This window comes from Equus quagga, chromosome 8 (assembly GCF_021613505.1).
Source record: "Equus quagga isolate Etosha38 chromosome 8, UCLA_HA_Equagga_1.0, whole genome shotgun sequence".
NCBI classification, from domain to species: Eukaryota; Metazoa; Chordata; class Mammalia; order Perissodactyla; family Equidae; genus Equus; species Equus quagga.
Window position 1 is genome coordinate 68,880,761 of NC_060274.1, and position 72,089 is coordinate 68,952,849.

The window sequence follows — 72,089 nt, forward strand, 5'->3', positions numbered from 1 at the left end:
TATTTGCTTGTATATTCATAAAGAACCGCCAGAAAAATACAGAATAATGGTATTGTAATATATTACCTTAAATTTTGTTAATCAAGTATACTTCCATTATCAATCCCTACTCTTTTTGCCAAGATTTTTTTAAATATCTGAAGTAGCCAAAGCAAAATTTTTTCAATAATAGTTATTACTCAAACATCCATGAATCTAAGAGGCAACTGCAATAAAGCAAAATCCCCCAGAACTCCCCCTACCCCTATTGGTTCCCTTGAGAGTAAAAAAGGTATGAAAGTGATCAAACGCTCATTTACCCAGGAACCCCCTGAAGTGCTATTCAACTCACCGCGTCTGGACTGTAGCTGCTGACAACTGCCATAAGGTGCGAAGATATATATGAGAAAGATGGAAAACAGTGTACAAGAGAAGTACACACATAGATACTTCTCCTTTAAATCCCCTAGATATTCGCTCTAAGAAATAAATATTTTAATAAAATAGTTGATTAATCAAGCCCTATTAATGCCCCCTCTGACTATAGCATAAGCATATACTATTCTGGTATTTTTAATTACTTTGAAACTGTGGAGAAGGGAGGGAGAAAGCAAATATTCTTTACGTTTCCTCCACTTTGGACTTGGAAGCTGATTTTATAGACCAGGGCTCGAAAGTCCAGATCCAAAAGAATTATGAGAAGAGAGCAGTTATCCAGGCCAGATCTTCTCCCATACACTCACTCGGTGTGTTACAGGAGAACTAACATGCCCTTGCACGGGAACGAGAGCCGAGCCACAATGGGGGCGGCTTTGTCCTCAGTCTAAATAGTCTTTAAAAGATGGCAAGATTTTTTTTTAATGAATTCATTAAGCAGAGGCATAGTGAGTCATTTGAGTAGAGCTGACTCTATTCTCAGAAAATGGGGGTACCTCAGCAAAGCCTTCAATGAAATAACCACAAAGAAATATAGCTGGAGCAATTGATCTGGATCACTAAGAAGGTCAAGTTGAACACACCAGTATTTCGTGATCTTATTAGTCAGTCAAAGATAAACATAGCACTTTAATCAAATGTAATTAAATTATTGCTGTAAGTCCAAGTCTTAATAACCACAGCCAAAATGCCAGTTGAACCACAAAAAATTCCCCAGTTTAAAAAATTCTTTGGAGCACCATTCTGTAAACTAAAAGAAATTCTTTTCATGTTTGCTCTCAATGTCTATGTCAATGTATATATACCAATGTCTGGTGTATATATGGAAGTAGAGTTTGAAAAACGATGCGTGGGTATTTATGAAGATAATATATATGTATGATTTAGAAATAATATATATAGTCTGAAAAATTATTGATAAAAATGTATATATAGTCTGAAAAATTTTCTCCTTATTCAATATAACGAATTCCTTACTTTGTTTTATAATATGCTTATTTCTGTCTTTACAAATAGAAAATTTTACTGTAAAACAGCTTAATTTTCCTTTTTAATTTTTTCGTTATTTTTGGTGAGGAAGATTCACCCTGAGCTAACATTCATGCCAATGTCCCTCTACTTTATATGTGGGATGCCTCCACAGCATGGCTGATGAGTGGAGTAGGTCCACACCCAAAATCCAAACCCATGAACCCGGGCCACCGAAGCGAAGCACATGGAGCATTAACCACTCGGTCCTTTGGCCAGCCCCTCGACTATTTTTTAATTAAAGATGAGCAATAAAAAATCCTTAGAAAAAAATAAATTCTAACCAGTTCTTTTGTGTACATGACTGATTCACATGTATGTCCCTCCTAAGTTTTAGAAGCCACTCACCTGTAGTGCATCTAACACAATGCAGATGAAACATGGGTTACAGATGTTATTATAATGTGGCATTCTGTCTTATGTTTCATATGGTTTGCCTTTTTTTCTCATACTATCTTTCTAGCTGTGTTAGATCTAGCATCTAGTTGTTAGATGCTAATTATAAATTTGGAGAACTCCTAATCACCCACATAGACACATAGCCACTGATTTGTATTAAAATATAACTTGTGCACTTTAGGCTTTAATCATATAACATACAAACACGATTGCTAGCCTATTAAAGTTTAAATTGTGTAGATTAATATGTTCCTACTGTTACAACTCATGGGTGTTTCGAAAGGTAACCAAATTGAAAACACTGCTCCCACCAATGCGAGGGTGCTTTTATTATTGCTGTTAAACCAGAGTCTTGTCTCGAAATATATATAACATAACGATTTGAAAAACTTAAAATCCTATGAAGATGCAGTAATTAGTACTACATAAATGACCTTCTTAATCCCTTTTTTGGCAATGCTCAACTGTTGATTAGAAACTGGCAATCAAGATACAGAAAAGCAAAGCTTCAAAATGGAACAACCCCACTGTAATCTGTGGATTACAGTTCCTCCCTGATCTGTACCAACAGATTAGTTTATTTTTAAAGAGTTCATCATTTATATGAAAAGACATGGGTTGAAATGAAAATATGTAGAAGAAAGCAATCCTCATAAGATGAAAGAAGCACTGGCTTGCCAAGGGATGACATAGCATCTATCAGTAAAATGAAACAGCTGTCTCAGAAAACAAAGATAAAAGCTGAATGCCTTCATAAAGGAAAAGGAGATGGAAGACCATGCTGTATTATTCAAACTCAGGAGTCCTGGAGACAAAGAAAGGTCATTGACAGGTGCATCAGCTGTGGTGGAGGTACCCACACTGAACGCTGAGGTTCAGAGGGTCGACTTTGTTCTGAATGGCTTCAGTCTAATGACGCCTGCTCAGAGATCTTTCCTGGCCATGCTTCCTATGTAGTTTCAACTCACTCACCCAACCAAGCAGCAACATTCTTTATTGCTACACCCTGCTCATTTCCTTCAAGGCACTTACCACTTTACTCTTTTCCCCACTGCTCCAGGAGAGCAGAGTTCACCTCGAATTTGTTCCCCACTATATTCTCAAACATAGTGCCTAGCACACAGTAGGCGTGCAAAAAATAGTCACCGAATAAATTAACAAATGTTCCTTTGCCAAAGAAAGAACACCTAGGCCCAACTAGTCCTAAAAAGATGAGCTGTAATTTCCTAAGGATGGATTCTGGATCTTTCACCTCATCATCGCAGTCATCTTCCCAACTGACTTTAGAGGAGCACTGAACTCATCATTGTGAAAAATGTTAACAGATTTTTAACAGACTCTCAAGATTAAATGCAACAATTGCTCTCCAAAAAGAAAAAGCTGGCCTCTGCTTCCAAGAGAATCTATGAGTCTTTGAGACAGGTTAGACCTATGGGTAGTGGGGTTTTTGTATCATCTGTATCTGTAAAATGATTTGTATCATTTGTATCTTACTGAAAACTTTAGGTACTTTATACTTATTGCAGAAACAAAAAGAAAATGAACTACCATCTGTACTTCAAACGCAGATGTAATATTTTTTAAACTTCAATGTAATAATTCTTTAAATCCTAATTAAATGTGATTAACTTCTCAAAAAAATAAATCTCAATAGAAAACATGAGTTAATGTAGTTTCCCATTTAAAAAAGTTGTTATGCCTTTAGAAGGCAAAATGCAATAATCCTACTTAGGGTACTATATCCTAGTATTTCATGGCATAAGGAGTAGTAATTACCACAAAATAAAAGCATAGTATCCACTAGCATTATATACATATATATTATTTCATTAGGTTGCACAATTCTGTGAGATGACTATTTATAGTCCTGTTTTACATTTAAGAAACTGGAGGCTCCAGTGAGTTAAAAAATACTTTTTTGTTCAAGGCCAAGTTGCTAGTAAATGATACTATAGAGACCTCACAGTTAAATATGACTCTGGAACAGAGCACACTGTTTTCATCAGCCAAGCACTGGTCTAATATAAGAAGAAAAATATACTGAAAAAAATAAGGCATAAAAATCATCAGTCATTTTTAGATACTGAATATACAGGTTTTGCAAGACAAAAACTATAATTCCTCCACACTTTGTGCCTTGAATAGCTTTGTGGAACTCAGCCTGAAACTTATCCCATACCTCTCTCTTCCTTGAGAAAACTCTTTTCTAAGTTATATACTTCATATCTTAAAATCTGGTATTGAATAAAGATATGAAAGAAGATTGTAAGTGATTTTATTATTGTCAATAAAATTCCAAATTCCAAAGGTGCACTGTGGACTCCCCTGTTGCTGGAAGGTTCTCAGCATGGCCCATTAAGGCTATTACATCCCGCAGATAAACACAGTGTTCTGAAGGTAGATCCTGGGAAGTGGGAACAATTCCTACAAAATTAAATTTATTTTCTTTGTCCTCCAAGCCTGCTTGAATTGAATGTAGGTTTTTTTTTTTTTTTGGCCAATTTCATTGCTTTCTTAAACACATCTGCAAATAGATGCTTCATATCCTGCAACCATTATACGTTCATCCAAGCAGCTTTCTCTTGAATCTAACAAAACAGTTTTTTTCAGTTACAATCTTATGAGTCTTCAGTGAGCATTGACTTTGTGTCCCTCCTAACAGATGACCATGGAGTCTGACACAGGTTGCTTAGCAACTGCCTTATGCCCAGAAGTAGAAATAACTCTTTGATGTACTCACTATGTGTATTTCTCCTGATTTATTTCATTTGTGTTTAACCTGGTAGATCAAACAGAATCATTAGAATACTACTAACACCCTAAAGGGTAGAAGAGTTCCTGGTCCAGTGTACTCAGAGATCAAAACAGCTTATGCATCATCACAGAACAGTACTGCAGAGTAAAAGAACAATAAAATACACTGTGCCCATTACCAAGGGCAAGGTGCGTACATTCTCATCTGTGCTGACACCACGATGTTCTTTGAGACTTGAAAAGAATTCTCAAAATTGTTATTGTAGCTCTCACTTTTTGCTAAATGATAAAGGACTATGTATTTCCCATCATGCTGTTTGCTAAAAAGTCTTTGATATCCTGAAGGATAACCCATTGTTTTAATGCATGATATAGTGTAATTCATCATGCAGCAAGAACAATACTAATAACCCCTCTTTTTTGCATCAGCCATCACTCTTCAACCCTCATTGTATCTAATCCAATCTAAGCTCATTAATATTATTTGTGACTTGCTTCTATAGAAAGAAGTCAACAAAATATGCAGTAGTATGATACCTCAGAACAATAATCCATGCAGAAGGGTCCTGGATCTAAAATTCAAAAACGAAGAACTTAAAAGCTTCTAAAGTATAATTTTGGGGTGGAAATATGTAGTTAATATTAGAATGTAGTGAATATGAAAACTTGCAATATCAGCCAGGATAAAAATTAGAAAGTATTTTAATAAAAGAAATGGAGACTGCTGGGAAGATGGTGGCACAGGAGGACTCTGCACTCACCTCCTCCCATGGACACAACAAATTTACTACTACCCTTGGAACAGTTACCCTTGAGAGAGAACTGGAAGCTGGATGAAAAGAACCCCACAACAAGGGACAGTGCTGACTCAGCTGGAAGAGGCAGAATACTTTTCTGGAGAGGAAAAAGCCACATTCTATCCATAGTGTTTCGTGACCAGGAGCAATCCTAAGGTAGGAAGCAGGGGATCTGAGCAGGAAAGCTCTGCCACAATGAGCAGCTTTTGAACTCAGCACAAACAAGACAAGTGTCATAATATCTGGCTTTGCTGGCTAATAAATATAAAAGGGAATACCCCTAGAAAACCTATCAAAGCCTATTCTTAAAGGGCCCATGCACAAATTTACCCATTTTGGAATGCATTATTTCTCTTAGATATGAAACTTGGCTTTTCAGAATTCTAAGAACAAAGGAGAATCTAAAAAGGAATTATTCTAAATCAATGCAAAAGATCAAAACTTCTTTTAAGTGAGTTAATTATCGCAGTGCAGCAGCACCACAAATGTGCTGTGCGGTGAAAAAAAGAGAGCTCTAAAGCAATGCATTCCAAAGTGGGATCCACAGAACTCCATGAGAAGCTCCTGCAAGACAAGGTTCTACAATCAAATAAGGCTAGACTATTGTAAACTATATCGCTCTCAAAAAGAAAATCATTGGTATATTGGAGGCTCTGATTAATTGGTGTAGTAAAGAAACTTCTTTAACTTCTTTGAGCACAAAAATATTTTCACAGATATGCAATCATTAAAATTCCCAGGAACTAGTACTTCCTTGATCCCATTTGGGGAGCCACTGCTCTATGAATATAAAGCCAAATCGATGCCCTTTCCAATGGGGAAAAACACATCTTATCAAAGAATCAGTAAGACTAATATTAAGGCTTTGATTAAACTGATTATTCTGCTTTAGTTAGAGTCGCATTAAGATATTTGATAAGGTATTGCAGTTAATTTTCAAGAATACTTAAACTACCCTTAATCCAGACCACTCTGTTTTGTTTTCATCATAGCATTTATCACTACCTGGGTTTTTTTGTTAATTTATGTGCTTATTTGTTATTGTCTGTTTATCCTCACTACAATGTAAGCTCCATAAGAATTGGGATTTTGTCTGTCTTACTCAATGCTGCATCTCCAGTACTTTGAATAGCATTTGCTCCTACTAATTCCTCAACAAATGTTGACAGAATACTTGAATAAATCTAGTCTTTTTCTCTGTTACTCCCTTAAGTCAAAAGATCACTTCCCATTTCTTTCCCTAAGACAATAGCAGTTAAAGGAATATTCTGTACTGATTTACTAACTGCGTCACCCTGAATAGGTTACTTAACTGCTGTATGCCTCAGTGTGCCTAGCAATAATAAAATGGTTCAGTGAGTTAATACATGAGAAGAACTTATAACAGTGTCTAGTGTATAGTAAGCACTCCGTAAGCCTTAGCTACGATGAGGAGGAGGAGGATGGTGCTGATGATATGTTCTAAGAAGAAAGTCTTAAATTCAAATGAATTTAGGAAATGCCTGACTTACAAGGTTAAACTGATACTTTACTGCATTTTTAAGAGCTTTTAATCACTGTTACTATGACTTTGTGAATCTAAAAGAAGTAGACACAGTTGGAACAACTCCAAAAATTGACTCTCAAACTGTCTTTCACAGAACACATATTAATATCTCCCAGAACACCAGCACTCCCAGAACCCAAATTTCTAGTTTGGGAATAACCCAACTAGAAGCTGCTGCATAAAGAAGACCTCACTCCACACCCCCTAGAACACATACAAACTCCTGTGATTGATAAACTAGAAAGTGAGTGGATGCAAAAGGCACTTACACCCATGGTCTAATTTAGTATCAATGCCTCTTTTCCCTTTGGCTCTTAGGTCAAGCACGCTTTGTCTGCCAGTATCGTCTTTCCTTGAGGTTCCCTGATTCTCCCTTACCACTTTAGCAGTCCGCTGGATGGTTTACGGAGGCCTGCACTCTGGCTCCCATCTTCAGACTTCTTTACCCTGGCGCTAGCTCAGAACTGTTTCCCTTCTTGTCTTCCAGCTAACTTATCTTTCAAAAGATCTAAGTTAACATACTCTACAACAGCCTTTTCAATCAATGAGACTTAAAAGGATAAAAGAGAATTTTACCACGATCAAAAGACTAAAGTTGTAGTAAAAGAAAGAAAATCTAAAGGTCTTTACCTAACAAGTCTCTACAGAAACGAAGAGGACTAACAGTCAATTTTTAACGCCGTTTAAAGGAAAGGAATTTTTATTTAAACATAGATCAAGACAAAATTAGCATCCCAGGGGCCAATAAAGCACCTCCTGACAGGAGGGATGGGGGAGCAATCATGATGAATCAAAGCGTAGTAGGATGGTGTAGTGAATACATGGACTCTGGAGCGTAGTAAACTTGAAGTGGAATTTCAGCACTACCACCTCCCAGTTGTGGGCCCTCTCTGAGTTTCTGTATCACCATCTACAAAATCATAAAAACTATAGAGATAATTTCATTGAGCACTTACTAGGTACCAGGCACTATTCTAAGTGCTTCACATGGATTAACTCATTCATTCCCCATGTCAATGCTCTCTAGCCCAGGACCACCAGGAGTACACCTTTCATCAAACGTGCTTAGGTCTATTGACTTGTTACAATGAGAGAGAACACACATCGCGGAGAATTGTGGGGCATCTCAGCAAGTTGGTGCTAGAAAGGATTGGGATTCTGGCTTGTGTTAGGTAATTTAGGGAGAGTTCAATGAAGTGGAACATTGCTTTGAATTTTATGCTGTCAGAAAGTGAAGGTAATTTTATAATTATATCTTCATTCTTATCTAGAAGGCAGGAAGAATAGAACAAAGCTAGATTTATAATTGGTAAAGAAGTTACAGTCATTCGTTTTAGCCAGGAGAGGGGGACCCTTGGGCATTTTTGTGGTTCTTGTTTTTGTCTGTGTTCAGACAGGATTATAGAGTACTCTTGTTTTTGTCTTGATTCATCATAATCACAGAGTGACCTTGTCTGTCGTTGATGTTCCATGAACTTGTTTATGCTCAGCAGGCAAACACCACAACCTAGCTGCCACGAAGCAAGCCAGCTTCTAGCAAGACCAAGGCCTAGCTGACAGAGCAAGGCCAGCTCCTGGCTCTCAGGCTTTGCTTTCCTCTTTGTCACTTACAGCAACACTATGAGGGTAGGTACTACTTGTCTAGATCCTAAAGATGAAGAAGCTGAGGCCACTCAGCCATTAAGTGACAAGCGTGGAATTAGAATCCAGATAGGTACCAAGCACTATTCTATGTGACTCAGACACAATACTCCTAACCTCTGTGCTATCCCACCTCTCGATGTTAGCTGTCACCACCTTACGGGATGGCTGTAAAGATTGCAGCTGATGCATGTAAACGTCTGGCTCAAGACAAGACTTTGACAAAAAAGTGGTACCTATTATTGTTAAATAGAAAAACTAAAACATTTTTAATTTAGGTTTATTTCCATTTCCTCAGGAGGTCCTGCCTTGTGCATTAAGCATCTCATGAGGAGCAGGAAACTTGTCTCTAGGCCAGATTTTCCCACTAAACCACTCTGCGAGTATGAGCTATAGGACTCTAAAACCCTGCAATGTGCTGTTCTCAAGGGGTTCTAAGTGGTTCATGATTTTTTAATAGTTGCCATTGACGAGTTCTAAGTGTTTTTAGTCAAATTATTTGATTCTGTTTTCAAAGATGCCCTCCTCCAAATATTATCTGAATGCAAACATAAAATACAAATACAATGCCTTTTTTCATGTATGAGACTAGAGTACTTTTTAAATTGTTTATTCTTTAAAAAATATACAAAATAAAATTTTCATTTTACTCTAGTGATGACTGCAATACTAAAAGCAAGGTCTAGCAGTGAGGACTCCAATGCTAGGTCAGTATTAGAAGCGGATACAAAAATATGGCACTTTCAATATGTTCTTGAAGAGTTGGTTTTCCTCAGAACACAAACACTAGGCATAAACAAAATTATGAATAAGACAAAATTTATTTAGTCTTTGACTCCAACTCCAGGCTTCTGGTGGCTGTCATTGCCTGTCACTTGAGCATTCTAAGTTCCATTCTCCTGCATCTCATCACTCTTCCAAATTTGATTTTTCCTGTTTCTCATGTCTACTCTCTACTAGTTAATCTAGTTAACAAAATGATTCATGTTGACTTGGTTATGCTCATAATAAGTCATTGCGTTAACCCTCCAAGATGACATATTTGCATATTTTGATTTTTTTAAAATAGGTTGATACAGACCTTCCAGGCATGGTGGCAGGGAATGGCAAGAGGGAGTTTGGCTATGAATATGCATAGAGAGAGGAGGAGCCAGAGCTAGTTCTACAAGTAGGAGTAGGTAACCTATACTTTGGTATTTCAGGAGTACTTAAAATAGACTTCCTCCTCCCCTCTGAAAATCCATGGGTCTGTAACGTGTTTATGCGTAGGGGTGGGGGGACTGCTCGTGGAATCAGTAAACACACTCCCATGCACAATGTTACTATTTGGCTTTTATAGAGCCAGAAATTAAAGACATTCTATTTTGCAACTAAATTAGCGTCTAATAAAGTTTAAGTAGTGAAATAACAGCCAGCCATTCCTGGTGGTCTAGTGGTTAAGATTTGGCTCTCTCATCATTGGCGCCCAGGTTCATTTTCTGGTCAGGGACCACATCACCCATCTTTCAGTTGTCCTACTGTGATGGCTGTATGGTTCTGTGATGCTGAAAACTATGCCACTGGTGCTTCAAATACGCGCAGGGTCACCCATGGTGGACAGGTTTCAGGGGAGCTTCCAGACTAAGACAGACTAGGAAGAAGGACCTGGCCACCCACTTCGGAAAAACTTGGTTATGAAAACCCAGCGAATAGCAGCGGAGCATTGTCTGATATAGTGCTGGAAGGCGAAAGGATGGCGCAAAAAAAACAGGCCTCGTTCTGCTCTGCTGTACGCAGGGTCGCTAAGAATCGGAATCGACTTGACTAACAACAAAATGAAATGACAGTCACATCAACATGCTGCTAAAACAAAACAGTCCCTCAACTCTTATCCTTGAAGTATTCCAAAAAGAAAAGAACAGTAAGGGACATTGCCTTGGAACTTATTTTCCAGGAAATATCTAGAATTTAGTTCCTTGAATCTGCTAGCTGAGATGCCTCCTAAACTTAGATTTGTTCAGTTTAAGGGTCATCTTAGGAAAGACAAAAAACCTACCAAACCAAAGTTCTAGATTCACTTTTTGTGAGAAGTATGAACTTAACTTCAGTCATTACCATAAGGTGTGACGATTAAGCCTAAAGAAGAGGGAACGCCTGTACTGAGAGAGAGCACTGGACTCCTATCAGTGTGACTTTAAACATTGATTGAGTTACTTATGTGCAAATTGAGACAGGTAGGGAAGAGAAGTGGTTCCCCAGGGTCCATAGGAGTCCTGGAGCTATTTTCAATATTTCAAAACTGTTATAGAATTAATATATTTGCTCATAGTAAGTCTGCACTAAATACTAGGATTTTTTTATTTGGTTGAAATTCATCATCTTAGGATGGTGTCCTTGCTGAACCCACGCTAAAGAGATCAGCAGTTGTATGTGTTTCAGATTAATTTAAAATGAAAAACCTAATTATCATTTAAAGTGTGGTTTTGGTGGTGAAAAATAGACAAAATATTTCAAAAGGTTGAGTCACTGGAGGAAAAATAATTTAAAAAGCCCTTGGCTGTGGAAAGGTCAAGGACCACTCGTACCAGACAATGTCTGCAATATCTTCCCGCTTTAAAAATCAGTTTAACTGTGCATCATTGTTAACCATACTTTTTAATTTTTTGTATAAAATTAGATGAAAACGTAGATCTGATTTTACTTCCAAGAAGCTTTGAAGTTCTCTGAAATTTTTAAATGTCTATATTTTACATTCTCCCATGTCTACTCACAAAGAGTTGACTTTCAAAAATGTTTGTAGACTAATAACTATAAACAGCCTCCTTATATTTAACTACTTACTAAGTTTTTCCATAAAGGCATAAAATTCAAACAGCAATAGCTCTCAATAGCGTTTTACATAAATTTAAAAGAAATTTGAACACAAAAATTGTTTGTAATCGTACGGTGATAGTTAGGGAAAAGAAATGATGAACATTTTGACAATGTGTTTATCGTTATCCAGTACTTTAGAATTCAAAGATATAAGCCCTGATTAGAAAAATAAAATATCCCAAAGATCCTTTAAAGTCTTCCTAATTCTATGACTCGAAGTGTCAACCACTAAAGAGTTTGAGATCCAGTGGTGAGTTTTTGTGCATTCTTTCACAAATTCTTTAAAGATTTCACAAAGACATAGAGCAATCTATTTAAAACAGGATCAAGGAATCCTCGGAAACCTTGCTCCTTCTTGTTCCTGTTTTTACATGAATACGCAATGTGAGATATCAAGTAGCCTGGCTTCTGTTCTTCACATAAGTACCAATAAGAAATAGTGGGATTGTAACATTCTTTGGCTACCTACTTTAGGACAATTTGTAAACTAAGGAAAATTGATGCTGGACTGTTATCTCACTCTATCCACACAGTGTAACAGGGGATGGTTTTGATTAAACTAATCACCAATCAATCCAGTCCTAGAATTTCAGGTATCTTAGAATTCATCTAGTCCAACCTCCCAATTTGTCTACTAGAAACCAGAAGCCCAAGAACGGTAAGTGACTTGTTCATGGTCATATAACTAGTTGATGGCTGGACCTTAAATCCAGCTCTCAGGGCTCCTGCCCAAAGTTCTTTCTACTACCAGAAGTTAGAAACTGTTTACAAAAATGTTTCCTCTTCCTAGAGCTTCCAAGCCACCCAGGTTCTTGTGACCTAATGTTTGCTCACTGTTGCCTCACATGCAGCCTCTTCAAATGGAAGGTCCGCCCAGATGATGTCAGAGCCATGTTGTCATGGTCCTCTGACACCCCCAGTTCTTGTACAGACATCTCGCTTCTCTGATACATGCACTTTAAACTTCCTCATAGCTTTAACTCTACCCTCTCCTTCAAATGGATAACCTGGCAACCCATGGTTTTTGGCTTAAACTTGGTGATTATTCCTTTTCTTCATTTGTTTCAGTCCTACAACAGGTTTAAGGTAAGTGCCTGTTAAGCGCCTAATCCTTTTAGCACTTTTTACTACTTTATTGTGTTGGCCTCTCAAGTTACTGAATAGACCTTTATTGCAGACTCCTTGAACCCAATCTTCTGTCTCAACCCTGAACAGATGGTTCTCCAGGCCTGGACGGAGCCACTTCAGCCTATTACAAGCTATTGCTTTTTTCTGCAAGTTCCTTGCTTCTGCTGCCCTCTAGCAGCCATTAGTATCATGGCAGGATTGGAAACAATAGTCATATTTTTACTGAATTGAATTACTCAGTGGGTTATTTCAGCATCATGTAAATACAACCTAAAAAAAATTGGGACATGTAATTGATGCCACTGTTCTGTGATTCCTCCACCCCCAGGTCTGAGTTAGAACCTGGTTTTAAAATTAGAGCTGTAATGGAGCTAATGATAATATCTATTCATGCAATAGATTCTTTTACACCTCAATTTATTTGTCCAACTCTGATACGCATCAATGGTTCCTTTCAAGAGGCCAAGTCGTTAATCCCCTCACCTGCTCAATTGAAATCCAGGCATAAGAACACTTGAAAAGGAGAAAGTGATGTCCTAAGACAACCTAAATGTCCAGCAATCAGGGATTACTTAAATAAATCTGAGTAACTCTTAGGATGGTATATTTTGTGACTATTAAAAATTATGTTTAAGAGGCCAGCCCAGTGGCCTAGTGGTTAAGTTCACACATTCTTCTTCGGCATCCCAGGGTTCGCAGGTTCAGATACGGACACGGACCTACTCTTCAAGCCACACCACACACCACTCTTCAAGCCACACTATGGTGGTGTCCCACATACAAAATAGAGGAAGATTGGCACAGATGTTCGTTCAGGGTCACTCTTCCTCAAGCAAAAAGAGGAAGATTGGCAACAGATGTTAGCTCAGGGTCAGTCTTCCTCACCAAAAAAAAAAAGTTTAAAAAAAACTATGGGGAGGGGTCGGCCCAGTGGCGCAGCGGTTAAGTGTGCACTTTCTGCTTTGGCGGCCTGGGGTTTGCCAGTTCAGATCCCGGGTGTGGACATGGCACTGCTTGGCACACCATGCTGTGGTAGGCGTCCCACATATAAAGTAGAGGAAGATGAGCATGCATGTTAGTTCAGGGCCAGTCTTCCTCAGCAAAAAGAGGAGGATTGGCAGCAGTTAGCTCCAGGCTAATCTTCCTCAAAAAAAAAAAAAAAAACTATGGGGAAATAATGTAATATTAAGTGCAATAGCTAATCATTAAAAAAAAGAATTACAGGAAGATCCCAATAATAAAGAAAGAAGAAAAAGGAAATAGTCTGAAATGTTAGTTGATCATTGTTTTTCGTATTGTCTAACAAGCATGTATAACATATTATAATCATAAAAGCTGCATTTGTAGGTGCTGAACAGTGGGTCACTCATGCCTAATTACAAGACAGAGAAAGTCAGAGCTCCGAAAAGAACTATTGTGGCCTTGCAGGTCATGATAGTGATAACAGTGGCATCGTCATAGCCAAGGACCTGGATAGTATGAGTGTGGTGGGATAAAATGTTACAATGACAAGAAAAACCAGAGGATTAGTCACATCCTTTCGTTGCCTTTCTTCCTAGGGAATCCCCAGGGAAGACAACCACTTTTGGTAAATTAAGCCCACTAAATTTTCCAACAATCTATGTGGGAGTGAGTTCAGAGGTGAGTTACCAGATATTCTACTGCTATGAGCACATGGAATCTTGAGAAATTTACATGAATTATGTGAATTTTTAAAAAATATGTGAGATCTTTTGTGTAACCGGTCTGGTAAAATATTTCAATCCATGTACGTTATCAACACTGAAGGGATACAGAGTGAGAATCATGGTGCCAACTGTCACAGATACGCTTAAGGTTTCCAATACATAGTCAATACCCTTCTAGAAAGTTGGGCCCAGGGGCCCTCCCAGTGGCAGAGTGGTTAAGATCACGTGCTCCACTTCAGCGGCCCAGGGTTTCGCCAGTTCGAATCCTGGTGGCAGACTCCTGGTGGCGGACATTGCACCACTCATCGGGCCATGCTGAGGTGGTGTCCCACATAGCACAACCAGAGACACTCACAAGTAGAATATGCAACTATGTACTGGAAGGCTTTGGGGAGAAAAAGAAGGAAAGAGGAAAAAAAAGAAGATGGGCAACGGTTGTTAGCTCAGGTGCCAATCTTTAAGAAAAAAAGAAAGTCGGGACCAGTTTAAGCTATGGGTGTGAGATAAATGAGATAGGCTGCAGGTTGTGTACATTTCCCAGGATAGGTGCTGCAAATCTGCTGCTTTCTCTGATTCAAAAAAAGAGAGTCTGTTATAATGAGTAATCATCACATTTGCTATCATTTTATTCGTTTAAGTAAATCCTATTCAAATTTAGATCCTTCCTCATTGTAGGTAGTAAATTCCCTGCACTCACTCCTTGTGCACAAGAATTCACTCACACATCACAGCAGCTGAGCACTGATGCTCCGAAGCGAGGAACTACTGAACACAATCAGGACCCTTCGATTTTCCTTATTTTAGTTTCTAGAATGTATTTTTGGGAAGAGAAAACATTTAATAGTATATTTTTGTTGGCGCTTCTGAGTCCCTTCTATTGAACTCACCTCACATTTTACCAGTTGACTAAATATAGTTTTCCCAATATTTTTCAGTGGTAATTTCCATACCCACCATGAAAGAGAAAATGTGAATTCCCCAAGAAGCACAAAGACTAGGTTTCCTCTTTACTTATTATTTTTTCTTCAACAATTCAATAACAATTTGTTGAATATCTGTTATGTGCCAGATGTTGTTCTAAGAATTACTGATATAACAGTGAACAAAACTGACCAAAAAATTTTTAAAATCCCTGATCTCCTTAAGATTACATTTCAGTATTTTTTAAGGATTTGTTATCTATATATCTTTTATTTTTACGCCCTATATCCAACCCATGAGCAAATCTCATCAGTATTACCTTTAAAATACACCCAGACTCTGACCACTTCTCATTGCCTCCACAGCTACCATACTTGGTCTAATTTCTCCTTTCATTATCCCAGTAGAATTTTAGCTGTTCCCCTTGCTTTCAACTTGCCTCTCCCTCTACCTACTCCCCCACCCCTCCACATGCACACACATGTACTCGCAGTCTATTAAAGGAACTAGGATGATCCTTTTAAAACAAAAGGCGAATTACATCTCTTCACTGCTCAAAATCCTCTTATGGCACCCTAGCTCACTTTAGAGAAAAGCTAAACTGTGCAATGGTCTACAAGGCCCTACAGAGTTTGGCCCTCTGACAACAATCTCACCTCATCTACTACTCTTTCCCTTACTCAGTGTGTTCCAATGATGGTGGTCATCCTGCTTTTTACTCAGAGGGCACCTTTGTGCCTCAGGGCCTTTGCACACGTTACTCCTGAGTGGAATACTCTTCTCCAAATATCCACATGATTCACGCCTCACCGACTTCAGATCTTCCCTCAAGTGTAATCTTATGTAATCTTCTTAGCAAGATGTTTCCTGACAAGTCTATTGAAAATTCAACCCTATATTCTTCCTGCCTTCCTAAATAATTTAGTCCCAAAGCCCAACAAGGTAGGCATCCATGCAGAGTTGGTTGGGGGAGGAGGGAGATCCATGCATTGTGTAGGAATCCATGAGGTAAGGAGGCCTTCACTGTAGGGATGACAGAGGAAGCTTGGAGCAGGCTTTCGAAGTCAAAACAGGATAAAGCAGATGGAGAGTGAAGAATTCAGCCACTTGGAGAAAGGGGGCTGGTAGCAGGAACAGGAGATTCGTTCTATTTAAAAGGAATTGATCTAATACGTAAATACGTTAAAGGTACTGGCAGCCATGTTTCTCACTGAGGGAGAAGGGAATTACAAATATGGAAAGGGAGAAAACTAGAATGATCCTGTGGTGTTGATTGGAGTTCATGCTTTCAGTATATACAGATATAGATATGAATATGTATGTAAATATGTATGTATAAGTATATGTATACATGTGTTTATTCATACATATAACCCCTGCTATGTCCGCAAAAAAGATCTGGGAGCAGCAATACCCCATTAGCAACAAGCATACCTACCACTCATATCTTCATTTCCAAATATCCAATGTCATTCTCCACTTAAGAGATCCAGGGATCCTTGAATGTGGCTGATTCCAGAACTGAACAGAGAAATTGTAAGATAAGCCTGAAGCATCCTCCTGTGCCAGAGAGAAAGGAAGTGCTCAGAGATGGGACTTTGTCAGAATGACACAGGTGTCAGCTTGAAAGAGCCCCCCCGGCCAGAGCTGGGAAAATTTGAGCACCAAATTAAATAATAATGCCAAAAATTAGAAACTACTGAATAAAATAAAATCCATGAGTTTATCTTGATATAAATTTTCAAAATAATAATAAATGGAGAGAAGAGAAAATTTTCTCTATGGTAGAATGATGTCTTATAAATGTAGTGAAAGTCATGGACCATCATAGTAATAACCAAACAAGAGACATCAACAGTTGCTAAAACTAGTAGATGAAACTCAATGTGGAATGGGATATGTACATACTCTCAAAACACCTCCCCATAAAATGCTTTTTAATTGCAAAGGGAAAAAGAATAACTTTATAGTGGAGATGCCTGGCAGACATCTTTTTAATGAAATGATCAAAGTTACCACTATCAATTATGAGACAAATTGAAATCACCTATCACTTGATAGGATGCAAGAAGCACACAGCTTCACTCACATGGCATTCTTACCAAAAATGTATAATTGGCATCTAACCATAAGGAATCAGCAGACAAATCCATATACAAAGGGACATTCTACAGAACGTTTGGTCAGTAATCTTCAAAAGCGTCAAGGTTGAAAGCTAAGAAACACTGAAAAACTGGATTTTTTTCCATCTTTATTGAAGTATAGTTGACAAATAAAATTGCAAGATATTTAAAGCGTGCAATGCAGTGATTTGATATAACATACATTTGAAAGGGTTCCCCTCATAGATTTAAAACTGTTTTTGATTGAAGGACACTGAAAAAAACACGACAACTAAAGGCAATACATGATCCTGGATAGGGTCCTTTTGTATAAAGAACATTATTGGGACCACTGATGAAACGGAATGAGATGGCAGTAAAGAACCAATGCTAATTTCCTGATTTTGATGGCTGTATTATAGTTGCATAGGAGAAAAATCCTTGTTTGTAGTAAAATATTCAGGAGTGATAGCAGCTTACTCTAAATAGTTCATGAAAATAGAAGTTTCTCCTACTATTCTTGCATTTTTTCTAAGCTTGATATTATTTCTAAATAAATAAAATTGTAAATCCACCCAATGCATTCCCCATTCACCTCTCCACTTTATTTTTCTCTAGAACACTTATCAACACCTGATATACAATATATTTTACTTATTGTTGTTGTCTGCCTTCCTTTACTAGAATATAGAGTATATGGACTTTTGTATTATTTTTCCTGCTGTATTCTAGCACCTCCCACAGCGTCTGATCCATAGATGACGCTCAATAAGCATCTGTCCGATGAATTGACTCTTCCTGTCCTCAGGTGTAGATCACCTGTGAGCTGCTGCTGAAGCAAGTGCACAATCTCAGCAAACCAGTTAGCAGGCGTAGTTCTGCTTAATGACGTACATAGGAAAAGAATCTCTTCTCCAAAGGAAACACTTTCTGTAGAAATGCACATCTGCCTACTCTTAGACAAACATCGGTTGACCATCAAGGACCTTAAGTTTAGCCCCTTAGAGCCACAGCTTCCAAAACTCCAATGTCACTGGTAGTTTTATATAAAGAAATGGCCCACAGCAATTTTCCAGAACAAAGAGACAGTCTGCTTCTAAATCAATTCAAGTTACCTCTTTTTCAAGTCAGATTAAAAAAAAACTTCTGGGTTTGAATGGACAATTTTTTTATCTTCTTCTATCAATCTCACCAAAGTTTTCAATATCCTTGGGGCAAATTTAAGTCAAGACGTCTTGTTAAATCATCTATTGAAATTTTTAGATGTACACTGGGAAAAAAAATCATATAAAATTTCCATTTGAAAGAATAGAATTAATCTGAAGTAAGTTTTTACATTTTTTGTATTTTCTTTATTAGTCATAGAGTTCTCCAGATGTAGTTAAATTAATACGAGAATATTATGGGAGACAGTAGAAGTGTTATAGCACAAGTCTTACGGCATAAGAATACAAGTCTTATAGTCAGAAAGACAGGGATTCATTCCAGCTTCACCAATTATTAGCAGTATAATCTTGGGCAGGTTATTTAACCTTTCTCAGTGTCTGTTTCCTTATTATAAAACTGGTATAATGGTAGTGCCTACATTATTGGCTAATTGTAAAGATAAAAAAATACACTTAGCACATAAAATAAAAAAGCACTTAGCACAGGGCCAGCACGTGGTGATGAACATAGAAGCGTTAGTTTTCATTTTTTGTGTATGTAGCTTAAATGTAAAATCCCTATTTAAAAGTAAATATGCAATAAACCTAATTGAAGGAAAATATACAACTTTCTGAGTTTTTTCTCGAAGTTCCATTCTGGTAAAGTTTTACACATGGAGTCTCATGTTCTGTAACTTACGTTAACATATCCTTGAAAAATTATATCATAGTGTGATATAAATGTAAAGATGTGGCTTTGAATTTGCACTGTTAATATTTATGTAATAAAGCTCAAATTGTATGTAGAAATTATATTATTTCAGCTTGAAATTGTTTTGTATAATATGACATTTCATTTTCATCTGCACACATTTTGTCTCTCACTGAGTAAATAATTTCCCAAATCAGCTTGAATTTATCATATCTGTTTATAGCTGGAGGTAACAACCAAATTGTTTTGGGTCTAATTTACATAGTAAGTATAGTGGAATTTTTATTTTATATAAAGTATCAGATATAAACATTAGTTCAATAAAATTCTAAAGGATTTAGCAACATAAATTAATTATGTGATCTGTATATATGTATTCAAATCTCATTAAAATGTTAAATAGGGAGCTGGCCCCATGGCCAGGTGGTTCAGTTCGCATGCTCCACTTCAGCATCCCAGGGTTCGGATCCTGGGCACAGACCTACACACCGCTCATCAAGCCGTGCTGTAGCAGCATCCCACACAGAAGAACTAGAATCACTTACAACTAGGATACACAACTATGTACTGGGGCTTTGGGGAGTAAAGAAAAAAAAAGAGGGAGATTGGCAACAGATGTTACCTTAGGGCCAATCTTCCTTATCAAAAAAAGAAAAAGAAAGAAAGAAAATTTTAGAATAATAAAAAATAAAGTGAGTGCTACATGAGCTGCTCTTTTTTTTTTTTTTTTTTTTTACCGTTTTATAATGTCTCATATTGACTCTGGCTTTGTAAAGCTAGTCCCAGTTGCTTCTAATTCTCTTAACTCTAAAGTTAGTTAGCAAAACATTTCCAGTTCTCAGGCCTAGCCTTGAATTTCAGGTCTTCTAGCTTGCACCAAATCCAGCTAATGGCAGGAAAGCTTACACTGATGATGTAAAGATGGTAAGTAAATACCTCAGCAGCTACGGCCCACAAGTTCAATGCAATGGTTTTCAACTGTGTCTTAATCATCTACTAGATAATTAAGAGTCTAGACCTTTTTGGAGGAGCAATTAAGCTTGTATTAAAAATTAGATCAACTTACTTTATATATTCATATTTTTGAAAAAAGTTTCCACGAGCAGCCTAACCAAAGACTATTACACAGTCAAGACAGGGTAAGTTGTTCTGCAGTAACAACAATACCCTATAGTTCATTGCAGGTCAGCTGCTGGGGCAGGGTGTCAGTTGGAGTTGTCGTCACACAGAGGTTCTAGCAGAAAGAGGCTCCATCTGTATGTTCCAAGCCAAGAAGACAAGAAAGCAGCAAGTTACACACTAGCTCTTATAGTTTTATGCAGAAATGATATATTTCTTTTCACAGTTCTTTGGCCAAAGCAAGACACATGGTCCCATCTAACTTCAAAGGTACAGGAAAAGCAATCCTACCATATACCCAAAAGAAGGAGAAAACTGGAAAAAATTGATGAACAGCAAATATGCCATACCATAATATGCCATACACCTCACCAAATATAGTGTTCATTGTTCTTCCACAGGCAAAATATACTCATCATCTCCCTAGGGAGTCAATCCAAAAGTCATGGCATCAAGCTCAGAGTTCAGGGTCTCTGGGTAACGTGCAAAAATCTCTACATCAAGGATTAAGATAAAGTCCTGGATGTGGCTTCTCTTGATGCAGAGGCCTATGAACCAAAAGAAGGCAAGTTATTTGTCCCACAAACCCAATACAGTATGCAAGAGTGAAGCAGGGCAGGATAACCAAAATAAATACTCACATTCAGAAAGTGAAAAAATGGGAGACACACTGTAGAAGACATTGGTCCTTAGCAATTCTGAAATCTGCAGGGAAGAATTGTGACAACCCCCTTACATGGCGTGAGAAATTATTTTTGGTTAGGTCCTGATTTCACTTCCTGAAAGTAAAACCCTTCCCATTTTTCTTGATGAACTCTGGCTCAACTTCTGGGATATTCTTCCTTCCCCATAGTTTCTTTGAACACTTACAAAGTGGGCATCAAGATATATACCCTCCTTGGAGACTGAACAGCTTTCTCCTGTCCATAGATGGACTATGTTAAGCCTCAAACAGTCGCAAACTTTTTTTACTCCAGGATAATGGTTTATCAGTACCACTTTCTTACAAATACAGCAAACTTTTCACTTACCTGATTTCAATTATTTCCATGTGCCAATAGCCACAGCCATAGTTCATTTCTAGACATACTTCTTTAACTTGCTTTTTGCTTGTTTTTCTTTCCTGCCACCATGCCACACCCACCACTAATTATATAATCTAAGGACCTATCAAGACTAGAGGATAACCATTTTAAGCTTTTTTTGCTGAGTTATTTTGCTCAATTTAGAGGATTTACTGAATGCTTCCTTAAGCCATTCACAAGTTTTAGCAATGAGTATAATAAGCAAATATTAAGGTTTGATCCTTAACATATGGTTGAATTTTAATAGCCTTGTCATTTTGTATTTATTAGTTGGGATTTTGAAGCAGTTGCTTTGTCCAGCCCTAAAAGTTTCTGAATTTCTGGATTCATTCTATTCCCTTTAATCCCTGCTTGCAAGTAGACCAACCCTTTTCTGAGCTTGTTTCTCTCTTGTTTGCCTTGTCAAATGCAATCAGGAGAAGCTAGCTTACATTTATAACACTTCCCTTAAAACTTCTTCCCTAAGAATTACAAATTCACTTGGTTCATGATTTTCCTAAGTCATTTCATATAACGTTTTCCCCAAGAGTTTCACCACAGCAATATGCGGTTTTCTATCCTTCCAGTCTCCAATAACTATCTTTTGAAGGTTGTCCTCAAATGCCTAAGCCAATGTCACATATTTTAGATTTTTGTGTTATGACAGCCTCTACTTCTGCTACCGGTTTTCAATAGGATAGACCTGATTATGCTCTGGTAACAAATGTGGTGAAAATCAAATTCCCAGTGTCTTAGAACAGCAGTGGTCTATTTCTCACTCATGCTACATGTCCATTTTGAGTAAGCCAGGGTGGGAGTGGGAGGGGTGGCTTCTGCTATATATCTTCCTAACTCAAGAACCCAAGCTGAGGAAGTCCGCCTGCATGTTTCCACGTACAGGGGAGGAGGAAGAGAAAGCAGTAAATTGTGCACTGGCTCTTAGAGCTTCTATCTACAAGTCATTCATATCACTTTTATTCACATTTCATTATCCAATGCAAGTCACCTCAAGGTACAGGAAAGTGAAATCCTACCAGTATCTGGAAATATTTAGTGAATAGAACTAATCAGTCTCTTAACTGTTAAAATGAATCTAATATTTAAGAATATAAGGGCTCTATAGTTTGGACATCTCCCATGTCACAAGTACTTCATCACTTCGGGCTAATTCTGTCTTATGTAAGAATTCTCCTCTATCATTCTATGTACTTCCTTCTGAAAGCTGCTGTTCTCTTTAAGAGGAACTTTATAAGATAGAAGCAAACTCTTCCTTAGTATATAGTGGCTAAGTTCTTTTACATGGATCTCAATCCACTTATAAGATTCCAATATGACTTCCAAAACATATTGGCTACTTAGCCGAAAAAATCCTGGAGAAGAAGAAAAAAGTACGAAGATTCACACTTCCCAATTTCCAAAATTACTGTAAAGCAATGGAAATCTAGACAGTGTTGTACCAGAAAAAAAGATATACATATGGATCAATGGAATAGAATTGAGAATCAAGAAATAAACTCATACATCTATGGGCAAACTGATTTTCAACAAGGGTTCCAAGACCATTCAATGGGGAAAGAAGAGTCTTTTCAACAAATAGTGCTGGGACAAGGGGTTAGCCACAGGCAAAAGAATGAAGTTGGTCCCTTTGTATTATAAGGTCTAACATTTAATGTGCTGCATTAACATCTTTGAGCCTCATGGGGCCCCAAAGTCCTAAGCATGAGATGTCTTGTTCTTGCCAGATATGTCCCCCACCCAGCAGGAAAGGCTCCCTATCTGCATAGTCCCCCTATCAGCTGGAGCAGCAGCAACCCATTCAGTTCTCAGTATAATGGGTTTGTCTCCCTGCCAGTCCATGAAATTCAAACAAGCCAATCCCAAACTAGCCAATGACCTCCCATGGGAACCGGGGATCATCTCACCCTCTGGCTACTACAAAGTCTGACTTCCACAGCCTTTGCTTAGTCCTAATATTCCCAAGTGCAGCCCCCCCGTGTGGCCCTGCCTGACAACCTGTGTCCTCCTCTGAGACTATGATTATGATTAATTATTAGTAAACTTCTATTTGATTTCTTCTGTCCATTGTTGGATATCATATTTTCAGCCATCTCTTACTATTTAGGGTAGGGGATACCTCCCTCACCAGCTGGGTAAATAGGTGATCAAAATGCCCTTATCTCACAACAGATAGAAAGCTTAACTCAAAATGAATCGAAGACCTAAACATAAGAGCTAAAACTATAAAACTCATAGAAAACATAGAATTTGGCAAAGAATTCTTAGATATGACACCAAAATCATGAGTAACAACAAAAGATACATTTGATTTCATTAAAATTAAAAACTTTTGTGCTTCAAAGGACACCATCAAAAAAGTAAAAAGACAACCCAAAAAATGGGAGAAAATGTTTGTAAATCATATTTCTGATCAGGAACTTATATCTAGAATATCTAAAGAATTTTTACAACTTAATAATAATAAACAAATAATCCCATTTAAAGAATGGGCAAAGATCTGAAGAGTCATTTCTCCAAGGAAGGTATACAAATGACCTGTAAGCACATGAAAAGATGTTTAATATCATTAATCAATAAGGAGATGCAAATCAAAACCACAGTGAGATACCACTTCACACCCGCTGGGATGGCTAGAATTAATAGGTCAGATCATAGGAAGTGCTGATGAGGATGCGGAGAAATCAGAGCACTGATACACTACTGATGGGAATGTAAAATGGTACAGCCACTTTGGAAAGCAGTCTGGCAGTGATTAAACATAGAGTTACCATATGATCCAGCAATTCCACTCCTAGATATATACCCAAGAGAAATGAAACATATACCCATACAAAAACTTGTGCAGAATATTTGTAGCAGCATTATTCATAATAGCCAAAAGGTGGAAACAACCCAAACGTCAATCAATGGACAAATGGATAAACAAAATGTGGTATATTCATACAATGAAATGAAGTACTGATACATGGCACAGCTTAATGAACCTTGAAAACATTATGCTAAGCAAAAGAAGTCAGTCACAAAAGTCCACACATTATGTGAGTCCATTCATGTGAAAGACCAGAACAGGCAAATCTACAGAGGCAAAAAATAGATTAGTAGTTGCTTAGGGCTAAGAAAGTTATGGGGGAATAGGTCAGTGATAGCTAAAATGTACAGAGCTTCTTTTCAAAGTGATGAAAATGTTCCAGAACTGAGTGTGGTGATGGTTGCACATATCTGTGAACATATGAAAAACCATTGCATTGTACATTTTAAAGGAGTGCATTGTATAGTAGGTGAATCATATCTCAATAAAGCTGTTTAAAAATATACTACTACTAAAAGAGTATTGCAATATATTCAAAAAGATTGACACAAATGCACAGATGACTTATCTACAATGGATTATTAAAAAAAAAAGCTAGAAAATTTGATTTTATTCCTTGTTTGGAGATAATTATGTTTTCCTATAAAATATTTCTTGATGCTAGTATACAAAAAGGATAGAGCTGAATGACTCATTGGTCTAGATAAATATGGCATTTTGTGTTTTTTATGGTCGATGAAAAAGAAAACAAAAAGAATAGAGTTTTCAGAATCTAAACTTTGAGTAAATGAACCTGCTGTTTTTCCTTACTATGACTTCTCATTCCTTGAAACCATCATCCTTCTTCTGATTTTACTTGCCTCTTTACAAAACTTAAGCAGAGCTCCCTGAAATGATGCTTTCTTTAACCTTGGGGAAGCACGGTGGGGCCTGGATCTGCCATGGCCCCACTTGGTAACCTCTGGCAGAAAGCAGCCTCCTCTGGGGCTCCTCAGGGGACAGCCCAAGTGCTGCCCACAAGAAATGATGTGTAACCTTTGGTGCCTCCTGTCCTGTTATACGATGATGAGCGTGGACAAGGATGTGTTCCATCACCTGGACATCCTCAAAATTGCTTCAGCACTCAGTCCCTGTCCATCCCCCACAAATGAACCAGGAAGCTGTTGAAGGAGTCTATGTTCCAGGCATCCAGGTAATACAGCCCATGCTCTAGAACACTGGGGTCAGGAGGCCAGGCAGGGCACCTGGCAGGCACAGCTGGAGACTATGTCCCAAAATCTGTCACCATAAAGAATAGTCATGGTTAATTTGTCTTTTCAGTGGCCACCAAGCCAGCTACAGAAGGATTCCTCTAACAATGCATATGCATTTAAATGCTTGGTCTGGAAAAGTTTAATTAGATTTAAAATCTCTTTTCACTATCTCAGAAAAGTCCAACATTACATTCATCAACGAAAAAAAAAGGAAAGCTTTTTTTAAAACATTTTTGAAACAGATTGCAACTCTTGTAAAACCGAGTTGTCCCAAAGAATTTGTTTTAATTTTTTATTACACACTTATATGAAAAATGACTCATGAATAATGACTCATCAATAATGACTATCAAGAATTTAAATGGATCACACTTAAAAGTCATGATCAGCAATTGCATGTGGCCATTCTAAGAAAAAAATCTTGATATTAAAAGCAATATGCTCAGAAAACAAACTCAAGTTTTTCATTAAAAGCTTTTATTTAGAATTGCATACAAATTCAATGGTAATATCTTCCATATTATTTACTTTTCATTATTCTCATTATAGTATATAAAATCATTAAAAAAATAAAATTTATAATACAAAATTTTTTCTACCAAGACCATATAGATACCTCCAAATGCCACAAAAATTGTCATTTCTTTGTCATTTTCCTGCCATGCCATGAAAAAGGCTATAAAAGCATTAGTTTCAATCCAGCGGCCAACTATTTTGAGGAAGCCCTCGTTAACAATCCTGTTTGACCTTGCCCCCACTCTGCCAGACATTCTTGTTTATTTCTACTGCTCCAATTCCCAATCCTGTTGAACCCCTGGCATTTATACAAATCCCCACTCCCAGGCTGCTATGTCTTGCTTGGGAACATAAACCAACTATAATAAATGTGTGCATGCACAATCCTTTCATTTCTTCTTACTAAAGTCAATAGGAAATGCATCCTCCTTTTTCGAGAAGAGTAAAACCATCTCTAATGGAATGAATCATGCCCCCCACAAATTCATACGTTGAAGCCTGAACCCCCAAAGTGACTGTATTTGGGGATAGGGCCTTTATGGAGGTAATTAAGGTTCAATGAGGTCATAAAGGTAGAGCCCTAACCTGATAGGACTGTGTCCTTATAAGAAGAGGAAGAAACCTTAGAGATCCCTCTCTATGCATACACACGGAAGAAAGATCCTGTGAGAACACAGGGAAAAGGCGGCAGTCTGCAAGCCAGGAAACGAGGTCTCACCAGAAACTGAATTTCCCAGCACATTGATCTTGGATTTCCAGCCTCTAGAACCATGAAAAAATAAATTTCTGTTGTTTAAGGCACCCAGTCTGCGGTACTCTCTCGTGGAAGCCTGAGCTGACTACTACCCTATCCTAGAGGAGTTCCACATTTGCTCACTTACTACATATTTTGCTGTGTCTGATTGCATCCTATCTTCTTTACTCACCTCTTAGGAAAAACAAAAGGCTCTTATCTCCAAAATAAATCCTTCCATCTGTAGCCTTCCATCAAAACTCCTCTCTGTTTGGGGGTGGCCCGGTGGCATAGTGGTTAAGTTCCTGTGCTCCACTTGCATGGCCCAGGGTTCACCAGTTCAGATCCCAGGCATGGACATACACACCACTCATCACTACCATGCTGTGGTGGCATCCCAAATATAAAGCAGAGGAAGATTAGCACAGATGTTATCTCAGGGCCAATCTTCCTCACCAGAAGGAAAAAAAAAATTTCCTCTCTGTTTCTCTTTCTCTTCTCTCTGGTATCCACTTACTTTGAGACGCTGAATTATTAGTGAGAAGGTTGTCTGGTAGGCAAGAAATCAAAATGAAAGGAGATGGACAGTCTTGAGAAAATTTTCATTCAGACGATAGTGAAATCTAAAGAATTTTCCTTGCTCTTCACCAAATTCAGGTCTGTGATAATGGAAACAGTTCTTCCCTCCAAGTTCATTGTCCCTCTCCCTTTGAGCCTCTTGGACTAACTACTAGATTCCTGGACTTTACGGGTTCTACACTCACTATCACATTCTGTTAATTAATTTCCATCTAGAGATAAGTAATATAATTACGAACTGGTAAATTTTCCATTTACTCTACTATATTAAGTTGCAATCAATTATGTTACAGCTGTTTATATTTAATATGATTAGTTTATGCCTGGAGATATTTATCAACACTCACTGTGTCCATTTACTCATTTTCCACTCATTCCTCAATCTATCCCATAGAGATTGCCCTTGTCGCAATCTGCATGTTGCCAAATTTGGTGGCTATTTTCTGTCATTTTCTTATTGAACTATTCCGAAGCAATAGCACAATTACCCACCACCACCCCTTCTTGAAGCGACCTCCTCACTTGGTGTCCATTACCCTGTACTATGTCTCTCGGAGCTGCATCTTCTCAGTCTCCTTTCCTTTTCCTCCTTCTCTACAAAATCTCTAAATGTTGAAGTGCTTCCACATCTGTCCAGGACCTTATTCTCTTCTGTATCTAAACCCTCTCCCTATACCTTCTTAACTACTCCCTTACTTTTAAATACCGTCGGTATGCGGATGTCTCAGAAATGTCTATCTCTCCAGGTCTCCAGACCCACATATCCAAGTGCTTACTTGGTATACCCACTTGGATGTCCAACAAGTTTATCAAACTATCTATCCAAGCAGAAATCTTGATTTTCCCACAGATCTTGTTTCTTTCCAAGTTTTCCATAGGTCAATAAAGGGGACATCCATTCATTAAGCTGCTCAAGTCAAAAACTAAGGAGTCATCCTCGATCCTTCTCTTTCTTTCCCTCTTACATCCATCAAGTCCTATTGCTACTAGTTCCTCATTATATCTAAAATCCATCCTCTTCTCTCCATCCCACTGCCACCACACTAATCCAAAAGCCATTATGTCTCACCAAATTTGTTAAAAGTGGCTCCTAACTAGTCTCCTTGCCTTCGCTCTTGCCCTCTTCCATTCATTCTCCAAATAGCATCAGATTGTTCTTTGTAAAACAAAAAGTAGATCACTATCACTTTCTGAATAAAAATCTTCCTATTAGCAGAATAAAGTCTAAGTTCCTTACCCTGGCCTGGCTCCTGCCTCCTCTCCCACCTCTTTTTGCATCAATTTTCCCATGGCTACAGTCTAGCCATGTGGGTTCATTTGGTTCCTCTTTCAAGCCTCGGTGTCTTTGCACTTGCTGACACTCATGGCAGTAAAGCCATTCTGCCAGCTCTTCTCTTGTCCAGCTCATTCCTACCCTTCAGGTTTCAGCTATAAGACTTCCTCACAGAGAACTTGCCTTATGACCTGACTCAAAATTCTTCCTACTTCTTCTTTGCCCTCTCTGTTTGTTCTCCATCTTATCATCCTGTTTATTCCCCTCGCAGTACTTATCACAATCTATGACTAACATATCTACCTGTTTGTTTAACTGTCTCCCTCAATAAGAAGAAGGGCATTATATGTCTATATCCTTAGTGACTCTCACAGTGTTTATCACTCAATAAATACTTCTTGAATAAATTATTAGATAGATAAACGATTGAATACTGTTCTAAACCTATACTCTAGTAACTGACAAACTTGGAAATCCTTAAAGTTCAGTCTCACGTTTGCTGAGCTCAGAAAGAGCAATCTCTACAGTTGGCTGATTTGCATTCATTGCCTGTAGATTCTCCAAAATTTCACTCTCAGAGAGTAACTGATCATAAAACTCTAAGTGTATTATCTCCACTACCACATGCGCATGTATATTTACTAACTAAAACCAAGAAGGCATTTGCTGCTAAATTTGTAGTTCAAAAGCAGGTCCTGTTATTCTTTGGATCTGATTTATTTTCTGGGATCTCCTTCTAAAAATATCTGCTTTTATCACTTTTATATTGCTTTTATTTGTGCAACTTTTCATGTTTTAGTATGTTAAGGCACCACGATTTCTTTTACATGCTGTGGTCTGACCAGCTGCTTATCAAACCATTTTTTCTTCTTTCTGGGCACAGAACTAGTGTGGTAGTCCTTTGTGCTGTTCACTAAATATTTTTGACTCTCTGCCTTACAGACACACAGTTGGTTGCTCTTCTCTACCCACTTTGATTTTAAGCAATGCCGTCTGGCTTGCATCGGCCAATGAGAGGAAGGAGAAGTGGCTGGTGTCATTAATGGACTGACGCCCTACGAGTAACATTTCCTTCCCAGTGCTGCAGTGATTGTGTGGGGTGACAAAGCACTCCAACTTTCCCAGAACTGACGGGGTTCCTGGGACACAGGACTTCCAGATTTAAGATCAGAACAGTCCTAGGCAAATTGCTCCAGGTTGACTGGGATGATGGGGGTTTGCGGGAAGCAGGGTTTTCAGCGCTAAATCTGCGAAAGTTCCAAAGAAATCAGAATGGCTTGGTCACCTAATCATTTTGCAAGAAAGTGTATAGATGAAACCTCCACTAGCCTTCACTCTTCAGTGACTATTATGAACAGAACCTCTCACCCAATCCACACTAAGCGTGTAGCATTAAAAAAAAAAAATGGCTTAGTAAACCACTGAGATTTGAGTTTTTGATTCTACATCATAATCTGGCCTACTACAGAAATTAGTACTTACCAATCAGATGCAGCCATATCAACAAAACCTAACAAATGTGGCATTGGGTTCAGGCAAGAGGTGATGAGAAAATTCTTTTTTCGAGGCTGAAAGTGTGGTTTTCCAATACTATGCAACAATGAAACATTTGATAGACCTGCCAGCTAGAATAACTTAGATAGAAGATTATGTATCTAATGAACTTGTGGCCCTAGGGGGAAAAGGTTGGAAAGAGAAGTTTAATAGCATGTTTTGGCTGGTGTTGCCTATGTTCCATGAGGTATTATAAGAAAATGAGAAACTCATAAAAAGAATTGGCTGGTAACAAGCAGGAATATAAGACTTAGAGAGAATGCATGAATTCATTGATTTGTAAGGTTGAAAGAGGTAACTCTCCTCAAACCCAAATAGTAAGAGATAAAACAGAGAAGATGTTTGAGCAAGAAAGACTGAGTAAAACTCAGCCTTCTGGCAGAGATCAAACCTAAGGCTTGTGAATCAATTGAATTGGCACCCTGTATATGCTTTCAATTGGTTAAAATGACCCAGGGAAAATAATTTAAGGATGTGCTCTGCCACTGAAGTCTGATAAGTCCAAGGTACTCCAGTTAGGTTGAGAGAACAAGAGAGAATGATGAGAGTCAGAGTGACAGTAATAGAGAGAGAGATGGAGAAGAAGCAGACGAAGATGAAAAAGAAAAGCTACGTAGTAAATCTAAATATGTCTAGAAAAGAGCTATGGGTGTGTCACTGGCACATGAAAGTAACTGGAATAAGATTAAATGCCTATGAAGTTTAGAAAAGCATTTTTCTGTCAAACAAATCATGAGCCTAGGCTAGAAATATCTTTGACTGTTTGAGACTTAGAAGAACCCTTGGCCTCCCACCTTCCTTGGATAGGAAGCAGGCAGAAAAAAGGTACGCAGCCTCCAAAGAAGGCATGTTCTCCAATGTTCATTTTAGGTGTGACCAAAAGGATAATGGAAAGGAAGACTCTTCAAAAGGGAAAGCCTGAGAGCCAAAGAGAACAGTGGACTGGGCAGCACCTCCCAGCAAGTAGAATTCACCCAATCAAGGAATATTCTCTATCCCTGGGGTGGGGCCCCTTACAACATGGAGAGATTTCAGAATTTTAATGAACCCGAGACTGCTGTGTGTTCCCATTCTTCCTCTTTCTGAATGAGAATGTTTATTGCGATTATCTTGTCCCTGTTCTAACACTATATATTGAGTACGTGGGATGTAGAGAGTTTTCTTGCAGTTCTTAAGTCTCTGGACCAAGAGGAGCTATATCCAGACCTAACTCAGAAATTACTACACCTCATTCCCTGAGGTAGAAACTATTATGCATCACCCAGGAATCAATCTCAACCTTGAGGTTAATTCCATATCTAGATGTAAATTAAGAGGCGACTACTTTGCTTGAGAGAAGGAGAATGAGTCAAATTTTTAAAGACCAGAAGAATGGCCTAGGAAAGAAGTTCTTCATCAGCTTGGAGTGCAGAGTATAACAAGCAAAGCTTCCTCACTAACCTGTTTTGGAAATGTTCTATGAGTGAGAAATATACTTTTTTTTTAAAGGATTGGCACCTGGGCTAACAATTCTTGCCAATCTTTTATTTTCTTTTTTTTTTTTTTCTGCTTTATTTCCCAAACCGACCCCTGGTACATAGTTGTATATCTTAGTTGCAGGTCCTTCTAGTTGTGGGATGTGGAACGCTGCCTCAACGTGGCCTGACGAGCAGTGCCATGTCCGCGCCCAGGATCTGAACTCTGAGCCACCGCAGCGGAGTGCGCCAACTTAACCACTCAGCCCCGGAGCCGGCCCCGAGAAATAAACTTTTGTTGGTGAAGTTAATGAAGTATTTGGTGTTGCTTTTTACAGCAGCGTAACCTAACCTATCTTGACTGATACAACTCAAGTACATTTTCCAGGCTGTTTCTCTTGCAGTTAGCTGTGGACGTAGGAGTTATTGTATAAGGAGTGTGACGGAGGTGATGTGAACCACTTTCAGACATGTCCTGCTTCTTCCCATGTATGATCAATCCTCCATTCTCTTTCCCCATTTGCCAAATAAAGGCAGAGGACTCCAAGGTCCTACAAAGGGTGGAATCACAAGACAGAAAGGTCCCTGAATATGACCCATATTGAAAACTTCCTGCTAAGGACCAACTGTATTGGACTTCATTAAATTCAATTGTGTTAAGCCATTAAGATTTAGGGTGTTATGAACTGATTGTTTATGTTCCCCTCGAATACATATGTTAAAGCCTTAAATCTCTTTTTTTTTTTTTTAAGGAAGATTAGCCCTGAGCTAACATCTGCTGCCAATCCTCCTCTTTTTGCTGAGGAAGACTGGCCCTGAGCCAACATCAGTGCCCATGTTCCTCTACTTTTACATGTGGGACGCCTATCACAGCATGGCTTGCCAAGCAGTGCCGTGTCCGCACCCGGGATCCAAACTGGCGAACTCTGGGCCGTCAAAGTGGAACATGCGCACTTAACCACTGCGCCACCGGGCCAGCCCCTAAAACCCCAAATCTCCATGTGATGGTATTTGAGATGAGGCCTTTGGGAGGTAATCAGGGTTAGATGAGGTCATGAGGGTGGGACCCTTATGACGGCATTAGCACCCTCATAAAAAGAGCCACCAGAGAGTATGCTCTCTCTCTCCGCCTTGTGATGGCATAGAGAGGAGGCCACAAGCTAGGAAGAGTGTTCTCACCATAACCCAAGCCATGCAGGTAGCTTAATCTCAGAATTCCAGCCTCCAGTACTGTGAGTAAATAAATTTGTGAATTTTTCCCTAATAAATACATGCAGTGTAAGTTATTTTTTAAACAGCCTTTCAGCTGGACTTCCTGATTCCAATGTCTCCTCTCTCCAATTCATCATGTACAGCTATACCAGATTAATCTCCCAAAAGCAAACCTCTGATTGTGTCTCTCATAAATGCGCCTCTTCAACTGTCACATAAAATCCAATCTTCCTATCCTTTCTTGCTTTCTTGATCTGTCCTCAGCACACATTTTCAGTCTTATCTCTTACTAACAGCTTACGTACTTTATGCTGTAAACCTCATACCTTATATCCGTATTTATCACTATCCAAATATACCTTTTGATTTCCTGCTTCCCACAGCATGTACCAAGAACAGGTATGAGCCACGAAACAATCACCAGAGTAATTAATTAAAGAACTGCATTTGAGTTCCCTTCCCTCTGCAGTCCCCTCCCCACCCACCCCCTTCACCCCTGCCACCTTTCTGCAAACAGCAAAAATCGCCAGGAGATAATAAAACCTGAGATGGAGAGGAAGAATTATATTTCCTCCTCCATGAGGCCTGGCATTTTAACACAGTGGTTAAACATGTGTGCTCTGCAGTTACCCCGCCTGGTTTCCAGTCACATCAGCATTTGTGTTCTGTGTAACCATAGGTAATTTACTTAATCTCAATACTCCAGTTTCTTCATCTGTTACAATAGGGATAAAGATAGGCCAAAGGAAATGAAAAGAACAAGCTACAGTTAAGACAAGGTTAAGCCACTCCCACCAGATTTGCAGATTTGTAAAGCCAGATTATTCTGTAAATGGCTTCAGGACTCAAAATTACTGACAGCTTTCTTGGGTTGCCCTGAGAAGCATAGCTGAGAGTAGAGAACATCTTGCCAGAGAAGAGGAAAGGTATAGTGGAAAGAGAATGGGCTTTGGAGCTATGTAAATTTGGATTCAAATATCTGCTCTTATAAGTTAGTAGTGTAGCTTTGAATCACGTATTCAACCAGCCTCCCTGAACTTTATTTTATCCTGTACGGAAATGAGTAAAATAATGGCAGCCCAACAGGATGACGTGAGGATAAAAAGGGAGATAACCCATGTAAATAGACTTGCACATTTAAACATGAGCTCCCTCCTCTCCTCTCCCTGTCCATTACAGAAGCAAGAGCAAAATTAATCCTACTAATTCCTGAAGCTTTATTTTTCACCCCAGCATTCTGATTACTCAATGTTTCTCCATGTTCTTTGCTTTCTAAGCATTTCTTTCCTAAAACAATATTTCATTAGGTTTGTGCTCTTAAGAAGCAATATAAATTAGCTACAATGTCTTTCTGTTTTCTTTCTAGTGAGCTGATTCTTACTGCATTGTGATAAATAAATAGCACTGTATTTCTTGCAATTGTTTGTGATCTGTGATCATGTCTACATATTAATATGCCTGCAAATACCATACCTATTTTCTTCTCCTGGCAACAATATTTATTTGAACTCAAAAATTATACTTACTTGAAATTCAAGTTTAAAACTAGAATTAAAATTATTTTTGTACCAATATCGACCAGTAATATGATCTATTTTGTTTGTTTATAGAGCTAAAAATTAATAATAGCCATTTAGTTCTTATTTCTCCATGGATTCATTTATTCTTATTATCCATTAGGTCCTTTGTTTTATTTGCCTGCAGTAAGGAAACTAAAAGAAGAGGACATTTCATGCTTGTAGTCATTTTGCTTCAATACGAAAAACAAGTCTATAAATCTATTCATGACTCCTAGGCACTGTGGGATTCTAGTAAAAAAGAGGGGGTATATCACCATATTATAATGATAAACTACAAATGCCTATATATATTATTTTTCTAGAGTAATTCAAATTAATAGCTTCCATCTAGAAATGTCATATAAGGTGTCCACATAGTAAACAACTGTCAGTAATTAGGGGTTTTCCAACAGCTATTTTATTGTTGTTTTATATATGATCCCTTCAGTGCTTATTAAGAAAACATTTCACTTCATTTTATTTTCATTTTAATAACCTATAAGCGCTTGAGTTTTCGCTTCTAACCATTCATTCAAAATTCAGCTACCATCTACAAATTAAGTCATACTATCACTGAGAAAATGTCTATAAATAAAAAACCTCTGCAATCGCATTATGTTCTATATATTCAGTTGATGAATACTTGAAGGCCTATTAAGTGCAGACTCTGTCAGGCCCTAGAGATACAATGATGAGCAAAACAGACATAGACCCTGTTCTCATGAATACACGGAAAACCTCAGTGCTGCACTGAAGATGTACGAAATGAGGAAGTCGATTTACACATAAAGTTTTTGTAGCCATCATAAATATTAAATCCATGGCCATGTGTTACGAGAGGTCCAAGGGGGAAACAATTGCAGATTGGCTGGAAGTCATACTCTGGATTTCTTTTTTAATCCTCTTTTCTGTTCTTTTTTTTTTAATTAAGATTTTATTTTCTTTAGAGCAGCTTTATGTTCACAGCAAAATTAAGGGGAAGGTTCCGAGATTTCCCATTTATCCCCTGCGCCCATACATGCCTAATCTCCCCTACTATCAACATCCCCCACCAGAGCAGTACATTTGTTACAATTGATAAACCTACATTGACACATCACAATCAGACAGAGTCCATACTTTATGTTATGGTTCACTTGGTGTTGTTCATTCTATGGGTTTGGACAAATGTATAATGACATGTATCCATCATTATGGTATCATACAGAGTATTTTCTGTGTCCAAATTATTCATCTCTTCTCCACCCTGACAACCTAAACCTCTGGCAACCACCGAACTTTTTACTTGTTCCATACTTTTGCCTTTTCCAGAATATCATATAGTTGGAATCATACAATATGGAGCCTGTTCAGATTGGTTTCTTTCACTTAATAATGTGTATTTAAGGTTCTTCCATGTCTTTTTATGGTATAATAGTCCATTTCTTTTTTAGCACTGAATAATACTAAATTGTCTGGATATACCAGTTTATTTATTCCATTTACCTACTGAAGGATATCTGAGTTGCTTCAAAGTTTTGGCAATTATGAATAAAGCCACTATAAACATCCATGTGTATTTTTTGTGTGGGCACAAATTTTCAACTCCTTTGCATAAATACCAAGGAGCACGATCGCTGGATCCTATAGTAAGAGTATGTTTCGTTTTGTAAGAAACCTACCAAATTTTTTACCAAAGTGGCTGAACCATTTTTTTCTGGGCTGTCCATTCTGTTCCATTAATCTATGTGTCTATTCTTTTGACAGTACTACACTGTCTTGATTATTGTATCTTTAGTGAGTCTTGAAGCTGGGTTCTGTCCAATTTTGCTCTTCTCCTTCAATATTGTGTTTGCTATGTTGTCTCTTTTACCTCTCCATATAAACTTTAGAATCACTTTGTCAATATTCACAAAACAACCTACCAAGATTGTGATTGAGATTGCACTGAATGTATAGATCAAGTTTGGAAAAACTGACATCTCAAAAATATTATTTCCTATCCATGAACATAGAATATCACTCCATTTATTTAATTCTTCTTTGATTTCTTTCATCAGAGTTTGTAGTTTTCCTCATATAGATTTTATACATATTTTGTGAGATTTATACATTTCTTATAATATATAGTGTTATAACATTTCTTTTTTTTTGAGAGAAGCTAATGTAAATGATATTATGTTTTTAATTTCAAATTCCATTTGTTCATTGGTGGTATACAGGAAAATGATTGACTTTTGTATTAACTTTGCATCCTGCAACTTTGCTATAGTCACTTATTAGTTCCAGACTTTTTTGGTTGATTCTTTCAACCAAAAACTTTTCTACATAAAAGATTTCAACTTCTTCTACATAGATGATCAGGTCATCTGTGGACAAAGACAATTTTATTTCTTCCTTCCCAGTCTATATATCTTTCTTTCCTTTCCTTTCTCTTGTCTTATTACTTTAGCTCAGATTTCCAGTATGATGTTGAAAAGGAATGGTGAGAGAGACCACCCTTGCCTTGTTCCGGATCTTAGCAGGAAAGCTTTGATTTTCTCACCATTAATTATGATGTTAGCTGGTTTTTTGCAGATGTACTTTATTAAGTTGAGGAAGTTCCCTTCTATCCCCAGTTTACTTAGAGTTTTTATCAAAAATGGGGTTTTGTCAAATAGTTTTTCTGCCTCTATTGATATAATCATGTGATTTTTCTTTTTTAGCCTGTTGATGTGGTGGATTACATTAATTGATTTTCAAATGTTGATCCATCCTTGCATACTTGAGATAAATCTTACTTGGTCATAAAGTATAATGTTTTTATACAATGTTGGATTGCTTTTGGTAACATTTTGTTGAAGATTTTTGCTGCTATGTTCATGAGAGATATTGGTCTATAGTTTTCTTTTCTTGTAATGTCTTTGTCTGGTTTTCGGTATTTAGGTGATGCTGGACTCATAGAATGAGTCAGGACATATTCCCAAGGCTTCTATCCTCTGAAAGTGGTTACAGAAAATTGGTATAATTTCTTCCCTAGATGTTGGTAGAATCCACCGGTGAACCCATCTGGGCCTGAGGCTTTCTGTTTTGGACGGTTATTCATTATTGACTCAATTTCTTTTATAGATATAAGCCTATTAAGATTGTCTATTTTTCTTGTATGAGTTTTGGCAAATTGCGTTGTTTGAGGAATTGGTCTATCTCTTCTAGATTATCAAATTTGTGGGTTGTTCATAGTATTCCTTTATCATCCTTTTAATGTTCATGGGATCTGTAGTACTGTCCCCTCTTTCATTCCTGATATTAGTAATTTGTATCCTCTCTCTTTTTTTTCAGTTATCTTGGCTAGAGGCTTATCAATTTTATCGATCTTTTCAAAGAACAAACCTTTGGTTTTATTGATTTTCTCTATTGATTTCCCGCTTTCAATTTCATCAATTTCTGCTCTAATTCTTATTACTTCTTTTCTTCTGCTTGCTTTAGATTTAATTTACGCTCCTTTTTCTAGTTTCCTAAGGTGGAAACTTAGATTATTGATTTAGATCCTTGTTCTTTTCCAATATGTGCATTCAATGCTATAAATGTCCCTCTAAACACTGCTTTCATGGCATCCCAAAAATGTTAATACATTGTATTTTCATTTTCATTTAGTTGAAAATATTTTTAAATTTCTCTTGAGCATTCTTCTTTGACTCATATGTTATTTAGAAGTATATTGTGTAATTTCCATGTATTCCGGGATTTTCCAGTTATCTTTCTGTTATTGATTACTAGTTGAATTTCATTGTGGTCTGAGTACAGACATTGTGTGATTCCTACTCTTTTAAATTTGTTAAGGTGTGTTTTATGTCCCAAAATGTGGTCCATCTCGGTGAATGTTCCTGTAAGCTTGAAAAATATGTGTATTTTGCTGTTGCTGGAGGAAGTAGTCTGTAGATGTCAATTATATCCAGTTGATTAATGGCATTGTTGGATTCAGCTATGTTCTTACTGATTTTCTGCCTGCTGGATCTGTCCATTTCTGACAGAGAGTTGTTGACGTCTCCAACTATTATAGTGGATTCATCTGTTTCTCCTTGCAGTCCTATCACTTTTGCCTCATGTAGCTTGATGCTCTGCTGTTAGGTGCATACACATTAAAGATTATTATGTCTTCTTGCAGAATTGAGCCCTTTATCATTACGTAATACCCCTCTTTATCCATGATAATCTTCTTTGCTTTGATGTCTACCCAGTCAGAAATTATTATAGTTACTCCTGCTTTCTTTTGACTAGTGTTAGCATGATATATTATCCTCCATCCATTTGCTCTTAATCTATATGTGTCTTTATATTTAAAGTGGGTTTCTTGTAGACAACAAGTCTTGTAGACAAAGTGGCTCTTGTGTTTTGACCCACTCTGATAATCTCTGACTTTTAATTGGTATGTTTAGACCACTGATGTTCAAAGTGGTTATTGATATAGTTGGAATGATGTTACCACATTTGTTACTGTTTTCTATTTGTTACCCTTGTTCTTTGTTCCTGTTTTTGTCTTCCACTCTTTTTCTGCTTTTTGTTGTTCTAACTAGTGTTTTATATGAGTCCATTTTCTCTCCTGTCTTAGCATATTGGTTATACTTCTTTTTTTTATTTGTTTACCTTTTTTTAGTGGTTACTGTCAATTTGCTATGTATATTTAAAGCCAATCCAAATCCACTTTCAAAGAATACTATAGCACTTCCCACATAGCATTAGTACCTTACAATAGCATAATAATCCAAATTCCTTCCTCTTGTCCCTTGTATCATTGATACCATTCATTTCACTTATGTATAAGCATACATAAGCATATATAATATACAAATACATAAAATATACACATACACATACATAATGAAATACATGGTTGGTATTATTTTGAATAAACTGTTATCTGTTAGATCAATTATGAAGAAAAATAAAAGTTTTTATTGTACCTTCACTTACTCTTTCTTTGATGCTCTTCCTTTCTTTATGTAGATCCAAGTTTCTGATATACATTATTTCCCTTCTCTTAAAGAACTTCTTTTAACATTTCTTGCAAGGTAGGTGTACTGGCAGCAAACTCTCAGAATTTTTGTTTGAGAAATTCTTTATTTCTTCTTCACTTTTGAATGATAATTTTGTGGGTCACAGAATTCTGGGGTGGTGGGCTTTTTTCTCTCAATACTCTAAATATTTCAGTCTGCTCTCTTCTTGCTTCCACGGTTTCTGAGGAGATGTTGAATGTAATTCTTACCTTTGTTGCTCTATAGGTAATTGTTTTTTTCTCTAGCTTTTCTCAGAATTTTTTTTTCTTTATCTTTGATTTTCTGTAGTTTGAAAATGATATGCGTAGGTGTAGTTTTGGCATTTATCCGCTTGGTGTTCTTGAGCTTCCTGAATCTGTAGTCTAGTTTCTGACTTAATTTTGGCAAATTCTCAGTCATTATTGTTTCAAGTATTTCTTCTGTCCCCTTCTCTCTTTCTTCTCCTTCTTGTATTTCCATTATGTGTATGTTACACCTTTTGTAGTTGTCCCACGATCCCTGGATATTCTATCGGTTTTTTTTCAGTCTTTTTTCGCTTTGCTTTTAGGTTTTCAAGGATTCTATTGATATATCCTCTAGCTCAGAGATTTTTGACACATCCAGTCTATATAGGGCCCACAAAAGGAATTCTTCATTTCTGTTACAGTGTTTTGATCTCTTGCATTTCTTTTTTGTTCTTTTGGACAGACAGGAACTAAAACCAAGTTGTGTATGACTCCAAACCCCATGCTCTTTTTCCTATGCTATTCTGACTTTTTAATTAAGAAAATTAGTTTCCAGTCAAAAATTTAAAAGAAACTCTTATCAAACAGCAGTAGTTTTCTTATTTGTGTAGAAGTCTAAAACCATGTTGGAGACTTAATTTTGCTCAAATCCTTGGGATGTCATTTGTATCATTGTCCTTGTGAAAGGAGCCCTCAAGAGTTGTTCAGTATGGTGACCCTGTCCCATTTCCTTTCCCCTCTTTAACTGCTCACTTCTACCTTCCTAAGAAAAAAAGCAAGAAAAGTAAATACTAGGAAATAGCTTAATGATAGTATGGAATTTTCAATTGGTCATTTTTTGTCTAGTTCCTTATTCTACTATAAAATATAAGAGAATAAATAAAGCTTTTCTTATTTGAGTCCACTCAGTGGTGAGCTGGAGTCAGTTCACATAAGTTCCAAAGAGCTGATTGTTCTCATCCTTTCCCAACCTGTGATCAATAACACCAAGATGGTACTTTGAACCCAGCCACAGTGGGTATATTCGTTTTCTATTAGTGCTATAACAAATTACCACGAATTTAGTGGCTTAAAACAACACTAATTTATTATCTTACAGTTATGTAGGTTAGAAGTCTGTCACAGGTCTCATTGGGCTGAATTCTTTTCTGGAAGCCCTAAAAGAATCCTTTTCCAAAGATTTTCCAGATTTCTAGAGGCCTCCCACATTCCTTGGCTCATGGGCCCTTTTTCTCCATTTTATTGTGTGTGTGTGTGTGAGGAAGATTGGCCCTGAGCTAACGTCTATTGCCAATCTTCCACTTTTTGCTTGAGGAAGATGGTCCCTGAGCTAACATTCATGCCAGACTTCCTCTACTTTGTATATGAGGCCCCACCACAGCATAGCTTGATGAGTGGTGTGTAGGTCCACAACCATGATCCGAACCTGCGAACCCCGGGCTGCCGAGGCAGAGCGGCCAAACTTAACCACAACAACTCTGGGCTGGGCCTCCTTTCTCCATTTTTAAAGCCAGCAACATTGCACTTCTTTGATCGTTGTTTTGTAGTCATACCTCCCTCTGACTTTCTTTTTCCAGCCTCTCTCTTCCACAATTAAGTACTCTTCTGATTACTCTGGTCCTGGACAATCCAGGATAATCTCCCTATTTTAAAGTCAGTTAATTAATAACATTAATTTCATCTGCAACCTTACTTCTCCTTTACCATGTAACCTAATACATTCTCAGGTTCCAGGCAATGGGAAGTGGACTACTTTGGGGAAAGGCATTAATCTGCCAATCACAGAAATTGGCAAATGCTACAAATCAGGATTCTGCCCACCCATCCCACCCTCAAGAGCTGGTTGCTAAACATTTACCAGCACACCACTGCTACAAGCAATCATGAGGGAACATCAGACAAACCCCTTATAAGAATTATAGGATTAAGGCAATTTGACAGGATTCTTCTAACAAAGTTGCTTTGTAACTTAAGATGTTTAAATATACTACATAACAGGGAATAATAAATTACTCTTTGACCAATTTAAAACAAATCAAGTTTCCAAAGTATCTTCACTTAGGACGATTTAAATGGAGTTTGAAAATCTTGTGTAGCATTGACTCCTCTTTCTGGTTAGGAACAGACAGAAAAAGGTTATTATAGAGTATATAAGCTGTTACCTTTTAAGATTAAAAAACAACTGCAGGGGAAGAGACCTGAGATAAATTTGTCAAGATGCTTTTTGTCATTCATATAGCATCAAAGGATTCTTTCAATATCAAGCATGGATTAAGTCAGTATTATTTTCAACCTAGGAGAGATGACCTGCATATCAAGATTTTAATTCACTGAGTCATAATGCAAATTAGAGAGGGTGGAACATTATTATGGCATGCTATGTGGGCAGGCATTGCTTTAGCAAACCTAAGGAGAAACATAAATCACACCACTTCTTAGTCTTATAGTTCTCGTGTAAAAGGTGGTCACCTCGTCCACATGTTGAAATCGATAATATTTGCAATAAGGGATCATTTGATCAGATTGTTGGTAGTTGGACAAGCTTCTACTAAATAGTCCTTTTCTTTCCTTTCTTTTATATAATGTGGGTTTTAGGAGTTTCCCATTAAAGTTTCCAACAGAAGGAGAAGAGGAAATGAATTCTAGGGTTTATAATTATAATAACAAATATTTAAATAATGCTTCTTCCACCAGGGGAAATTCTAAGCCTCTTACATACATAATGCTATTTAATTGTAATGACAACCCTATAAGACAGGTCTAGAGGCTTCAAGGAATGAACTCTGAAGGCAAACAGCTTGGATTCAAATCCTGGTTCCACCACTTCCTAGTTGTTATACTTTGGGCATATTTTTATGCTTTGGGTTCCTCATTCATCTAAAAGAAGGGGGAGTAGTAATAAGTCTGCTTTATAATGTTGTAATTAGTAATAAATGAGGTAATACATGCAAAGAGCTTAGTGTGGTGCCTGGCTCAATAATGTTATCTATTATTGGTATTAGTTTCATTCTGACATGAGATGCTTTCTTATAACCCTTTCTCTTGTCTTTTTTTCTTTCTACATAACCAAGAAAAGTGGAGATTTTCCCCAAAGATGAATTCTACCAACCACCCTAGAGGAATGGGACCAACTGCTATCATAGGAAATATTGAAGTGTCGTAAATATATATATATTTTTTATTTCATTTAAAACTTAAATTTCAAATTAACATATAAGGTCAAAAGCAATTGTTAAAATAACAATGTTCCTAAATGCCATATTTGGGCATTTTTGAGAAAGTGGTTACAGAATAGCATTCTAACATATTCTCTACACCTCTAAAAGAAAGCCTTGGACATATAAAAATGTTTTCTGCAATTATTTTAACTGTGCTGAGCATGCATTGCTCTTACAATTGGAAAGAAAAGAAAAAATGGGAAGAAAGAAAATGGATAGTTTGGAGCAATGAGGACTATGGATTGTGGACTTTAAGGTCTTTTTTTTTTTTTTTAAATAAAAGGAGGACCTATATGGTTTTATTTGTGCCTGTATCTATTTGCTTTTCTTCATTCAGATTCATCTTGATTGAAATGTGGAATTAAAAAATAGCTTTCAAATTCCAGGAAAGGAGATGTTTTAGTACAAACATAATGCTCTAGTTGGAAATAAAAAAGACCTATTACAAAATTACCAACTGGGGGTGGTGGCGAGGGAGCATAATTCAGAATCATTTTGCAAAAGGCATTCCACCATCTCCAATTCTGATTCTCTGCCTCCATCAAGAGTCATTTGTAACCACTTAAGACTAGATACTCTGCTCTAGACACTTGATGAACTGGCCTTTTATTTATCTACTTAACAAATATTTATTGAACACCAACTACATGCTAGGTACCATTCTAGGTGTTGAGGATACATCAACAAACAAAATGGACAAAATGGACAAACGGACAAAAGGTCATGGAGCTTACATTTTAGTTGGGGGAGATATTTCAAACAAAATATAACAGTAAATACTGAGGAGAGAAACAAAGAGACGGGAAATAAAACGTGATGAGGGTGAAGTAGGGTGTGAAATTTTGGACAAGGAAGTCCTCATTGAAAAGGTGACACTGGAGCAAAGACTAGAAAAAAGTGAGAGAAGCCTTTCCAACATTTAGGGAAGAGAATTCCAAGCCAGGGAAGGGCAGGAATGTGCTTCTGTTTGTGGAAGATCAAGTAAATCCACGACAGAGGTGTGTGAGCAAAATGGAGAATAGCAGAAAGCAGAGTCAGAAAGTTTTTTTAAAAGTATCTAGCTTTCATTGAGTAAAATGGGAAAATCTTGGTGGGTTTTGAGCAAAGGAAGGTCATATTCTGACTTACATATTAAAGATCACTTTGGCTGCTGTGTTGTAAACAGACTGTAGACAGGGAGAACAGCTGAGAGGTTATTTTAATAATCCAGGTTAGATGATGATGGCTGAGGACCAAGGTGATAGTGGAAGAATTGTGTTGAAAACAGTGAGATTCTGGGTATATTTTGAAGGTAGAGCAAACATGATTTATTGATACATTGGATATGGGGGTGTTAAAAGTTAATGAAGACTCCAAGGATTTTGGCCTCAACTACTGCAAGGAGTATGTTCCTATAAATTGATATCATTGAAGGCAGTGGGATTGAGATTGTGGATATGGAAATTGAGATGTTCACAAGTTCAGAATTGGACATGTTAGATTTAAGAGACCTATTATACATCCACATGGAGAGGTCAAGCGAACAGAAATGCATATAATCATATATAATGTGTGTATACATACATATACATATGGAAAAACACCCAGTCTGAAAGATTACCTTGAACATCCCAAGCATGGTATGTGAAGCATGAGACTGGATGAAGAGATTGCAGATACTGAAAAGGTTCAGTGTTTTTCCCTTTGGGGCACTGCAATGCTAAAAGGTCACGAAGATGAAAGTGCACCACCAAGAGACTGAGTAGAAAAGCCAATGATGTAAAAGAATAACAAAGACAGTATGGTGTTCTAGAGACTAAGGGATGACAATGTTTCAAGAGGAGCTCTGTCAACTGTTACTGTTAGGTCAAAGTGAGTACTGATGACTGACTTCTGAATTTAGAAATGTGGAGGTCATTGATGACCTTAACAAGAGCATTTTTAGTGGAGTGGTAAGGGTAAGACCTGATCAGCGTGGGTTAATAAACTTGAAAGAAGTGAAGTTCAGTATAATTTTTGCTTGGCTCTTACGGGAAGCATTTGTAAATTCTGAAAACTGCAACTTTTCAAAACTACATAAATCCTAACCCCAGATATCTGTATTTAAATACAGCTTTGCCTGGTGACCTCATTAAGATGGAGAAGTGACAAAGCAAGTCTGTTGTAAAATTAAGCACAGTAAAAGCACAATTCTAAACAAATTCACTTGAAAGAAAAAAAAAAAGCCTATCTTTCCTGGCAGCATTGACATCTGATGCATTCCTAATGGACAATCTACTTCTATTGCCATTGTAGCTCCTGAATAGCAGTAATGGCACGTAGTTTCTTCAAAATATACTATACTTCATGCCAAACTTAACATTCATTCTTACATAGGAAAGTCCTGAAGATGCTAAAGTTTAAGAATCCTTAAGGATCCATATGATTGTCTTCAATACTAGAAAATGCTGTTACTTCTTTCTTAATATAGCATTTATTTGGAACTGCTTAGTAAAATGTTCTTCAAAATAAATGTTTTCCAATAACTTAGCTATCTATAACTAAGGCCACCATGTTTCTCCACACAACTTTAAACTTTGAGGTGATTTGTACCCAAGTGTCTACAGCAGTTGTCAAGAGGGGTGGGAATGGGGCAATTTTGCCCACCAGTGGACATCTGGCAATGTCTGCGGGCATTTTTTGTCCGGAGGCAACCTGGGGAGGTGTAGAGTGCTATCAACTTCCAGTGGTAGAGGACAGGGTCACTCTTAAATATGCTAAAATGCACAGGACAGGCTGCTACAAGTTATCTGACTTGGAAAGTCAATAGCGGTAAGGTTGAAAAACCCCACTCTAGAGACTGAAAATACACAAGAAACTCAGGAGCTTAAAGTATAAGGTGTCAAGGAACTGAAATGCACTCTACACTCTAGATCCAAGACCACCTGGGTTCAAACATCTACCTTTGAGCCAACAGAATGTAGTTCAGTAATTTAATTAATCCAAGTCTTAACTTCCTCAACTGTTTAAAAAAAATTTTTTTAAGTATTTGAGATAATCCATGTTGAATTACATGAATTAGTTCCTGACATGTAAAATGTGCTCTACTGTATAAACAAAGTATTTCAATTATTTATACATTAATCCAAAACGTCTCAAATTCCTCAAATGTTTCTATGACATGATGACTTAGCTGCTCACACCTGTGTGAAAACTTATAAAAGATACAGTTAATTCTTGATTAGCCACCACTGAAATGTTCTGTTCAATCACCATTTAAGACTCTGCTAAAAGGCCTGAGCCATGTAACACTAACATACACATTAATATTTTCTCCAATTGAATTCCAATTCCATAGTCCATCTCTCACACTTTCCCCACTTAAAATTGCTACTAATGTACTTCCCAGCCTTTGAAAACCTGCCAAGGCTCAGCAGTTCTCAAGATCTCTTCTTGGCTCCTAGCTCCATGGTTAGCAGTAACAGACTCAGATCCAACTACAATTTCCAACAGCAAAACCACAGTGACTGATAACCTTGAAAATCTTCAGCAAAGAGAATGCCATGGTAAAAACTACTGTTAACAACTGCACACGCTGACATCAGCCAGTAACAGAAATCCAGAGGTTTCCATTTTGCCAATGCCAGAGGCTTGAATATTCTTCCTGACCTGCCTTTGTATAATTTCCAGGTCTAGTTGTTAAATATGCTCCAGTGAAGTTACCAATGGCCTACACAGAAAATGAAAATGTTTTATTGAGCAGCTTAAAGTCTTATTTTCAATTTATATAAACATATAGAAATTCAAGAAATTCCTTAAATTCTAATAATTTATTTCTTATAAAGTTCAGAGCAGATTTTCAGCATTAAATAGTCACACATATCAAGTTTCAGATATTTATTAATCAGTGTAAACCCCAACATAACACACCAACATGATTTCGTGCATTTAGAGGGGGAATATTTCCTGGTTAAGTGGAAAATTGTGCGGATGGCTTCTGGAAGACCTTCATTCTAAGCAGCTTTATAGTGAAACATTTCATTTAGAAGTCTGGACCTTCTTTCTTCAGTTTGCTGTAATCTACATTCACCGAGAAGAACTTGGAAAAGAAAAAAGATATTTTAGATAACCTATCAAATACACAGAGATGGTACAGAAGTTTTAGAATTATTTATATTCAGTTTTCTATATAAAAACTACAGACCTGAATTTTTTATTAAGAATACTTAACAACATAAAAGTGATTCAAGAAAGACACTAAAATTCCACCCTTTAAAAATGGTTTTGGCAAAGTAAAAATATTCAATCCACCTCAGAAGAGTAGTGTTAATATAATCTGTTAGTCAGAATCTATTAAAATTTCTTCTATTTCACAGTAAATAATTAAGAATTCCTTCTGATACATACTTCCAGTTCTTATTGTTTTACTTCCATCTTTACTAAGTACACAAATGAATCTCCAACAGAATAGAGGAAAACCAAGAATCATCATCGCTACTTGGTTAGCAGAGTGCTATAATCTAGATAGGACAGATTCACAGCAACCAAGGTAGGCTAGTAGATATGGTAACACTTTGTTGTGGGGTTTACATAACTTTTTAAACACAAACTGGCTTGCCTTGACGGCTCTTCTCTTCTCTGTGTCTCTCACTTAGAAGTTTCCTTAATTTCCTAACCCAGATTGCATCAATATTAAACTGACACCTGACCACTCTAGTACAAACGCTTTTAAATAATACTGTTTTTGCTTTTAAATAATACTGTATTTAAATAATACTGTATATTTGAAAATTTGTAATTCCCAAAACTTCCTTATATTCAACTAAAATTATAGAAATAAATCTTACTATTTTACTATGATTGCCTTAAAAAAAACTGCTTCTAACTCTCAAAAACTTTTTTTTTAATAATTTATATTTGAAACCGCTCCAGTTTCTACTCAGGAAACATTAGGATTTGTACATAAGTCCAAATAAGGCTATAATCTTAAGTTTACTCATTCTCATGCCAAAGAACACTGAAGAGGTTGTGCTAGAATTACTTTAAGACTACGCTATTTAACTCCAAAAGAATCCAAACTGCAGAATCATCAACATTTTCCTCACAGAGTTTTAAAGCAAAAACCTCATAAATATGTATCCATTATTTCTTCAAACGCTTTTTAAAATTTCTCCAAACATACCCTAACTTCTTTATCTCTAACTAAAGTGAGAAAAATTCTTACTTTACTTGACTTGTAAAAAAAGAAAAATTCCCCAGTTGTAAAGCTTATCCTTGAGGTACATACAGACTTTCATAGACAGAGAAGTAAGAATAAGCCATAAAGCAGTATCCTTTGTTCTGACAGTGTTCTTACGAAGCAACTGAACCTAAACAACGAGACTTAAAAAAGAAACTAACTGTGCTCTCTCTAACATGTTAACAAAATGCTACAGGGAATATTTATAAAAGGAACTGCAGGTTATACATTAAGAAGAAATAAACACTTGTTGGGCTCTTCTAATAGATGCCAGGCACTGTGGGCAGAAAGCTTTATGTTTATCTTATTTAATTATCACAATTAACTAATTTTTACTAAGATACTCAGTAAGAAAATTCTTACTCTTAATGACTCATTCTTATTTTCTAAAAGAGGCAACTGAAGATCAAGTTATATGATTTGCCAAACACTGATTAAGCAGCAGGATCAAGCCGTTATACCCATGCAGAGTGGAAAGGTCATGGTATCTTTGCCTGTTTTCTCAAAACTAAGCAAGCTTCTGATGCATTTACTTCTACTCCGTTTCACAGGCCAGTATCAAAATTCTCTATTTACGTAATTTTCAACTCTGCTTTAGTTTTCAGCTTCCATTCCCCCGTTGTTTTTCTCAATTTAACGGTGGCTACTCGGAAGGTCTGTGGAACAACAGTTTAGCAAGGCGCAACATACTCTGATCTTGGCTTTGGGGCATTTTATTCAGTGGAGAAGTGTTGCTGGGCCTTTGATGCTTAAACTCTATTTTAGTCTCCTCTTTTGTTTGTATTAGTTAGCTTTTGCTAGATTATAAAGGGGCAACAAATAACCCCCAAATCTTAGTGCCCTACCAAAACAAAGGTTTATTTTTCACTCGCATTATATACCATTTTATAAGCTGACTGTTGCATGATGTCTTCATCCCAATCCTGGACTGAATGAATAACCCTTAATGTCAATTTTGGTCTCAGGACAGATGGAAAAGAAAAATGGGGAACACACAGTGGTTCATAAGTAGCAGAGATCACTTCCCCTCACTTATGATTGGCCACAGCCAAGTCACATGGCCAAACCTGATGTCAATGGGCCAGAAAAACAAATTCTCATAGGTGAGGGACAGTGAATGATGAGAGAGAATAATCTAGTCTACCTCATTGTTTGGGTTTAGAAGCAGTAGTAGGGCTTCGTTCACTCTAAGCTCACAAGTTTCTGGACTTTTATTTCTCCTTGTAAACTGCCCAATTCTTCTACAAGCTCACCTCTTGGGAAATACAGCCAGTAACAGTCCACTAACATCCTGTTTCCAAAATCTTTTTCTTTTTTTCAGAAAAAGCTTCTTTTTAGAAGCTCTTTAGACACATGATCTACCTTCCAAGTTATAGCAGGTGACTTTATCAAGCCTGGACTCTGAGTAACTATGACACTGATATTATACACTTGGGTAAATTGTATGGTATGTGAATTATACCTTAATAAAGTTGCCTTGGTTTTTTTTTGTTTTTATTTATTTTTTTTTGACACTGCTATGCTTTGCCTTTGTATGCAAAATTTTTACACATAAGGACGTTAACGTTTGGGGAATCAACAAATGGCTTCAGATTTGCGACAACACGGAAGGACCTTGAGAGCATTAAGCTAAGTGAGATAAGTCACACAGAAAGACAAATATCAAATATCACTTACATGTGGAATCTAAAAAAAGCTGAATTTGTAAAAACAGAAAGTAGAATGGTTGTTGGGGGGATATTGGGGAGATGATGTTTAAGGGTACAAACTTACAACTAATAAACAAGTAAGTTCTGGAGATCTAAAGTACAACACAATCATTAGTCAACAACACTGTATTGTAAACTTCAAAGTTGCTTAGAGACTAGATGTTAACTGTTCTCAACACAGAAAGAATAATTATGTGATGTGACAAAGGTGTCAGCTAACACCAGTGCGGTAATCATACTGCAACGTATCAAACCAACAGGCTGTATACCTCAAACACACACGATGTTCTATGTCAATTATATCTCAATAAAATAGTCTCAGTCCACGAAATCATTCTTTGGAAGAGTAGTTCCACAAAGCACTCTTCAAAAAAGATGTTATAAAGTTTATCTAGAAGGTTCATGGTAAAATGTAAGTTTCAGCTGACTTTCACTTCTTCCTACTAACACTCATCTGAAATATTTCAACTATACCAACAAGGAAAAATAGTCAACCCAACCATCCACTAGATTAGGGCCACTCAAAGTGTGGTCCATGGACCAGCAGCTTCAGCGGCATCTGAAACCCTATTAGAAATGCAAATTCTCAGTCTCCACAACAGACCATCTGAGTCAGAATCTCTGGGTGTGGAGCTGAAGATTCTGTGTGTAACAACCTCTCCAGTTGATGCCTATGCACACTGAAGTTTGTGAACCTCTGCACTAGAATATCTAAGATCCAGGAAGACAGTAAACGATAGCTATACTATCCCCTCCTTTTTTTCTTAGTCAAATCAGCAGAATTAAGACATTATCTTAATTTCATATCCAGAGTCTAAAGTCTGTGAATAAAATCCCTAGAAAAAAATATTTATTAGAAAGCTATGCCATTTTAATTTACCAGAACAATCTAGCAGCTCCTCAAAAGTCATTATGATGGAATTTTACTTGTACATCCAATTTCAAAAAACACTACTCAATGGCAAAACTTATTAAAAGATACTTTCAGCAATTCTGAAACAATTTTGTAGCTTACCTTGTATTGATCATTGGGACCCAGTTTGTTCCAGGGTTCTGGGTTATTCTTTCTGTCCCAACTAAAAGGAACAATACGTTGTACTTGTTATAGTAATAAAACACTATTTAAAATAGTTTTGTACTTCTTAAGAAGCTAATATCTTGAACAGACCAATCTCATTTTCTATAGGTGAAGGACAGTGGTGTTTTCATTTTGGAGCTGAAACAAAGATAGGCCCTCCAACAAGCAATCCCATGTAATCAACTAGAAAAAAGGTAGACGACACAGCCTTGGGGGCAGCTGTCCTCACCCCTATCCCTGTCATAGGCAAGCTTACACTTGACTTTTACTAAATTTTCTATTTCATCAATGAAGTGAAAAACAACAAAGCGCTCAGAATAACCATGAATCAATCTTTTCGTTGTCTGTTGTTTTCCAACTTCAAAAAGAAACATTCTTTATTGTGGAAGAGCGGGCCACAAACATTTACACTTACCAGCAACCCGGATTAAGTATTTTATAAAAACAGTTATTATCTCACAATGTTACAAGATAGGTATTAGCAGTTCTACTCTACCAGTGAGAAAATGGGACTCAGAGAAATTTAGATAATCTCATGAACCAGGAAAAGTAAATGACAACAGCAGAACTGGGATCTGAACTTACTGTATGACTACAAAACTCAGGTTCTTTCTACTAGTACTTGATGCTGCCTCCCTAGAAAGACTGTGGCTCCTAAACCAGCTTGATAAACCATCAAAGTTCTAAACATTTTAAAGGACTCACCTGACATCTGGATTGAACATCGCCAGGCGCAAGACATAGAGCGCTGCTCCAGTACCTCCCGCTCCAATAAAGATAAAGAGGGGGATCAACTAGAAGCAAACATAAAATTGACAACAATTAATCACCATCTTCAAACACCTAGACGTCGACAACAGAAAGGCTACCGTGGCTTCTACACATTGATTCTCGAGTCTCCAACTGCTATTTTTCAATCTTGTCTAAATATCTGAATAAAGGTGGATCTTACATTCAGTAAGATTTCTTTTTACTGTCTTCAAAAGAAAGAAACGGAATTTCCAAAGAATGTGAAGATGATTCTGTTTTAATGTAGAAAAAAATTATATTCAAATTTAAAAATTTCCAAGAAAATATATCAAGTCTTCTTCATTTCTTTAATACTTATACATCAGTCTCAGTAAATTTCCCAGCATCCTTTAGGTCCAGGCTTGAAAAACAAGCTTTTGGCAAATTTACTTAAACTTGTCTCGATATAAGCCTAAAGAAAAACAAATTCTGTGAAGTAAAAAGCCTGAATGAGCAAACAGAAACACTCCCATTACAAATATCGGTTTGGGGCATCATCTCTGAAAACATACTGCTACCAACGCTTAATGTGTAGTTAGGCAACTGGGTTTAGGATAAAGATTAAAGACTGCGTAATGGAGTTTTAAGGCCACAGCACGCTGTTGTGCTAGGGAAAAATGAGAGGTACAAAAGAATTTAACTGCGATTAAACTCTGCGCCACCAAACTCCCCAAAAATGTCAAGACAAGAGGATTCCAAGATCAGAGACCCTCACTGTCACAAGGCCTGGTGGTGCAATGCGGTGAGTATAACATGCTTAACACACAGCAACAACAGACAGAACACCTGACCTTTGCCGGTCTCTAATCCACACAGCGCACAACTATCCTTCTAGGTGCCACCAACCTGAGAGGGTGCGGCCACCACATTGCTCCAACCTTCACCAGTTTATTTTCCTTGAAGGAATCCCTCACCTCCCGCCCGCCTGCACTGGAACGATGCATGGCTTAGAAGGTCAGAGCTCAATGGCCTGAGACAACGAGGAGGACAGCACAAAGTGCGGCAAGGTCCACCCCGAGGAACGGTAAGTGGCTGTGAAGGAGCAAGCTCCCAGGGGGCGGAAGCAGCCTCCACCAACACAAGATGGACAGGTGAGGACACTGGGAAAGGGGTCACGACTTACGCTCGGATGTTTCTTGGCCTGACCGAGGATGTGGCGGAGCATGGCTGCGGCAGAGGCCTCAAATCCGGGAGGTCAGAAAAACAAACCGGCAAAACTCGGGACTCAGTAGTCACTGCACCGAGGCTGAGCGGACGTTCAAAGTCACTCAGGACCTCCTACCTGAAGGACCCCTGGCTCGGAGGGCAGCTTGCGGCAGGAGGGCCCGGATGCTGCTGTCCGTAATAGTGCCTGCTTTGATCCAGTGCCTCACGCGTCCTCTGTAACCTGGCCAGACCTTCAGCGTTCCACTCCAAAGCGAAACATTCTCATTCCTGTGCTATGTATATTTATGACGGGTAAATTGGTGCGTCGAAACCAGAACACTTCGATTGACTAGACAGGCACTTTCTTGGGAAGCCACGCGTTGAGAAATGGGGCCCACGGGAAGACGGACAGGCCGGGCGCTCCGCGGTCGGGGTCCTCTTGCTAGGCTCCAGCGAGCCGGTGCCGCGCGCTGAGGCGCTGGGGGCGCGCGTGCCGGGCGCGCGCCGGCCGTCCCGGAGCGCCGCCAAGGGAGCCGCGCGGCGCCTGTGGCTGCTGCGCGCCGGGCGCCGGGAGGGCGGGTCGAGTCTCTCGCCGCTAAGGTCAGCGCCTGCGGTTTAAGAAGATGCAGCTGCTTCCTGTCTGAGACTGTCGCTTACGAGCAGAAGTTAAAAACTAGTAAATGACTTAAAGATGGCAGTAGTCCTGTCAATGTGATCTTTAAACCCTCAGGTCTTGGCCCTCAATTGAATTCAGATCCTCCAGGACCTTTTTGACATTGCCACTATCCCCCCTCCCTGGGCCCGAAATTGCATTCTTAACATGTATTTTCAATGGCATGTCGCTACACATAATCTGTTCCAGTATTCTAATACAATTTTCATCTATCTATTGGGTTTTTTTAACCCGAAAGTCTTCCATGGGACAGGCTTTAGGGGGCATTGGGGACAATCTGAACCCCCTCCAAACTCATACGTAGCTTAAAGCATTACTCAAGAGATCACACAAGTATTTGGGACTGGAAGTGTGGGAAAATACTTTTGCGAGAAGGTAATGTTAGACCTGAAAGGGGAGTAGACATTAACCAAGTGCAGACGGAAGGAGGATGCAGGAGTATAGAACCGAGGCGATAGGTGTGACGACCTGAAATAACAGACCTTTTGAGGAGCTAAGGGAGGTCTGGTTTGGTTGGAACTTGAAGAAGGAGAGCAAAATGGGGATCAGATCTGCCGGGCCATGACCACACATCATGGGTTTTATGCTGAGAGCATTAGGAAGTTAAGCAAAACAAGATGCTGTGGTTTTAAATGATTGCTTTGTCTAGGAAGGATGAATTAGAGGAGATAAGCATGAAAGGGAAGGGACTGGTTAAGGGGCCACTGCAATACTTAGTCCATGTGAGAGACAGTGGTAGCTCACACTAGTGTAGGGAATGTGATGATGAAGAAAAGATTCCAGAGATACTCAGGAGGTAGCACCAACGGGATTTGGTGGTTGGGTGAATATGGGGGAGTAAGGAGAGGGCAGTGTCTAGGATAATTTCAGAGGGTCAGTTTTGACCAGCTGTGTGGATGCTAGTTATTGAGATAAGAAACAACAGAGAATGGTGGATAAATATTTATGTAAAATCCCAGTGGATTTCTGTAGGGCAGAGGAGAGATCTAGACTAGAAGAATATGTTCGGGAAATGAAGCTATATGACAGAATGAGCTTGTCTAGGGAGAGAAGGTAGAGTGACAAGTGCGATAAAGGACGTGGAGCTAAGTAATTCCAGCATGTAATGCTTGGGAGAGGAGATATGGCCAGCGAGAAAGGGAAAAAAATAAATAAATGATGATTATTAAGATGACATGTCATGAAGTTTAGGAAGACTGGTGTCTTTTTCATTCATTAAGTAAATCTTTATTAAGTACCTACTCTGCACCAGGCATTGTTCTAACTAGGGAGATAGCAGTGAAGGAGAAATTTGTCCTGCCCTAATAGAGTTTACATGCTGATTGGGAAGACACACCATAAACAGTTAAGATAATTTTAGATAGTGATAAACCAGTAAAATAGAATAATGAAAGAGAGAAGGACATGGGCGAGTGGAGGAAAGAAGATTACTTTAATGAGTGGATGCAGAAGGTCCCTCTGAGGAGGTAATATTTGAGCTGAAACCTAAATGAAAAGAAGGAAGTAACCTGGTGAAGATCTAGGGAAAGAACATTCCAGTTGTCAAGAGAAATGGTTTTGAGATTAAAAAAGAAAAGCTCAAAGGAGTCCAGTGTGGCTGATCCTTTAAAAAGGAGAGAAGAAATGAGATTGGAGAGGTTGCAAAGATCTCTCTGACACTGACCTTCTAGACTATGGTAAGGAGTATGCCTACGTTTAAAAAATTAGCACAAAAAACCAGAAAATGTTTAGAAGTGGATGCAGAAACCTAACAGCAGTAAGTGTGGGTAGGCTTTCAGCAAAGGAATTAGAAGGAGGAAAACCTCTCTTTGGAATATTTTATTTTTAATGATAACAGTTGATAATAAAATAAGTAAATAAGTATACAGGAATACCACTGTTAATAAGAAAGTGAAATTCAGTGGCTTACTTTTTTGTCATTGACCAAGTTTCTAGAGGTAGCAATAGTATAGGTAGTCAGGTGAGGCCTTTGGAAATGTTAATAAAGCAGAGTTACGGAATATAAATTTCATTAAATGTTAACCAAATGTCAAATTGTAAAAGTTTAAATTTTGAACGTTCAAGTTAGGAGAAAGAGTCTGTGACCTATATTTTAAGCAGAGATTTGAAGAGTAGAAGTGACAGTCTAGAAAAAGAAGCCATACTAGAAGATACAGATTGTAAAAATAAATTTTAACTTTAGAAGTAGGATTGGTATGTGTGGTAGATTATATTATGTACAAATACCTGCTGCCTTTCCCTTGGAGGGGATATCACTTACTTGCCTCATTAATGTCAGGCTTGATAGGATGACTTACTTAATCAGCAAATGAGATGTGAAAAGTAATGTGTCATGCACAAGCAGAAGCTTTAAGAGCTAACATGTGCCATATTTTCTCTTTTCTCTCTGCCACGAGATCAGCAATGCTCTAGATAGAGGCTCAGGTGTTAGGGTGAAAACTACTTGGAGCAGAGACGTTGCTGACCTGCAATGGACATGTATTGAGAATGAGAAATAAACCTTTATTGTTGCAAGTCATGAGATTTGAGAGTAGTTTGTTACTGCAACATAACCTAGCCTACTCTGACTAATAAAGAATTTGGTACTGAAAGTGTGGTGGCATGTTATCATAATAAAAATCCTAAAATATGTGACATTGAGTTTATGTCCCAGCAACAGGTGACAAGGTAGCTATTACCAGAGTCTGGAAAGATGGCAGTCTATGTTATGCCATGCTGGAACATGTGGTGAAACAGTTTTCAATTAACTGGAAGGCAGTTAATGTCCCTGATGAACTCATAGCTTTCAGTGAAAAGGCAAGCAAAGAGTATGTTAGCAGCACGTCAGTTACTATCCACAACAGTTGATAAGGCAGTACGATAAAGAGATGGACTCAGAAAATAATTGGTCAGTTTGTAAGCTGTAATGACAGGGAATGGGGCATCTAGGAATTCAGAGACTTGCAGAGTTGGAAGATGCATCTGATTCTCATCTCTAGCTATCTAAGATGAAAGTGAGAAGGTGTTTGGCCAAAAAAGTCATTTAAAACCTGAAGATAATGACCCAGTCATGAATGCGGCCTTCACACCTTTGTTGAAGTATTTTAATAAAATTAAGGTGCCTCAGCAAATCTTTTCAAATGAACAATTTGAAAGTCTGGACAAATAGGCAAGAGTGTAGCTCTCTCACCAAAACCTGATAGGATCAAGGTGACTAAAGTTAAATCTAAAGAAAGAGGTATATCTAAAAAGAATTATGTGTATGACCATTGATGGATGAAGTTGACTGGAGTCAAACAGAAGAAAAGTAGACTAAGTTCTGCTAAAAGAACTATTAGCCTTGGATTAAAGAGACTGACTGTTTGAGATGTGAAATGACACTTGGATGGACACCCCAATCTTCTAGAGATGAGCAGCAGGTTGAGAGATGTGTTCATCTTCCCAGGAGGGCATATTTGCTAATGTCTTCTTTAGATGGATCTAAAGCAAGAGTTCCCAGAGGTGAGACAGGAGCCAAGGAGAAGAGTGGACTAGAGCTAATCCCCAGATAGGAAAATCAGGGTCTAATCAAGGAATATTCCACATCTTCAGTCAGCAGCGACTTCTGCTTTGTGAAATTTTAGGACCAGCGCCCACCTCCCATTCTTTCTTTTTCTGAATAGGATTATTCACTGTGGTTCTCCAGTCCCTGTTGCACCACTGTATTTTCTGTGTTGTGAGGCAAATAACTTGAGTTTGTTACCTCATAAGTCTCCAGATCAAGAGAGGACATAGCCAGAACAAACACAGAAACTACAGCATCGCCCATAGATTATGGGCATTGAGCTGGAAAGAATGACAGTATAGTACTCTTAGGTTACTCCTTTGGTGAGGAGGGTGAGTATACTTTGAAAGAGGAAGGGAGAAAGATCTAAATGTTTATAATCAGAAGGGCAGACTGTGGTAGATTGTCTTTTTGTTTGCAAATGTTTAATGTTGTTACTGGAAAAAAATGATATTTTATCTCCCTGTCGATATCAAGCTTAGAGTTGGGCAATAAGGATACAAAATTAAAATTTTGTAACACAAATTTTGTGATAACACAAAAAGAGAGAAGACTGTGGGGCCAGTGAAGAACTTAATGAAGACTATGATCTTTGCAGAATGATCAGGCAAAAACAGAGGGAGATATACATTCCATATAGATGAAATAGCCTGAATAAGGAAGAGGAATTGAAAGTTTATGGGGTAAGTGCATGATGCCCAGAAGGAGTTGAGATGAGTTCAGTGTGATGGGAGGAGTTACAGGAAATGAAATGGAAAAGGTTAAGTGGGATTTTTCAGAATTTTAGATTTGGGACTTTATCCTTTAGGTAGTGAAGACTCACAAAAAGTTTTGTATCTAAACACAGGATAAAACAACTGCAGGGCATAAGGGCTTAATAAATGAATTGGAGCTGTTTTTTTACCATCCCATTCTGAGATTGTGCCCTCTGGATTGCGTGTTCCTTTGATTTAATTTTGTGAACAATTTTAAAATATAAAAAGTATAAATATTAGTTGTCTAAATTAAATGTAAGTTGTACAGTGAATCATTCTTTAAAAATCTAGGTAGTATATCAGTAGCACTCCAAAAAAATGATTTCTCTCATATAGTTTCTCTGAAGATTAAGCCTAGAAAATTTTGGAAGGTATAGTGATTATGTGCTGTTATTAATGTGAGATAGTAAAGACATAGCTTCTTTAGAGAAGACTAATTTGATAAGTGAGCCATGGAGTACAATTATATTAATGCAAATTGAAGGCAGAATCTTATATCTTTTACTCTGTTTGCATTTCGGCGTTTAATTATTTTTTTAGCAGATAAATTGACAACTGGAGTTGTTTTTCTCATAACACAAATGCACTTTATACATTCACTTGTTAATAAAGATTCCACAGCTATCCTTAATCTAAAAATAAATATGTTCTTCCAATAGAATTATGGTTACTTAGCATAAATTCTATTTAATTATAAAATTTCTATTAGAAAAATGAAAACATACTTTGGTCTGTGAAAGTTTACTTCCACTGTTATAAATCTCAAAGCTTTACATACTGTCATGAGTTTAAATTAAATACCTGAAGCACTTTATTTACAAAATTCAATGAATATTAAAAAGTAAGGGAACTCTAGCAATTTAAAATAGTGGTACTTCTTTTTATTGAAACCTTCTGGTTAAAAAATGTTTCAGGAAATCTGTGCATTTACAATTTTTGGAAAATTATACCATACACCTAGATCTTCAAATTATAGTTTTTTTAATAACTATGTTTTATTCCTCTTCACTTAGTATCTCTCTGCAATTTCGATCTTTTCTATGAATCCATTTATTCAGTCATTTGTTCGTTCATGTATTCATTCATTAAACATATATTAAGTTCCTAGTATGTACTATTCATCATGCTGAGTGCTTAGGATAAGAAGAATAACACATTGCTGTCTTTCTTCAACACCTTGTAGTCTAGCGGGGCTGGGGGTATAGTTATTACAAAACCTCGCGATAAGTGCTGCGATAGATACTGATATATGACTTAGGTTACTGGATGTATAGTGTCCTTACTAAGATCAGGAATATGAATTCATCTTTGGAAATGTTGAGTCTAGGATACTTATGGAATATCCAATTAGAGATGCTCTGAAAGCTGGCAGAAACATCACTCGAGCTCAAGAGAGAAGTTTGGTCTGAAGGTACAATTTAAAAAGACAAGGCGTATAGGTGAGAGTTATGGAGACCAGCATGTTTTCCTGTGGAATAAAGAGATGATCAAGGACCCTGCAGGAGGGCTACACAGTTGGTGTATCTCTGAGGTAAGACAGTCAAAGTGTGTAGTAACAGAAGTAGTGTGTAGTCAACAGAAAGCAAACTACTTTTGATGGTCTTTAATAACAGCTATAGATACAAAAGCATTCGCCAGTCTAAGATCAAGATGCTGACTGATTCAGTTTCTGGTGAGAACCGTCTTCCTAGCTTCCAGATGAAGGCCTTCTCCGTGTGTCCTCACAGGGAGGGGAGAGAGAACTCTGGTCTCTTTCCTTCTACTTGTAAGGACACTAATCCCATCACGGAGGCTCCACCCTCATGACCTAATCTAAACCTAATTACCTCCCAAAGGCTCTATCTCCAAATACTATCACGTTGGGGGATAGGACTTCAGTACATGTATTTTGGGGGAACACAAACATTCAGTCCATAACAGCTATCAGACCTTCAAGGTATAGGTAATTTCTATACTATTAAATTTATTCTATAACATTGAAAAAGGGATCTTCCAAATTCACATTACAAAGCAAGCATTAACCTCAAAATAAAACTTACCAAGAATAGTCCACCCATGCTTTCTTTAACCCCAACCAGACTAATTATAGCAGTTTTATCAAAGAAATATCAAATCCATCAAAATGTGGGGCCCTGGTAAAATATTATGAGTTAAAATTACTTGATTTTAAAGCTGTTTACAGACTTTCACTCCCAATATTGGTAGACTAGGTTATTCAGACAATGCAGACTATGTCTCTCTGTTCAAATATGTTGAAGAGCACACTGGGTTGAATAGTGTCCACTGAAAATCCATGAAAACCTAGAACCTCAGAATGTAAACTTATTGGGAAATAGGATCTTTGCAGGTGTAATTAGTTAAGATAAGGTCGTGTTGGAATAGTGAGTCCTAAATCCAATGACTGTTATTCTTATAAGAGGAGGAGGGGACACACAGACACAGAGACACACAAAAAGAAGGCCTTCTGAAGACAGAGGCAGAGATTGGAGAGATTGGAGATATGGTACCACAAGCCCAGGAACACCACGAGTCACTAGGAGCTGGAAAAGGCAGGGAAAGATTCTCCCCTAGAGCCTTTGGAGGAAGTATAGCCCTGTCAACATCTTGATTTCAGACTGCTGACTTCCAGAACTGTGACAAAATAAATTCCTGTTGTTTCAAGCCACCCAATTTGTAGTAATTTTTATGGAAGTCCTTGAAAACTCATGCAGATTTTGATACCAGAAGTGAGGTGCTACTGTAACAAATACCTAAAAATGAGGAGATGTGTTTGGAATTGGGTAATGTGTAGAGGCTGGAAGAATGTTAAGTGCATGTTAGGAAAAGCCTAGATTGCCTGGAATTGACAGTTGGTAGAAATATAGACATCAAAGGCAGTTCTGGTGAGGGTTCAGATGGAAGTGAGGAGCACAGTAGAGAAAACTTCTATCATCTTAAAGAATACGTATATTGTCATAAACGGAATCTTAGAGGTGCTTCTGGTGAGGTTGCAGAAAGAAATGAGGAACATATTATTGGACACTGGAGGAAAGGCAATCCTTGTTACAAGTGACAGACAACTTGGCAGAATTGTGTTCTATTTTTGAGTATAAAGTAGAACTTGTAAATGGTGACTTTGGATATTTAGCTGAGGAGATTTCCAAACAAAGTGTTGAAGGTACAGCCTTGTTTCTCCTTGCTACTTACGTCAATGCAAGAAGAAAGGGATAAATTAAGGAAGGAATTGTTAAGCAAAATGGCTATCGTGCAAGAGACATAGAAGGTAGAGAGTGTCCAATGTACATGAAATTGAGGTCCTGTTGAAGATAGGAGACTAGAGCAGAAGAAAATATTTGGAGAACTAATAGTAAAGATTCTTTCAAATCTGATGTAAGATCTCAAACTAAAGATTCAAGACTCTCTTCAACTACCATATAGAAGAAGAAGAAAACCACAGCTAAATATATTGCTGATGAGAATATAAATTGGTACTACACTTTGAAAATCTGACTTTTTCTGCTGAAGTTGGTTTAAATAACATATGATCCAGTAATTTCACTTTGAGATATAAACCAAACAGAAATGTGTGCTATGTCCACCAAGAGACACAAACAATAATGTTTATAGAATCGTTATTTATAATAGCCTTGAACTGGAAAGAGCCAAAATGTAAGGGTAAATGGATAAATAAATCGTGGTACATTCAAGCATGTGCTTCCACAATGCAAATGAACTACAACTACACACAACAACACAGATGATCCTCACAAAAAATGTTAGCCAAATAAACCAGAAACAAAACAAAACATACTGTATGAATTCATTTACTTAAAATTTTAAAATAGCGTTAGACTCAAGGTAATGACTATCTCTATAGGCGGCAGAGGGTATTAATTGAGGGGGCTCAAGAAAGGCTCCCATGGTCTTGGCGTGGATGGAGTTTATAAGGTGCTTGCTTCTTGATGATCCTTTGAGCTGTACATTTATTTGTTTTTCACTTTTCTCTGTTATATTTTCCAATAAAAGGTTTTTTTTTTAAACTGAGTTGTATAGATTTAGAACAATGTTAGGGAATTTGCTTATGATTTGTCACTTAATGATCTGATGGGTTAAAAAGAACAGAAGGTATCATTTATGCATTTTTGCTTGTTTGAAAGCTTCCCCACCTTTTGAGTTGATGACATGAAACCTCCTGTCTCTAACTAACCTTATTTGTCTGTGTAACACAAAATATTGTACACTTGATGATGCTGTGCCACTGATGCTGTCTTTGCCCATCTGCTTTGCTTTCTTGGGACTTGCACCTTGTGAAACTCAGCCCCTAAGACTGCCATTCATATGCACTGAAACATGATTAAATACCTTGGCTTGCCTAAGACATCTGTCTAATAAACAACTATTATAGCAAATATTGAAGTACTCACCTCTTTCTTTTGTCTTTTTTCATGCAGAAAAAATACTGATAACATTTCACCATATCATGTTAGTTTAAAAACAAGCTATGTTACAACGTGCATGAACCATGGAAACACTATGATAAGTAAAAGAAGCCAAATACATAAGACGACACATTTTTTATTCAATTTATAGGAAATATGTAAAATAGGCAAATTCATAGACACAGAAAGTAGATTAGTGATTACCAGAGGCTAGAAATAAGGGAAATGAGGAGTAACTGCTAATGAGTATGAGGTTTCTTTCTGGGGTGATGTAAATGTTCTAGAATTAGATAGTGGTGATGGTTATACAACTTTTGAATTTGCTAAAAACCACTGAATTTTACACTATGAAGGGGTGAGTTTTATGGTATGTGAATTATATCTCAATAAAACTGTGATAAAAACTCAGCCTGGAGCTAAGCACTGTTTTTTAAAAGGTTAATCTTACTATGTTTAAAGAGATGACTGACTGGCTAAGGCACAAAGATAAGATGAAAATTTACTGTCATGATACTCTTTTGTGTATTAAAATGTTTGTACTATGTGCACATACTATCTATGAAAAATTAACTTAAAATTTTTTTAAGTATTATTTATTTTTATGTGTGTGGGAAGTTTTTACTCATGTAATACCAGCGCAGATCCTTGCTGCCCAAATCCTTGAAGGAAATTCTGTAGTCAGCATATTTTATTTAATTTGAAAAGGATGAGTATCAATGAACACTTTATTAGAAAACATTGAAATGATTTTAGAAGTTCCCAGCCATCGAAAGTTGCAATTAAGAATTCTAACTTGCCTGATTCTGATTCCTTTGCAGATATTCTGTCTTTTCTCTATGGGAGCATTTATGATTCTCTTGAAGCTCAGAAATTTCAGCACAATCTTTTCTCACTTCATCAATATTGTTTTCTCTTGAATATCTCTGAATCTATTTATTACATACAGCAAGATAAAATGAGGCCTGGACCTTCTGCAGGTCCCCTTAAGGGATCATAAAGGACAACTGTTTGAATAGCTGCTGGCTCCAGCCCAGCTGAGTATTTCTTATTTCCATCTCAGTGTTCTATCGTAACAAACACTTGTTACCAAAGGCTTGCCTTCAGTAGGCACTTTATTCCAGGTGACCACATGTGATAATAAGTAACTGTTTTTACCACTGCCTGCCTTGGACTACCAATATCTTATTTTCCGCTGGTAATGAAGTCATCAATGCCTTTTGACCCTAAGTCAAATAAAAAATCTTAAATTTTCATTGTCGAGGTTTTATTTATTGATTTTCTGAACACTTTTCTGTATCAGACAAGATTATACTAGAAGGAATAGAAACAATGCAAAGTATTTTATACTAAAAAGAAATTTGGTGCATACAAAATCATTTGAAAGGCTGGAGAAGTGCAAGTCTGGGATCCAATGAGATTTTTAGTTTCAAGATCATAAGCAGTTGCTGTGATCTAGAAGGCAGCAAACAAGTGCAGCTATTGCTGCTAAACTTTTCCAGAACTGCTGCTCCACCATGACCTTAAGTCTTTGAAGCTGATGGGTAGATGCTAGAGTGTAGATTCTATTTTCACAGGTAGTGGAGCTTTTTTTGCTGCTGCTACAGCCAAAAGAAGATGGCTTCTGCCTCCCTTTCACCTAAATCTTGTGATGTATATAAGAGACCTGATATCTCTGAGTTATAGAATTGTTTTAAAGGTTTTTTAAAATTTAGTTCCTGTCATGTTGTTAGTTTTACTTAAATATTTAATGATTCTTGGTTGCCTATGTGTCTGCATACATCGACTGTGTGGTATTGGTAGCCAGAATTCATATATCTTGCCTAAATAAGAAGCCTTGTTCACCTGGCAGATCATGAACACAACTTCCGTTTGCAGATGTCCTTGCTCTGATGCTTGCCATGGGTGGAAAGAAGGTGGTGGTATAAGGAGGGTTCACCATTTATGGTTTACGAGTAGTTTATATGCTGGATCTTCCTATTTCTTTGTGGCAAGTGACCGTCACTGGGCTCACTATCTTTTCTTTCGCCTATAAACCTGGTGCCCACTCTGGTAATTTCTGGACTCAGACTTCCCACTTAATAGAACCGACCTTGAAGTTTTATTCTGGGGAGAAACACTGGTTTCAATTCCTCTGAAAACAGGATTGCTATGTAGCTTTTTTCCTTCTAATGAATTACCCAGCCTATTGTCCAAGCCTAAGCCCTTCTCACAGACCCCATTATCTCTCATCTGAGGGTTATGCAGAGACTTTACTGGAAAAACTCACTTCAGTGACTCTTTCACCTGGATGAGATTATTGGCTCCTTAGTCTGGTGGGTTTTGTTGTCAACCTGAGCCTACCTCCAAAACTCTTGATAGCTCTCAAAAGTTTGCTGGTGACACTCCTCTCAGATTTATAGCAGTACTATGGTTTTTATGGCTTTATTTCTTCTGTGATTTCAGCGAAATTTGGGGAGCATAAAAAGGTAATTCACATATTCAGTTTCCCTTTGTGAACCAGACCTATTATCTTTAGATTTAAACAAACAGATTTCTGCGTTCCTGGTTGCTTAAAAAAATTAGTAAGGATCCACAGCTTCTCCCTCAAACCAGACAAGACAATCCAATTTTTGTTTTCATTTCTCTTATTTTACTTCCCCAAAACACCCTATGTCTTTACCTCTAAATCTCTTGGATTTGGTTGCAATCATTTAGAATTATGACTTCTAGTTTACTTATTCTTACTTTCTAATTGTATTAAATTCAATAATTTCATTATTAATAATTATTCACATTTAATTATAACTTTTATTTTCCTTTTCCTTTTACATCACTTTTTGCATTGCATGTCCCCCTACTTCTTGGAATTTTTTTTCATTTTTTTGGTGTAATTTTGGAGATACAGTATTTTGTCATCTACTTCATAAAGCTTTTCATTTAACTAGAGAGATTATTATTATCACCTTCACATTCTAGGTGAAGAATCAGAAACTCAGAGAGTTCAAGATGTGTTTTTAAAGGTAACATACAAATCCAGTGGCAAAGCTTGGCTCAAATGCAAGTCTCTAGACTCTATGTTTGCTGTCTTTTGTTTATCTGTTTGTTTCTTTTTCGTATGGCAAGTGTCCACAACAACAATATGCTGCTTACTTCACTACCTTTGGTAGGAGTAGTTTGAAGGATGATTTAAAATATAAATCTGCTTTTTATAGTTATTGTTGATGATGCTTCTACAGTCACATCCATCTTGCTTCGTTGAACAGAATTGTGAACATTAAGAGTATTCTTTGGCAAAACATTACATTAAGGCTGCTTGTGGTTGCAGCTATTAGGAAATAATTATTCTTCTAATTTGAGGAGTAATGCGTGAATACATATATTTGAATTTAAAACAAAAAAGGAAACATGATGAATTATATAACAAAAATATTTTAACAAGAAGATGGCAGATCATTAGGAAAGTCAAAATTTTCTGAGTTAAGAGTGCCAACAGTAGTTTGTCCTGTGTGCTTTCAACTTGTACAGAAAAATATTATAAGAGATGCCATTATAGCAGTGCATAAACAATAAAACTTCTTTATGTGACATAAAAATAATAGCGATGCAATATATATAGATGCAATGAACATGGATGCAAAATACTCAATGAAAATACTAGCAAAACTGAATCCGGTAACATATACACCATGACTAAGTAGAATTTATGCCAGTAATACAAGGTTGGTTCAACATATGAAAATTAATCAATGTATTACACAATATTGATAAAATAAAGTACAAGAACCACTTGATCTTCTCAATGGACACAGAAAGAGCATTTTACAAAACTGAAAACTCTTTCATAATAAACGCAATCAACAAACTAGAAAGAGAAAAGAAGTTCCTCCACCCAATAAAGGGCATCTACAAAAAACCCACAGCTAACATCAGACTAAACAGTGAAAGTGTAAGACTGGAATTTTCCTCCTAAGATCGAGAAGAAGATGAGGAAGTCCCCTCTGACTGCTTATTTTTTTTTTAATAGATGCATTTATTTTTCTTTTTTCATTTTTTGGTTTATAACATTATATAAATTTCAGGTGTACATTATTACATTTCCATTTCTGTGTAGATTACATCACGTTCACCACCCAAAGACTGATTACAATCTTCATCACCACACACAAGTGCCTAATCACCCGTTTTTCCCTCCTCCCTCCCCCCTTGCCCTCTGGTAACCACCAATCCAATCTCTGTCTCTATGTGTTTGTTTGTTGTTTTTATCCTCTATTTATGAGTGAGATGATAGGGTATTTGACTTTCCCCCTCTGACTTATTTTGCTTAGCATAATACTCTCAACTTCCATCCATGTTGTCACAAATGGCCAGATTTCATCACTTTTTATGACTGAGTAGTATTCCCTTGTATGTATATACCACATCTTATTTATCCATTTGTCCCTTGATGGGCATCTAGGTTGTTTCCAAGTCTTGGCTATTGTGAGTAATGCTGCAATGAACATAGAGGTGCGTGTATCTTTACACATTCGTGTTTTCATGTTCTTTGGATAAATACTCAGCAGTGGAATAGCTGGATCATATGGTATTTCTATTCTTAACTTTTTGAGGAACTCCATGCTGTTTTCCATAGTGGCTGCACCAGTTTGCATTCCCACCAGCAGTGTATGAGAGTTCCCTTTTCTCCAAGTCCTCTCTAACACTTGCTACTTCTTGTCTTGTTAATATCGCCATTCTGATGGGCATGAGATGATATTTCATCGTAGTTTTGATTTGCATTTCCCTGATAATTAGTGATGTTGAACATCTTTTCATGTGCCTGTTTGCCATCTGTATGTCTTCTTTAGAGAAATATCTGTTCAGACCTTTTGACCACTTTTTAAATGCGTTGTTTTTGTTGAGATGTATGAGTTCTTTATATATTTTGGACATTAACCCCTTATCAGATATATGGTTTGCAAATATCTTCTCCCAATTGTTATGTTGTCTTTTTGTTTTGCTGATGGTTTCCTTTGCTGTGCAGAAGCTTTTCAGTTTCATATACTCCCATTTTTTAACTTTTTCAATTGTTTCGCTAGCCCATTTAGACATGGTACTTGAAAATATGCTGCTAACACCCATGTCAAGGAGTGTATTGCCTATGTTTTCTTCTAGAAGTTTCATGGTTTCAGGTCTTACATTCAAGTTTTTAATCCATTTTGAGTTGATTTTTGTGCATGGTGTAAGGGAATGGTCTACTTTCATTCTTTTGCATGTGGCTGTCCAGTTTTCCCAACACTGTTTGTTGAGGAGACTTTCCTTACTCCATGGTATGTTCTTGGCTCCCTTGTTGAATATTAGCTGCCCATAGATGTGTGGGTTTATTTCTGGGCTCTCCATTCTGTTCCATTGATCTGTGCGTCTGTTTTTGTGCCAGTACCATGCTGTTTTGGTTACTATAGCTTTGTAGTATATTTTGAAACCAGGGAGTGTGATACCTCCAGCTTTGTTCTTCTTTGTCAGGATTCCTTCGACTATTCAGGGTCTTTTGTTGTTCCACATAAATTTTAGGATTCTTTGTTGTATTTCTGTGAAAAATGTCATTGGGACTTTGACAGGGATTGTATTGACTCTTTAGATTGTTTTAGGAAGAATTGACATTTTAACTATGTTAATTCTTCCAATCCAAGAGCACAGAATATCTTTCCATTTCTTTGTGTCCTCTTCTATTTCTTTCAACAATGTTTTATAGTTAGTGTATAGGTCTTTCACCTTTTTGGTTAAGTTTATTCCTAGGTATTTTATTCTTTTTGTTGCAATTATAAGTGGGATTGTATTCCTAATTTCTCTTTCTGCTACTTCGTTGTTAGTGTATAGAAACACAACTGATGATTGTATGTTGATTTTGTATCCTGAAACTTGACAGTATTCATTTATTATTTCTAAATTTTTTTGGTGAATTCTTTAGGGTTTCTATATATAAACCCTATAAATTCCTATAAATTCTATATATAAAATCACATCATCTTGAAATAGTGACAGTTTCACTTCTTCCTTTCCAATTTGGATCCCTGTTATTTCTTTTTCTTGCCTGACTGCTTTGGCTAGGACTTCCAATACTGTGTTAAATAAGAGTGGTGAAAGTGAGCATCCTTGTATGTTTCCTGTACCTAAAGGGATAGATTTCAGTTTTTCTCCATTGAGAATGATATTAGCTGTGGGTTTGTCATTTATGGGCTTTATTATGTTGCGGTATTTTCCTTCTATATCCATTTTATTCAGAGATTTTATCATAAATAGATGCTGTATCTTGTCAAATGCATTCTCTGCATCTATTGAGATGATCATGTGATTTTTATTCTTCACTTTCTCAATGTAGTGTATCACGTTGATTGATTTGTGGATGTTGATCCATGCCTGCATCCCTGGAATAAATCCCACTTGATCATGGGGTGTATGATCTTTTTAATGTATTGTTGCATTCAATTTGCTAGTATTTTGTTGAGGACTTTTTCAATGATATTCATCAGTGATATTGGCTTGTAATTTTCTTTTTTGTGTGTTGTCCTTGTCTGGTTTTGGTAAGAGAGTAATGTTGGCTTTGTAGAATGCATTAGGAAGCTTCCCCTCCTCTTCAATCTTTTTGAAGAGTTTGAGAACGTTGTATGAAGCCACAAAGGGCAAGAAATGACAGGTATCGCCAAGGTTACTTGTTTTTTTAAGCAATCAGAGTTTATTGATAAAGGGGAACAGAACAAGGAGTGGGGAAGCAAACAACAAATCGGTGCTTACAATGTCCACATCACAATCAGCCAGGGAAGTCCCAACAGTTTGTATAGCGGGCGGGAGTGCCGATTGTTCAGGTCTGAGGCAAAGCGTCTGCTCCTCAGTGAGACTCCCAATTGTTCCATGCTTGTGACTCCCTTTCATTCTAAGGTTTTCCAGGTTCTGACTCAGGGTTTCAGACATATGGATACTTTGAGTTATTTCTTCTTGTTCCCATGGATGGGGTGCTTTTATCTTTTTTGTTCCCATGGATGGAGTGTTTCTAAAGTCCAGTCAGGTGCCTGGCAGGGTGGCCAGCCCAGACAAGGGACATGACGCAGGACATATTCTTTGTAACTTGTGCCTTAGAGTCAGGGCTGAAGTAGCCATCTTTGGTCCCAAGCCCAGACACATTCCTTCATGTAGGGCCCAGGCCCAGTGTCCTTGGAAAGCAGGGAGGTCAATGAACTCTGTACAGAGAAGGATAGGTATTGTCTTCTTTGAATGTTTGATAGAATTCACCTGGGAAGCTGTCTGGTCCTTGGATTTTATTTTTGGTTTTTGATTACTGCTTCCAACTCCTGGTGAATAGTCTATTCAAATTCTCTGTTTCTTCTTGATTCAGTTTTAGAATGGTGTTTTATTATAAGAATTAATCTATTTCTTCTAGATTATCCAATTTGTTGGTGTATAGCTTTTCATAGTATTCTTTCATAATTTTTTCTATTTCTGAGTTGTCTATTGTAATTTCTTTTCTTTCATTTCTGCTTTTATTTATTTGAGGCTTTGCTCTTTTTTTCTTGGTGAGTCTAGCTAAAGGCTTCTCAATTTTGTTTATCTTTTCAGAGAAACAGCTCGTAGCATCATTGATTTGTTTTTCTATAGTCTTTTAGTCGCTATTTCATTTATTTCTGCTCTGACTTTGATTATTTCTTTCCTTGACTTATTTTGGGCTTTGTTCGTTCTTCTTTTTCCAGTTCCTTTAGGTGTACTCTTAGATGGTTTATTTGAGGTTTTTCTTGTTTGTTGAAGTAGGCCTGAATTGCTATAAACTTTCCTCTTAGAACCACTTTTGCTGTATCCCATGAATTTTGGCATGTCATATTTTCATTGCCATTTGTGTCCAGGTATTTTTTAAATTTCTCCTTTGATTTCCTGGTTAACTCAATTGTTGTTCAGTAGCATTTTGTTTAATCCCCATATATGTGTGGCTTTTTCAATTTTCTTCCTGTAGTTGATTTCCAGTTTCAAACCATTGTGGTCAGAAAAGCTGCTTGGTATTATTTCAATCTTCTTAAATTTACTGAGACTTTTTTTGTGGGCTAATACGTGATCTATCCTGGAGAATGTTCCCCATGCATTTGAAAAAGAATGTGTATTCTGTGATGTTTGGATGGGATGTTCTGTATATATATGCTAAGTTTATATTACTCAGTATATATTAAGTGTATATATATATATATACTAAGTCCATCTGGTCTAATGTGTCATTTAAAGCCAATGTTTCCTTATTGATCTTCTGTTTGGATGATTTATCCATTGGTGTAAGTGCAGTGTTAAAGTTTGCTACTATTATTTTGTTGCTGTCTATTTCTCCTTTTATGTCTGTTAGTAATTGCTTTATATATTTAGGTGCTCCTATATGTGGTGCATAGATAGTTACAAGCGTTATATTCTCTTGTTGAATTCTTCTCTTTATCATTATGTAGTGCCCTTCTTTGTCTCTTGTTGCAGTTTTTGCCAGGGTCCAGCCTCGGCAGAGTCCAGATTCCTGCGGGAGAGACGGCGTCGGCAAACTGAGGGAGGGGGAAAAAAAGAGGACGTGAGACTTGGGTTGGTGTTAGCAAGTCCAACTTTACTGTGCACGAGTGTCGTTTTTATATTTTTCAGGATTAGTACAGAAATAGCTCTACAAATATTCTCAGAGAGATAAGGAAGTAAAAAACGAGCACAAGAATATTTATTAGCATTCCATTATGTATAGCATAAGGTTAATGATCGTCTTCTCTGCAATTAACTAGTGTTTATTGTCTCTAAGCTAAAAGAGATAGGTGCCTAGACATCTGTTGTAATTCATGGTAAAGTTAAATCAAAGAGAGAAGGTCCAGGCCTCCGGACAGGACAGCATTCCATCTGGTTACATCCTGGGGGAGCCATCCCTGCCTCCCTCAATCATTTATGCCATTAGTGTAGATGGTTAATGGGAACAAAAGGCGACTCCAGGGTATCTTATCCCCAGGGCTATCTGCATTCTCAGCGGGCAGTTAAAAATCTTTACATTTTTGCGCCCTGTAGGGGGTGAAAGCATTCCTTTGTCTTTTAAATTGTGGAGCTAACAGTCCCTTAAGCACACTGCCAGAGAAAGTATCATTTTGTTAGTAAAGGGCTAAAAAGCCAAGCTAAACTGTATATCTTAAAGAGTAAAAAACAGAAATAAGTATAGACATAGCCTTGCTAGAAAGCATGCAAATAATTCAGAAAATATCAGTGGTGTCGGCCGGCCATTCTTCACCGAGGGGCATCCCTGCACTCGTTGGCCCTTCTACTCATCAATTATTTATTATTTATTGCTTTTAGGAGAAAACCTCTATAACATTTTAACAGAAAGCAGAAGGTCAAGAATAATATATGCAGATACTTCTTGATCATCCAATTAACCAGCAAACTTAGAAGGATGATGCATATATATATTTAGACAAAGAACTGGAGGGAGAAGGAAACATTAACCAGATGGAGGCCATGAATCTAATTGGACATCTTATCTGGGCAGGATTCCTTTCTGCTTGTCTCAAATGGGACTGTGTGCTCCTCCATTAATTAACTGAAAGATATCTTGAAAGTTCCTAGCAGGTGGTCACATTCTCTTACTATATCTAATTTTCCCAGGAGGTAGTGCCTCCCAAGCAGCCACCCAAAGGAGTGAAAACTAGAGGTTATGAAAGGAAAAGGAATGAAGGGCAGTTAGAAGCAGTACAGGTTTCAGAACTATGTGAGGGGCTGGCCGGTTATTATTCACCAAGGGGCGACTCTGCACCCCTAGGCGTTAATCGGCTGGGCCCAGTCAAACAGCCGATCAAATGATGTAGCCACGGCTCCCGGCAAGTTTTTGTTTGAAAGTCTATTTTGTCTGATATAAGTATTGCTACCCCAGCTTTCTCTTCATTGCCATGTGCGTGGAGCATCTTTTTCTATCTTTTCACTTTCAGTTTGTGAGTGTTTTAAGGTCTTAAATTTGTCTCCTGTATGCAGCATGTATATGGTTCTTGTTTTTTTGCCCAATTGGCCACCCTTTTGGCCTTTTGATTAGGGCATTTAATCCATTGACTATTTAGAGTAGATATTGATAAGAATGTAC

General features: G+C 37.4%; 1 protein-coding gene across 1 annotated transcript; it reads right to left on the reverse strand.

The window, feature by feature from the left end:
• Positions 1–46,566: 46,566 nt before the first annotated feature.
• Positions 46,567–52,780, reverse strand: NDUFA4 (NDUFA4 mitochondrial complex associated). The gene is made up of 4 exons (XM_046668799.1): positions 52,623–52,780; positions 51,416–51,504; positions 50,648–50,708; positions 46,567–46,783 (listed from the first exon to the last, which is right to left on the reverse strand). The coding sequence occupies exons 1-4, from the start codon at positions 52,662–52,664 to the stop codon at positions 46,727–46,729; spliced, it is 249 nt and encodes an 82-aa protein (XP_046524755.1). The 5' UTR covers positions 52,665–52,780; the 3' UTR covers positions 46,567–46,726.
• Positions 52,781–72,089: the final 19,309 nt, after the last annotated feature.

What these genes read in the sequence shown, in the direction of transcription:
- NDUFA4 (XM_046668799.1), bottom strand. Translation starts at nt 52,664, where the DNA reads ATGCTCCGCCACATCCTCGGTCAGGCCAAGAAACATCCGAGC. An exon ending in AGGCCAAGAAACATCCGAGC is followed by an intron (nt 51,505 to 52,622) that starts GTAAGTCGTGAC and finishes GTTTGCTTCTAG; the next exon opens with TTGATCCCCCTCTTTATCTT. An exon ending in ATGTTCAATCCAGATGTCAG is followed by an intron (nt 50,709 to 51,415) that starts GTGAGTCCTTTA and finishes TGTTCCTTTTAG; the next exon opens with TTGGGACAGAAAGAATAACC.